The sequence below is a fragment of the Nymphaea colorata genome, chromosome 7 (assembly GCF_008831285.2).
Source record: "Nymphaea colorata isolate Beijing-Zhang1983 chromosome 7, ASM883128v2, whole genome shotgun sequence".
NCBI lineage: Eukaryota > Viridiplantae > Streptophyta > Magnoliopsida > Nymphaeales > Nymphaeaceae > Nymphaea > Nymphaea colorata.
In genome coordinates, this window is record NC_045144.1 from 15,465,774 (window position 1) to 15,537,545 (window position 71,772).

Genomic DNA, 71,772 nt, shown 5'->3' on the forward strand with positions numbered 1-71,772 from the left:
TATGACATGCCTGGAATTAGCCCGATTTAATATATGCAGATCCTGAACTTGATACGAATTATTTAATCCCTTTCATCAAATCATAAGTAGAGGCCTCTTTGGTTTTCAAATATTTATTATTTAAGCTCTTAAAAAATCTAATAAAATTTTAATAACAAAATGTAAGATTTGATCATTATAGAAAAGGACACCAAATGTATTGATGCTGTTAATTGTTAGATTCAGTTTAATGTGCGAAAATGACTCAATACATTGAATAAAAGCAAAAGTTCAAGTTTATTAGATTACCTCGTAAACATCAGAATTATAACCAATGGTATTAGTACATAACCATTTTCAAAAGTAGTCCTTATGATCGATGCCACTGGGTGAATATTTTTCTCTTTATTAAGGGCGCTCTAAAGTTCTCTTTGAAATATTTTCTCACCGCCAGCCATTGGATCAAGGTCTAAATGTATTCTCGAACAATGTCAGTTACATACTGAAAGGTTATGTGTTAATTTTTGCGAGAATTTTAGTTGTGTTTTGAAAATTACCTGAAAAAATATAATCAAATGAATTAAACTTTATACCTTCATTTTTATTGTCATATATATAGACCGCTACAAAAATCAAAATTTAAGTATTACATGATTAATCATGAAAAGAAGAGAGAGCAAGTGCAAGCGTGTGCATGTGTTTGTAGGAAAACAGATAGTTGTCAAGTGACTTTTATATACTAAACTTAATGGAAATCATATGGGAAGTGGCTTTTAAGTAGTTCAAACAGTAGAGATTAATTTTAAAATACGGAAGTGAAGCTATTTTGGAGAGGCCAGAATTCCTCCAAAAGGTGGCAAGTTTTTCGTTTAAGAAAACTTATTGGATTCTCTCTCTTTATCTTTCTCTCTTTTTGTCCCCAAATTTTGTTGTGCATTCCCATTTCATCGACTCTCTCTCTCTCTCTCTCTCTCTCTCTTTTTTGGTAGGTATTATAGTGATTAAAGAACAGTTTACCATCTATATCTTCACCTTAGTCTCTACCATCTGATCTCTTAAAATTAACAGCCCAAATACTTGCCATTAAGTCTGATATATGAAGGTTTGATAGCAATAATTCCTGTTAGGCATTTTAATTTCTGACATAACCTATCAACCATGTAGGTGTAACAACTTTTTTATCTTATAGGATGTATGAATGAACCGTTTTAAAAAAATATATAATATCTAATTAACAAATTAGATTGAATTCGGATTTAAGAAATGACATCTGATGTACTTCTAGTATACATAAATATCTGATACGATTCAGGGATCTCAGATTTAGTTTTAAATAAATTTCCTATGTTCAATGCACTTACATATTGAAAATTGAGCAAATTAAGTTTCAAATTTAGATTTAGATTCGGATATGAATGTTGAGTCAGATTGAAAAATTAGATTTCGGATTGATTATTCCTTTGGTTGTGATGCATGATAGCTAGGCATTTTAATAATATCTAATTAACATATATCAGACAGCTTGGACTGATCTCTTTGTGGGATATGGAAGCCAGGGGACTTTCTTGGAGGCGTTCTCTTCGAGCGAGGAGGAGCTGCGGGCAGAGGGAGGAAATGAGGGGGAAAACAGCCCAAATACTTGCCATTAAGTCTGATATATGAAGGTTTGATAGCAATAATTCCTCTTAGGCATTTTAATTTCTGACATAACCTATCAACTATGTAGGTGTAATAACTTTTTTATCTTATAGGATGTATGAATGAACCGTTTTAAAAAAAATATAATATCTAATTAACAAATTAGATTGAATTCGGATTTAAGAAATGACATCTGATGTATTTCTGGCATACATAAATATCTGATCCGATTCAGGGATTTCAGATTTAGTTTTAAATAAATTTCCTACGTTCAATGCACTTATATATTGAAAATTGAGCAAATTAAGTTTCAAATTTAGATTTAGATTCGGATATGAATGTTGAGTCAGATTGGAAAATCAGATTTCGGATTGATTATTCCTTTCGTTGTGATGCATGATAGCTATCGGAACTGCACCAATATCCTTTCAACTTACCGGTTTTGTGGGACCTTTATACGCTTTTGTCCTGTTTCTACCCTTATTTGGATCGCAACTTGATCCGATCCATTTTCCTAAGTCCAAATATAAATGGGTGAACTGCACGTGTGGGGCCCGCGAAATCAAGAAAATATTGGCCGCCCGATTTTCAAGAACCTCATAAATCAAGAGAACCAATCACAACCAAGATATTGATTCCATTGGATGATGTGCGCACAACGGCTAGCATCCTCACTGCCCTCTCCACAGCGTGTATAAATCCAACGCCAGGTCTCAGCCAACTTCAACTCAACCCACTCATCGCCCGCCAATCTTGGATCTACCCTCACCCACATCCTCACATGGCCACCATGGCTCTCTCCTCTCCCACCCTCGCAGGCAGGGCTGTCAACATCGCTCCATCTTCCTCCGAGCTTCTCGGTGATGGCCGTGTCACAATGCGGAAGTCCGTTGCAAAGCCCAAACCCGTCTCCTCTGGTAGCCCCTGGTATGGTCCAGACCGTGTTAAGTACCTCGGCCCCCTCTCCGGTGAAGCTCCTTCCTACCTCACCGGTGAATTCCCCGGTGACTATGGCTGGGACACCGCTGGTCTCTCTGCTGACCCAGAGACCTTTGCCAAGAACAGGGAGCTCGAAGTGATCCATGCCAGGTGGGCGATGTTGGGGGCACTTGGGTGCGTCTTCCCTGAGTTGCTTGCTAGGAACGGCGTCAAGTTCGGTGAAGCTGTCTGGTTCAAAGCCGGTGCTCAAATCTTCAGTGAGGGAGGGCTTGACTACTTGGGCAACCCTAGCTTGATCCATGCTCAGAGCATCCTAGCCATTTGGGCTACACAGGTCATTCTCATGGGTGCGGTTGAGGGATACCGCATTGCTGGCGGACCACTCGGTGAGGTGACCGACCCACTCTACCCAGGTGGTAGCTTCGATCCACTGGGTCTGGCTGATGATCCTGAAGCATTCGCAGAGTTGAAGGTTAAAGAGATCAAGAACGGCAGACTTGCCATGTTCTCCATGTTTGGGTTCTTTGTTCAGGCCATTGTGACTGGCAAGGGTCCATTGGAGAACCTGGCTGACCACTTGGCTGACCCAGTCAACAACAATGCCTGGGCATATGCCACCAACTTTGTCCCCGGCAAGTGAAGCACTCAATGAGACTAAAGATTGTAAATGTGAAGCACTGTGATCCTTTTTGGTGTGTAAAAATGTACTTTGCTATTCAAAAGAAACCATTTTTCTCGCTTAATGTTACATCCAATTTATCTAGTATTTGAGTTCCCCCATAAAACGGGCATATGTATTAACTTCCATTTGCATTTTGACATGCCTTGGAATTAGCCTGATCCAGTATATCCAGATCCTGAAGTCGATACATTATTCAGGAACTGAGTTTTAATGCCCACATAAATGCCCTTTAGCATAAGGTTATTGAAATGTTATTGCAATTTAGAGCATACAGGTATTTTTGTTCTACTTAATACCTTTAGTACTAAACTTTTGATCTCCTTCAATTTAAGAGTTTCAAACACTCTGGTGCACTGATCTATTGTTGGTGTCATGTAGTTTTGCTGATAGGAGCTGGGAAGGTAACGTATATGGTGGTTGCAGATCTTAATTGAGTTACCATACCAACAGTATGGTCCACATACTGTCGGTGGATGCAAATGATTTGGATTTGCTATCTGATTGGATCTTGATATGTTTATTTTGTTCTGTTCACAGTCAGATATTCTAAGAACTGATATCAATTTTGGAGTCACAATCTGTGTCTGAATCTCAAATGGTCAAATACATTGAAGTTATGGACTTCAAAATAGTAGGGCCAGGTCCAATTCAGATTCCATAGAACAATTGTCAGTAGTTACCGGATCCACATCTCAAATAGTCACACCAACATGCTAAGTGCCCCATATTCTGGACCATTCAATATTTAGATAGAAAAATTTGGGCGGTATCCATAGTTGGCAAACTCGCTGATCCAAGTAGCAAGTCACTTGAGTCGGCTAGGATTGTCACTGGGCTCATGAGTCCAGAGTGTTGAGTCAGCTGGGATCGTCAACTAATTACAAGTCAACGAAAGTTTGTTATATATTGAATCGTGAAATAACACAAATTTTACTAGTTGTTCATTTTTAGTTGATGGAAAAATCAAACATGAAGTCTCGACATACTTATCTTCTTCATCAATTTATTGAAAACAAATGTATTATATAAATTTATGACCATACCGAGCCGAGTCAACCAGGGGAGGAGCTCAGAATTTTTCATCGCAAGGGCCAAACCATACTTTCAAAATTATACCCGAAACCTATATATATATATAAGTTTTCGAAAAAACTTATGGTGTAAAGTGTACTGATTTGCTTGTGATCTCTCTTTCATTTTTTTTTTTTAAATTAGGACACGATTTATTTAGATAATTTTTTCACGATATGGAAGTTCCTGTTATTTAGTTTTTCGAGTAATTCTACTTATATGTCGCTTTGTCTCAAAACAAAAATAATATCTTGCTTTCTGGTACATAAAGAACACGAAAATCGGCACCCAGCAACGAACTAGAAATGAAAATCCGATTTTTTGTGGTTTCCAATTATTGATCGATTCATTAGAAAATTATGAACATCCTGTCGACACTATCAAGCTATTTGTTGGCTCTGCCCACGTCAGCCTATCAAAATCGCATTACAATGTTGCAGCATCGCATTGCTATGATTGAAAGATTACATCAAATTTGTGTTACCAACCCAAGTGCCCCACGGCTAAAAAAAATCCTCGTTCTGCCACTGTATGTCCAATCCCCATATTCTAAATGTGATGTGCGATAGACGAAAAGGGAAGAATTAAAAGTGCCGGCAAACACTGTTCATCAAGTTCACATTTACCAGATCTGCACATATGTATCATTTTTTTTTCTCTTTTTCTGAATCTACACATGGAAATATATAATAGTGTAGAAGAATGTTTTACCAAAAAAATATTGGTGCAAGCTAAGAATTTAGCAAACTCAAGCGCATTAGAGGTCGTTTGATTGCTGTCCATTGGGATAGGACGGACAGAACGTCCTGTCCTTTACACTATTGTCCTGTCTTTGTGGACAATGATGTTCTTTGTCCACCGTTTGATGATTTTAGAAACAAAATACTATGTTCTTTTTGCCTGGCGTTTGTTTTGTGTGTGTTTGTTCTTTCTATTCTGTTCATCATGTCGAACGTTTGTTTCTGTCATGTCCGATCTATTCGTTCTATCCCATATTTCAATAGCATTTTCAAATTACTGTCACCATTCTAAAAATATCCATTAACCAGCAAACTGTAAGCACATTTCAATAGTTACTAGTGACCCTACTATAAAGCAGTTAAATTACTGTTACTTTTAGCAATTTTACCATGAAAAGGGATAAGAAGTTTATGTTCCATGGTTGGACTGAAAGAAAGCATTGGTTGTCAAAGGACCACACCACACAAACCAGTTAATTAACAAGTAACCATGATTCTCGGAAATAAATGATACTGGTACTAGTTCTTATTACAGTTCAATCAAAATATCAACTGAACAAGTCGCAGGGATGAAATGCATCACAGGAATCACCGAGGATCCCAATCTTGTTCAGAATTGGGGAGGCGGTTGGAGAGTCTCAGTCGACTGTCGCAGATGGATTTCCAGCGACAGGCGGAACTTAGAAAATCGACTGCTCCTTCCAGTGAACTCTGAAAATTATAAGATTGCGTCGAGATGTTCTGCAGACACCTGGAATTCATATCATCACTTGCTCGACAGCCGGAATTCCCGTAAGAATCAATGCCAAAGGATTCGAGTGCCGTAATCCGTCGGATGCTTTCTCTGTTCTGCGATCTCGATTCTCCTCGAACAGAAATTGGGCGTTTTCCACAAAATCGGCAGAATTAATCAATTCTACTAAGAATGTAACAAAATCGTACGAGAATCATTGAAATGAATAACAGTTGCGTGTTGATTCCCAAATCCTACTGGAATTTGGAGTCGCGGTGCGGAAAATTCCAACTGAAGAGAAAGGGGAGAAGGCAGAGCCGAGGAAGAATAAGCAGAGGACAGATATTTTTCAGCAGACAGAACAAAAGCGACCGGCGGTCGCCCTCCCGCGAAGACGAAGGAGTAGGAGAGAAACAAAAAGGGCAGCTCGTGGGACGGAGGAGAAGGAGAGAAACAGGAATGGCTAGGGCAGCTCGTGGAACGGAGGAGAAGGATTGAAACAGGAAGAACTAGGGCAGCTGGGGGGCCGAAACGAGGGTGGAGATGGAGGAGAAAGGCAGTTCGGGGGCAGAGGTGGAAGAGAAAGGCAGCTTGGCGGCCGAGAAGAGGAGAAAAGCAGGGGAGATGGGGGCGGAGGTGGAGGAGAAGGAGATGGCGTCGAGGGCTCGGGGTCGGTGCTCGTGGTCATCGGGGGTGGGAGAGGAAGTGTTGTGCCTTGTCTGTTGTTTTGAGGGTTAGCTCGGGACAGAATGAAACAAAAAAAAATATTTATACCCTTGTCAAGTCATCTGCCCTGTCTAGCCTGTCTTGTAAACAACAGGGGAGAGAAGGAGATGGCGTCGAGGGCTAGGGGTCAGTGCTCGTGGTCATCAAGGGTGGGAGAGGAAGTGTTCTGTCTTGTCTATTTTGAGGGTTAGCTTGGGACAGAATGAAACAAAAAAATTATTTATACTCTTGTCAAGTCGTCTGTCTTGTCTAGCCTGTCTTGTAGACAGCGTTTGATAAAAAAATCAATTACACAAGACACACGTGTCCTGTCTCACGTGTCCTGTCTCACGTGTCCTGTGGCCATCCAACGACCTCTTAAGGTACAAGGCCTGATTTTGGTGTCTATAATTCAACTTGTATATATGTAACTAGTCTTTTGCAGTACAAAGAACTAACTCTTCGAGAATTTAAAACGGAAACTAACCGTCTGCCCTGCTCCATCCATTACACCAACCTTCTTGAGGACTTGATCAACTTGGCATCATTTATAATGTAAAAAATAACAGTTGAAATGGATGAACAGAACAGTCCAAAATGTTTTAGGTATTGTAATTAGTGGGGATCAGATCTAAAAGCTTTGTCATTATCCCTCCCTTTACATGTGGCCAATGATGGGCAGTGCCACCTCATATGGGAAACCTTGCCAACTACCAAAACAAGCTGATCATAGTATGTGATTAATTGACTACTCTCTCTCTCTCACTCTCTCTTTCTCTCTCTCTCTCTCTCTCTATATATATATATATATATATATATATATATATAAGAATGCAACTCCTATTTACCTTAACTTGAGAGTCAAAGAAAACTTTATACTAAAATATGGGGGGATATGTCAATGCCCTGAAGCATGATTAATGGGCATATTGGCATGTTCTATATATTAAGTTAAAAAAATCTTCCTGACTGATAACTTTGAATTTTCTCAGGTCGTCCAAGAGAAAGATGTCTTGGATGCTTTATGTCAAAGTCGTTCTATAGAGAGAAGGTAAGATATTTAATGTTCAAATGGTATACTAGTTAGTTGGAGTTAGTGAATGGAGACTCACCCAGCCATCTAATTAAAGTCATCCATCTAAAGAGATGGGTAGTTGAGAAAAAAACTAGAGAAAATGTGTGAACACATATTATATGACAAAAATACCTATTATATTTTTCTCTTTGTTTTCCTCTTAAGTGTCCATCATGTTCGATTAAGGTCCTCGTTAGATAGGTGGGTGGCTCTTAATATATATATATATACACACACAAATGATTAGCTTGTTTATTATGGATTCTTTTTGGGTCATATTTCCATTAATGACTCAAATGATCCTATTAAGTACTAAAACCTATGAAAAATGAACTACCGGTCCACAAAGAGTCATGCAATCACAATAATGCAAAGCTATCGATCATTAAGCTTTAATAATAACTGGAAGGTGTAGCATTTATTCTGTTATGTGCTTTGAAAAAAATTCTTTGCTGATCAATAACCACGCAAGCTGCAGAAGATGCAATTCTATTCTAATATACGGAACCTTGGTTCGTGTCATGAGTCAAACACACTGCATGTGTGTTCGGAACGGTGTGTCGCAACTGACCATGAATCGCATGTGTGTTCGGAACGGTGTGTGGTAACATGGCAACCCTTAATTTCTCTCTGCATAAACCAAAGCAGGAAATAAGTTTCTTATATCAAACTAAGAAATGTATTTTTGGAAATCTGGAAATATGTTTCTTAAAAATCAAACACAGAAATGTGTTTCTAGAAATATATTTCTCAGTTATCACACACTCATCAAAATGGGAATCGGAAATATTTTTTTCATTCCCTTTTTTCAGAAAATATATTTCCAGAAATATATTTCCAATTTCATAATTTCATGCCATCAAACGGCCCCCAAGAGAAAATGAGAAAAATCACTTTTTATTTTCCCTTTTTGTTCTCGTAAAAAAAAAAAGGAGGCTGTTCTTTATCTTTTCAAGGTCATTATTGTTGTAATTTCAAACACTGGATCCAATCATGCAACCAGATTACTCACCAATACAATAATTCCAGTTAGGCATTTTAATTTCTGAAATAACTTACCAACAATGGGGCCGCAACTGTTAGAGATGTCAATATATCCAGTTTGATAAGATAATAGACCGCCATTGTGAAAACATCAGATATAAAAAAAATGTATACATCAATTAAAAAATTGGATCGGATTCATATTTAAGAAGTGACATTTGATTCAGATTCGCATTTGCATAAGATTTAGTTTCAAATAAAAGTCCTACATTCAACTATTTCACATATGGAAAATCGGCATGATGTTGTTAAAAGTTTGAATTTGGATATGGTTATAAATATAAAAATCAGATTCAGATTGTTAAATCAGATTCCTAATTCAGATCTGGATATGAATTTTAGTTTACATATTTGAATGTAATCCAATCCATTAACATCCCTCACAACTATGCAACGAATGTGAAAGTAGACCTCGAAACTGCGCCCTTTATACGTTTTTGTCCTGTTTCAACCCTTATTTGCATTGCAACTTGATCCGATCCATTTTGCACATGTGGGGCCCGTGAAATCAGAAAAATATTGACCATTAGATTTTCAAGGACCTCACAAATCAAGAGAACCAATCACAACCAAGCTACTGATTTCATTGGATGATGTGGGCACAATGGCTAGTATCCTCACTGCCTCCACAGCGTATATAAAGGCAACGCCTGGCCTTAGGCAACTTCAAGCGCTCACTCAACCCACTCATCTACCACCATCCTTGGACCTACCCTCACCCACTCCAAAGATGGCGACCATGGCTCTCTCCTCTCCCACCCTCGCAGGCAGGGCTGTCAACATTGCTCCATCTTCCTCCGAGCTTCTCGGTGATGGCCGTGTCACAATGAGAAAGTCCGTTGCAAAGCCCAAGCCCGTCTCCTCCGGTAGCCCCTGGTATGGTCCAGACCGTGTTAAGTACCTCGGCCCCCTCTCCGGTGAAGCTCCTTCCTACCTCACCGGTGAATTCCCTGGTGACTATGGCTGGGACACCGCTGGTCTCTCTGCTGACCCTGAGACCTTTGCCAAGAACAGGGAGCTCGAGGTGATCCATGCCAGGTGGGCTATGTTGGGTGCACTTGGGTGCGTCTTCCCTGAGTTGCTCGCTAGGAACGGAGTCAAGTTCGGCGAGGCTGTCTGGTTCAAGGCCGGTGCTCAGATCTTCAGTGAGGGAGGACTTGACTACTTGGGCAACCCTAGCTTGATCCATGCTCAGAGCATCCTGGCCATCTGGGCTACGCAGGTCATTCTCATGGGTGCAGTTGAGGGGTATCGCATTGCTGGCGGACCACTCGGTGAGGTGACCGACCCACTGTACCCAGGTGGTAGCTTCGATCCACTGGGTCTGGCCGATGACCCCGAGGCATTTGCAGAATTGAAGGTGAAGGAGATCAAGAACGGCAGACTTGCCATGTTCTCCATGTTCGGGTTCTTTGTGCAAGCCATTGTGACCGGCAAGGGTCCCTTGGAGAACCTGGCTGACCACTTGGCAGACCCAGTCAACAACAATGCCTGGGCCTATGCCACCAACTTTGTTCCTGGCAAGTGAAGTACTCGCTGAAACTAAAGATTGTAAATTAGAAGGATTGTGTGATCTTTTTGTTGTGTAAAAATGTAACTCTGCTGTTCCAAAGAACACAACGTTTTTTCTCGCTTAAGTTTGCATCCAATTAATCTAGTGTCTGAATTCCCCCAAAAAAGGGAGATATTAAGTGCCATTTGCATTATGGCATGCCTGGAATTCGACTGATTTAACATGTGCAGATCCTGAACTTGATACAATATTATCCATGAGCTAAGTTTTAATGACCGGCCGCATAAATGGCCTCTGGCATAAGGTTGATGAAACAATATTGCATTTTAGAGTATACCGGTGCACTAATCTATTGTAATTGGCAATGTATTTTTGCTGATTAGAAGCTGGGTAGAGAAAGTCTACTGTATATTGCAAACAGCATACTTGTCATAGGGAAGTTCAGTGCAAGCCCAAGCAGATCAGTTGAATCATGTCTTGTGGGTGAGCAGGGGAGAACCACCACCCGACTGAAGGCTAAAGCGCTTATCCAACCCTTCATTCTTCTAGGGCCGCTTGGCACGAGGAACTAATGTGCAGCAGATATGAAAAGTTTGTTGTTTCTTGTGAACATGATTCCATATATGTGGCCAAATATGGGTAGTGCCACTTCGTATGGGAAAGCTTTCTAACCACCAATGCTTATCATACTGCTCATACTGTGCCTATTGGCATCATATTCATATATGCAAAGAGACAGAGATGAAAGACTCAGATCCATCCAGCCCCTTTGGAACTCCGTGTTGGTTCCATGACTTATTGAGAACCCACGCGACCTACGACACAGAACACGTGCTGCCCATATATTGATAACCCTGCAGATACCAAACCACAGCAGGGCCTCCTTTTCAAGAGGCCAAAAGCATAGTTGGCAAACTCATGATTCAGACTCAGATCAAGTGATGACCGGGTCAGTGACTTGACTCATTGACTTGGTGAGTTGACTCGTTAACTTGGTTAAGTTTTAAAATAACTTGAATCGGGTGAGTCAGGCCGAGTTGGGGCCAAGTTGGGGTGGGCCAAGGGGAGCCAGGCCAACCTTGACTTGTGACCAGGTTTTCTAGTGATTTTAGTTGACCCGGGCGATTCCCGAGCCAACTTGGTGAATCAGCCAATTATGGCCAAAAGCACATTATATATGAAAATTTTCCCTAAACTGCGGCTTTTCACTTATGAGATGCTTGTAATTACTAAATCAGATTCTCATTATTGGATTTGCATCAGAACTTGACCAACATGCTAAATAACAACTAGTTTAGATTCAGATCTTTTAGTGCATAAAAGATAGTTTTTCTATATTTCCTCAACTCTAGCATAGCAGATAGTTTTTCTATATTTCCTCAACTCTAGCATAGCAGATCACTTTTTGTTCAGGTCCAAATTTACAAAGAAAAATTGGATTACTCCAAAGAGAATATCACTTATTCAAGAATCACTTTTATCGTTCTGTTAAAGCTGATTAATTTGATTAGTTTGTATACATTTGAGGAGTGCAAATTAAGCAAATATGTTGACTATGTAGTTTACCTTAATTAATAAATATAAGTTATAGTTATGTATGTATGTATATATAGGATTCCTAGATTTTTCCATCCAAGTTTGGACAAATTAAATCTTGCAGCCTCTCACAGCATGTCGTATGATGCATTGCATTGGGCAGCAGTGATTTCATGGAGATGCAGATCTCTCTCTCTCTCTCTCTCTCTCTCTCTCTCTATCTATCTATATATATATATATATATATGAGAAGTAAGGAATAAAATCAGTCTAAAGTAGGATTATATTTTCAAGTATCTATTTTCCTTAACATTGACCATTCATAGGATAGAAAGGGTTGTTGTCATGTGAAGAAAGAAAAACTAGAAAGGAGCCAAAAAAGAAAAAAAAAATACGTGAATAAGCAAGCAAGAAAAAATTAGTAGGAGAAGCTAGTCTGATAATATGGTCACTTTGAATTCATTTCCTTATATAATGTATACACAGGCACGCACACATACATACATTTTCTTCAACATCATCTTGACATAAACAAAAAATGTAAAGATGCAAATATTTCCTTAGTGAAGGCCAAGGCACTATGCGGATGTCAAAGAGTAACCTATGTCTCCTCAAATGAAACCTTTGTTACTTATGCAATACAAGGTTTGATGCTATCTGGCCCAAAGGCTACAACATGGCCAGTTGGGGAAGTAGTCGTGTAAAAGGCCGTTGGTTTGGTTTTTTTGAGTGCTACTCTCCTGAAGTGTAAACACATAATGGGATCATCACACTCTAGTTGATGGGTGTTCCATAGCCCTGCACTTAGAGGCCAAGACCTTGGAACAGGAGGGCCTTTGGGTCTCTTTTTCAGGCAGTGCATTGTTAACCTCCTTCTCACCCGAAAGACTTGATTCTCACCCAAAAGACTTGATGCTATCTAACAGTTATGTGGGCTTTTCTCTTCTTTTAACACCGTTGTCGTTTGCAACCAAATATCTTACAATTCCTTGTTGTAGCCTCCCCTAAGATGTTGCTGCAGTGTTGAAGGCTTCCCGATTAACCTTGAGAGAATTTTCAATTTAGTTAGAACTTTTCCGTTTTCCAGTAGTGAGTTCATTTTGTAAGCAATATACCAAATATTTTTCATCTTAAACTTTCTTTATCTATTATAATTTCGGCTAAGTTGCCAAACTAATGTCAAGTTGTTGAAGTTCACAATCCATGTCCTACAGTAATTAAGTAAAAACTTCAGAAATTAATTGACAGTCGAAAGTGTGCAACAAATTAATGGGTATGTGCTCCATCTTGCCTATGCATGTCTCCACGCCTCCCTCAAATTAATGAGTTGTTAGACTTCGGATAGCACCTGAAGGTCTTGGGTCCAATCAAGATTGGGATTGAAGTTGTACGGCACCGAACATATTTGATAGGAGTATCTGAATCATGAAGAGAAAAAAAAAACTGTGAAAAGTTGGCAACGGTGATCGATCTGAATGAGAACACGAAGAATAGAAACATGTGGCCAGAAGTGGAGCCAATGAAGGCGTCATCATATTGCAAGATTTCAACAATATGAGCGCTGAAAGTCTGCCCTTTTCGCCGAGCTGCCTCCCCTTTAGCCATTAGCGGATCTACGTGTGGGCTGGTGCGAGCCAGAGTCACTGCCCATGCCGAACAACACCAGCCTTTGAAAATCTATATTATGAGGGAGCTGGATCTAGGTCCAGCCACGTGTGGTGCCCACAACAGACCCAGTCGATGCCAAACTCACTAAGGTTAATGCCCCTCAAATAAAATTTTCTGACTCAACCACTATAACATCATGCATTCTGGCCATCTCTGCTAGACATGTCATTCTCATGGGTGCGGTCAAGGGATACCACTCAGTGAGGCGACCGACCTACTGTAGCCAAAAGGTAGCTTTGACCACTAGGTTTGGCCGATGACCCAGAACCTTTTGCAGGGTTGAAGGTAAAGGATATTGAGAATGGGAGGCTTGTTTGGGTTCATCTTTGTTCAGGCCACTGTGAAAGGGAAGGATCCCTTTGGAAAACTTGGCTGACCCAGTCAACAACAATGCTTGGGCCTATGCCACCAACTTTATCCCTGGTAAATGAACTCCATGTTGGATCTATCTTTTACTTTCTAATTTGACAATTTGCATGCGTAGTTGAGAGAAAAAAAAAATGTGAACTAATACTAGATGATGAGAAGTCCATCATCTTTTTATCATTGTTTTTCTTGTTAACTGTCAACCATATTATATCAAACGGTGTTAATCAGATGGCTGAGTTTAATCTGTTATTATAGATGCAATAACAAGCGAAACGCATTATATTAACTAAAATTCAGCAAGTAAATCACTTAAATGTCGTTTATGTTCTTACAAGCTTGTGATTTCATTCCACTAAACCATTCAACATGCATGTTTAAACACATTTATGTGTTACTTTGTGATTTAAGTCATTCAATTGATCCCTTGTAGTTAACATAATGTGTTTCACCGTTTATAACTTCTACAAAGAACGATTTAAATGATTGAAATTACAAGTTCATATAGTTAAAAATGGGATCTATGCATTAGTTTCATCCCTCGTACTTAATCGAAATAATTCAATTTGTCGTTACATCTATAGTTCGCGATATAAGCGATTGAAATCAGTTGTTCGTACAAACAGGAGTGGGATTTAAGTGATTCGTTTGATCACGCATACTTAATTAAATGTGACTTCAATTCATTAGATCCTTAACTACAAGTTCAACTCATTAGGGGAATGATAAGCGATCAAACGAATGACTTGAATTTCATTTCTTTTCATACAAACTTTTAGTTTGAACCATTTAAATCATTCATTATAGATGCAATAACAAGCGAAACCTCGTTATATTAACTAAAATTCAGCAAGTAAATCACTTAAATGTCGTTTATGTTCTTACAAGCTTGTGATTTCATTCTACTAAATCATTCAACATGCATGTTTAAGCACATTTATGCATTACTTTGTGATTCAAGTCATTCAATTGATTCCTTATATAACTCTAAAAAGCCAGAATCGTCATTCAGTGTTCTCATAACTTTAATGCGTGCCAATCCATGCTTAGTCAAATGCAAATTAGAAACTAAACCTGAATCAAATTATGAAGATTAAGGTTTCCTGTTGAAAAACTGCTAAGGCTCACGTATAACGTTTCAGTTGGTTCTGTGAACATGCTTGACTTTAGTAATTCTGATTAGTAAACTTGCTCCGTCTAACATTGTGCCTAATGTCTACAAGCTGTTCTTTACTTGAAAATTTAAGTTATTCTTCTCTTAATTGTCTGCACTATCCATGAATCTGTTGTCATACACAGAAGAGGGTGTTTGGCATTTGTAACATGCCTCTGTTCTTGGAAACGGGTTGCACGGAACCTAGGGAGAACAAGATGTTCTTATCTCTGCGTGAACAGGACAACGTGTTCTTACCCGTAACACCCCAACCCCTAGGAGGCTAGAACACTTTTTCAAAACCCTGGCTCGAGACCCACTCGATGGTTTCGATTGCTCCAAACTCAGCGTCGCTCAGGCGCCACGCAACCATTGCAGGTAACCATCTCTCTCTCTCTCTCTCTCTCTCTCTCTCTCTCTCTGCACGGTCTGCCTTTGTTTTCTTCTCCATTCATTTTTTCTCCTCTTCCTCCTCACCCTCCTCTTCATCATTTTCTTCTTCCTTACATGTTATTTTTGCCAGCAGCGGTTGTTATCGACTCCATGTTGATGTCCCCCTTCTGTCCTCCTCCCATTCTGCAGTCTGTGGTAAGCTTAAACACACACAGTCTCTATCTCTCTCTCTCTGGTAAGCCTAAACGGTCTGCGCCACTTTATGATTCTTAGCATACACTTGCCTCTTGCTTCATGGTTTATAACTCTTGGTGGAGGCTGGATGGGAGTGAACGATCGTGGCCATGGCAAAGGTCGAACGGCATTCCACATGTTCGATTAAATGACCATGTTTCGGACCACCAATTTGCAAATATGAAAGGTGACCAGTTGGAGATAAAGGACCTCCACCATCGCCGAGTTTTAATACATGCTCCAGCTCACATGTAAGCAGGGGCGGACGGAGGGGGGCCGCTTAGGCCGTGGCCTGCCCCGAACTAGCTGAAAAAAAAAAATTATATTAGAAAAATAAAAAAAATTAGTTGTTCAATGTATTTTTTTTACTTATGCCCTACCCAAATTTGAGATTGGATTATTTGGTCCGTCCCTAAACGAAATCCTAACTCCGCCCTGCATGTAAGACACCAATCTTACACACAACCTGCAAGATAACTAGTTCAGATAACAAAGAAACAAGATAAATCAAACATAGCGAAGTACATTACAATGCCTCGAATGGGATCTTTGAAGTAGATAAGATAAGAGGCTTTGAATAGGTTAGTTACCACAAAATCATTTGCATAGCAACTGCAAGATAACGTATAATTTTAATTAGAAACATTGAGAAAAATGAACCAACTGATTTCTTTTACAATGAGTAAAACAAACAATCCCAAGGTCTGGTTGAACTTATTCCCCGTATCACGTTATGTAAAATTTTATTATGTGACGGGTTGATGCTATTTTGCCAGTTTTGTAGGCACCAATCAAAGGCTTGACTCTCTTTAAACTGTCAGTGTGTTTTTCTTACCAATATCTCTATGTTAATTTCATGTTGTTTCCTCCAAGACTCTGCACTACAGTTGAAGGCTTCACAAATTTGAGAGAATTTTCAATTTGTTAGAACTTTCCTTTTCCAGTCATGAATTTTTTGTAATTTATGTAAGCTATCTACTAAATAATTTTCAGTTTAAGGTCTCACTGTTTATAGAGTTGCCAAACGGTATTAACTTGTTGAAGCTCACAAGCCATAACCTATGAAAATGTTCAGCAGAAGAAGGCCTAACTGAAAGGGTTAGAACAATGCGCCAGCCTTGGTGCTAGTCTGCTATATATCGCTGTTCCAAGAAGGTCTAGGTCCAAGTTTCACTTCGAAGATGATTTCAGAAACACAGTTCAGCAACCAAACAGAAAATAAAGAACTATTTCCGATGCATCTGTGTGTTTTTCTATTCATTTTAAATAATTTTCTACGATTACTTGTTTAAATCTGTGGGGAACCAGAAATTTTGGTAAGAGAATACTAATATATAGATTTTTAATTGAGAGGAGTCGCTGATATTAAAATGTATGCACCCTATAAAGATTTTTTAGGAGCTACGAGGCGTGTTCCCCTCCCATATGTGGTTTGGCTCTGCTTCAAATTAATGAGTTGGGAGAATTCAAACACATTAATAGCACAAGGTTTTGGGCACGATCAAGATTTAATTGCAGTTGCATCGCACTGAGAAATATATAATTGAAATGAGTAGCAGAATCTTGACAAAAAAAACTCGCACACTACTACTATTGAAAGTTGGCAACAGAAATCTGCATGAGAACATGGAGAAGAGAAACGAGTGGCCAAAAATGGGGCCAAAGATGGCATCGGCCTATTGCACAAGAGAAGAAGATTTCAAAGATAAGAGCGTGGAGGGTCCACTCCCCACATCAGCTCTGGCTGCTACCCTCACTTCCGCTCTATATATATGCACACTCGCCCAGCTCAAAAGGCACCCACTTCAGTACTCGTTCTAGCTCCATCACTAGCACCAATTAGTCCACCTACTCTCTTCTGAAGATGGCAACCATGGCTCTCTCTTCTCCCACCCTCGCAGGCAGGGCTGTCAACATTGCTCCATCTTCCTCTGAGCTTCTTGGTGATGGCCGTGTCACAATGAGAAAGTCCGTTCCAAAGCCCAAACCCGTCTCCTCCGGTAGCCCCTGGTATGGTCCAGACCGTGTTAAGTACCTCGGCCCCCTTTCCGGTGAAGCTCCTTCCTACCTCACCGGTGAATTCCCCGGTGACTATGGCTGGGACACTGCTGGTCTCTCTGCTGACCCAGAGACCTTTGCCAAGAACAGGGAGCTCGAAGTGATCCATGCCAGGTGGGCCATGTTGGGGGCACTTGGGTGTGTCTTCCCCGAGTTGCTTGCTAGGAACGGAGTCAAGTTCGGCGAGGCTGTCTGGTTCAAAGCCGGTGCACAGATCTTCAGTGAGGGAGGACTTGACTACTTGGGCAACCCCAGCTTGATCCATGCTCAGAGCATCCTGGCCATCTGGGCTACACAGGTCATTCTCATGGGTGCAGTAGAGGGGTACCGCGTTGCCGGTGGACCGCTTGGCGAGGTGACTGACCCACTGTACCCAGGTGGTAGCTTCGACCCACTGGGTCTGGCTGACGATCCTGAAGCATTTGCAGAGTTGAAGGTGAAGGAGATCAAGAATGGCCGGCTTGCCATGTTCTCCATGTTCGGATTCTTCGTACAGGCCATTGTGACAGGCAAGGGTCCTTTGGAGAACCTGGCGGACCACTTAGCCGACCCAGTCAACAACAACGCCTGGGCCTATGCCACCAACTTTGTCCCCGGCAAGTGAGCTCTCTAATTGGGGGATACCCATGTTTGTAACTACATGAAAATTATTCTCTCCCCAAAGTGTGAAATGAGTTCTGCTACTTAAAAAATACCATTTTTCTGATCTATGTTGACTGTTGTATTTCAAATATTAGCCTTATAGAGGAATATAAACGGTGAGGCATACACCAGTCTATTGTGTTTGTCTTCTAATGGTCCAGTTTTAGCACTTGGTTCCATTGCCCCTGAGCTTAAGGTGAGCTACTGTGTGGAAACACTAAATTCATGGTGATGTATGGAAACCAGTTATAATCGTCAGTTCTTCTGCTCATTTGAGCAGCAGATCTACTTCCATTAGCTTCTTGCAGGGAATCAAAATTCAAATGATTTTCATTTACATCCTTGTGGAATTACATTTCTCAATTTTCTTGTCTTTTGTTGGCAAGATCGTAGCCTGTAAAGATCAGGATGTCATTGCTCATTCTATAGTGCAAGCTTAGAACGTACAGTAGATATCAGTCACATGATTAACTCTGACAAGATACAAATATACTCTTAAGGTTGCAAATAGCTTGGAAATTTATTATACAGACATTGCCTGCAATAGATTTCTGCTTAAACATTCTGTGCAAAATGCGGCCTTCGTGTTTTACATTAACAATATACAATGCCCTTTTATTTATTTCCAGTGCTTATGTTGCATTCATAAATTCAAGCTCTGGCTTCCTGCTTGGTGGTTTTTTTTTGCTTTCTGTTGCTCTCAAGTTCTTTCTTTCCATACAAAGATCCAGATTTCATCAAACATTTGCGTTAATGAAATTGTAATTTGAAAGTTTGTTGTCGGGCAAATTTTACCAACTCTGCTTCAAGTTTTTGCATTCTGAGTTTGGTGGAGCAAACCTGAAAACTTTTGATCCCTTTAATATGAAAACAGATTCATGCATGGTGCAGAAAATGAAGAGAAATAGCTTAAATTTTCAAGTAAAGAACAAGGTGTAGACATTAGGCATAATGTTAGACAGAGCAAACCTACTAATCAGAATTACTAAATACAAGTCAAGCATGCTCGCAGGACCAACTGGGACATTATACGTCGAGCTCAGCAGTTTTGATCCAAATTCGAAAGGAATTAGTATGGTGGTTGTAGCGATCTAGAAATGAAAATCCGATTTTTTTGTGCTTTCCAGTTGTTGATCAATTCGGGAAAAGTAAGAACACCCTGCCTAATCGCCATATTCTAAATTCTAGACGAAATGGCAAGAACAATAAGTGCTAGCAAACCTATGTCACCAAAGTGCAGGGTGTGGGTGCGGGTGTCGGAACGGCACATCTCAAAAAATTTAGGTGCGGCGGTGGTATTTTTTTATTATTATTATTATTAATTTATTATATATATAACAAAATAAGCATATTATTACAATTTAGTTATTAATGTACATAACATACTTGAATGATTTGTATTGCACAGAAAAATATCAAAACAACATGTTATATAAGTAATTTAGTAATTTGACATTATAACTGGGCTCGGGTGTGAATCGAAGCCGCACCCATGTCTGGTGCGCACCCGACTCGATGCGGACTCTGGTGCGGCAGTAAAATAGAAGAGTCTGGTGACTTAGCAACAATCACTGTACAGCAAGTTCACATTTGCCAGATCTGCCCATTTATCCATTTTTTCTCTTTTTCTTCACCTATGCACATGAGTAATATTGTAGAAGAATGTTTTACTAGAAAAATATTGGTGAGTTCAAAGAAATTTTGCAAGTTCAAGCTGCGGATTGATAAAAGATCAGTTGGAACCCAGTGATGTCTTTCTAAGCGAGCAGGGGGAGATTAATTGTAATTTTCCTGCTGAAGATCAAAACCTCCACCCAACTCTTCGTCTCTTATAGGTTGTTTGGCAAATAAAACACTTTGAAAGTGTTACATGAACATGCCTTAAAAATTAGGGGAGATTCATAGACACTTTTTAATAGTGTTTCATAAATCTGCTTCAAAACTTTCCCATAAATTCATAGAACACTAACTAACTATTCCAATTACTAAATGGTCAACTTGTATGTGTACTTTGGTAGTCTCGTATTTGTAGCAAAGAGAGTTACCGTCATGAGGATCTGAAATAAAAACTGACTGTCTGCCAACTCCTACCCCCGTCCATATTATGCGAACCACCACAGAAACCTGACCATGTTTTCAACTTGATGTCCTTTGTAATGTAAAAAACCGAATGACAGTTGTAGTTGCTGGACAGAACAGTCCAAAATTTTGGGGATTGTAATTAATGGGCAGCAGATCTAAAAGGTTTGTTGTTTCTTGTGGACATGATTCCTTATGTGTGGCCAATAATGGACGGTGCCACTTCGTATGGGAAAGCTTTCCAACCACCAATGCTTACCATACTGAACAAAGCATGCCTATTGGCATCATATTCATATATGCAAAGAGACAGAGATGAAAGACTCAGACTCGTCCAGCCCCTTTGGAACACCGTGTTCGTCCCCTGACTTATTAGGGACCGACCCCACCCACAACACAAACACGTGCCGCCCATATATTCACAGCCCTGAGCTTACCAAATCACTGCAGAATAAGCGCGCATGCATGTTGCAGGAGAAGCAATTCTATTCTAATATGCGGATACCTTGGTTCGTGTTGGGAGTCAAACACACCACACGTGTGCTTGGGACGGTGTGTTAATTCACCTTTGAACAAAGTGAGAGAATTGACTTTTCATTTTCCCATTTTGTTCTCGTACAAAAAAAGGTGTTTTCTTTTTTTTATCTTGTCAAGGACATTGTTGTAATTTCAAGCACCAGACCGAATCATGCAACCTAGGTAATATCATCACAAATCATAGCCACAAATATCGCATTATTTTTTAGAATATGATGATATTAACTAAAAAATGAAGGAAATGAAAAAAAAAAGAGAAAATATCACAGCATTTTGGAAAAAATCGTTAAAAATCAATTTATCACGATTTTTTTATTTTTTTGTTATATCATTTTCTTTTTTTTTATCTTTTGTTTTTGTTTTATTTCATCTTGTTTTAGGCATTTAATGTGACCTCCTAAATTGAATGCGATGCTTATTAGTTTTTCACTTCTTGTATTGTAACTTAACATTTTGATTTTTTTTTATTTCTTCAAAAAAAACTCCAAAATTTTCAAGAAATTTTTTTAATAAAAACAACTTTCTTGAAAAATAGCAGAGAAAAACATCGCCAATAAGAGCCTATAAACGATAGTTGTGGCTATGTTAGCAATACAATAATTTTGGGTAGGCATTTTAATTTTTGAGATAACTGATGAACGATGTAGATGTAACTATTAGTGATGTCAATATATCTGGTTCGGATGGAATATCAGATTGAACCTTTCTCAAAAAATCAGATATAAAAAAAAGATTGATTAAGAAATTCAATCAGATTCAGATTTAAGAAATGACATTTGATGTGATTCAAATATACATAAATAAATGTCCGATCGGATTCAAATTAGACTTCATTTCAAATGAAAGTCATATATTCAAAGTTCTTACACATTGAAAATCGGCCAAATTCAGTTCAAAATTAGGATACGAATGTAAAAGACAGATTTGGATTGGATTTAGATTCTAAAATTAGATTTTGCATTTAGATCCACATATCACTTATCTTTCTCAAAATTTAAATCTAAATTTGAATCCGAACATGTGAGTATAAAAAAAAAAGACACATATGATTAAAGGCATATCCAAGTTAAATATGATCCATTTGACATGGCTAGTAGCTATCCAACCAATGTTAAAGCAGCCCATGTGATCCATGATAACTTATCAGAACTGCGCCAATATCCTTGCAACGTACCGATGTTGTCGGGCCTCTATACGCATTTGCAACTTGAGCCGATCCATTTTCCCAAGTCCAAACGTAAGTGGGAGAGGAGAACTGCACATGTGGGGCCCGCGATATCAGGAAAATATTGGCCTCTGGATTGACAAGAACCACACAAAATCAAGAGGAACCAATCACAACCAAGATATTGATTTCATTGGATGATGTACGCAGAACGGCTAGCATCCTCACTTTCCTCTCCACAGCGTGTATAAATCCAACGCCAGGACTCAGCCAACTTCAAGCGCTCTCACTCAGCCCATTCATCGCCCGCCAATCTTGGATCTACCCTCACCCACATCCAAACATGGCCACCATGGCACTCTCCTCTCCTACCTTCGCCGGCCGGGCTGTCAACGTTGCCCCCTCCTCCTCCGACCTTCTCGGTGATGGCCGTGTCACAATGAGAAAGTCTGTTGCAAAGCCCAAGCCCGTCTCTTCTGGTAGCCCCTGGTATGGTCCAGACCGTGTTAAGTACCTCGGCCCCCTCTCCGGTGAAGCTCCTTCCTACCTCACCGGTGAATTTCCCGGTGACTATGGCTGGGACACCGCTGGCCTCTCGGCTGACCCAGAGACCTTTGCCAAGAACAGGGAGCTCGAAGTGATCCATGCCAGGTGGGCTATGTTGGGTGCACTTGGGTGTGTCTTCCCAGAGTTGCTTGCTAGGAACGGAGTCAAGTTTGGGGAGGCTGTCTGGTTCAAAGCCGGTGCTCAGATTTTCAGTGAGGGAGGACTTGACTACTTGGGCAACCCCAGCTTGATCCATGCTCAGAGCATCCTAGCCATCTGGGCTACACAGGTCATTCTCATGGGTGCGGTTGAGGGGTATCGCATTGCTGGTGGACCACTCGGTGAGGTGACCGACCCACTGTACCCAGGTGGTAGCTTTGACCCACTGGGTTTGGCCGATGACCCTGAGGCATTTGCAGAGTTGAAGGTGAAGGAGATCAAGAACGGCAGACTTGCCATGTTCTCCATGTTTGGGTTCTTTGTTCAGGCCATTGTGACCGGCAAGGGTCCATTGGAAAACCTGGCAGACCACTTGGCCGACCCAGTCAACAACAACGCCTGGGCCTATGCCACCAACTTTGTCCCCGGCAAGTGAAGGACTCATTGAAACTCAAAATTGTAAATGTGAAACACTGTGATCTTTTTGGAATGTAAAATTGTACTCTGTTATTCAAAAAACAGAACAATTTTCTCGCATAATGTTACATTCAACAAATGTAGTGTTTGAATTCCCCCACAAAACGGACTTATTAATTGCCATTTGCATTTTGACATGCCTTGGAATTAGCCTGATTTAATATATGCAGATCCTGATCTCGATATAATATTATGCATGAGCTAAAATTTTAATGAGCGCCGGATAAATGGCCTCTGGCAATACAAGTATTTTGGTTCTCTTCAATGCCTCTGAGCACCAGATCTCCTTCAATTTAACAGTTTCAAACACTCTGTTGCACTGATCCATTGTTGGCAATGTTGTTTTTGCTGATTGGAAGCTGGTAAGAGAAAATCTACTTCATATTGCAGGCACAGATTTGTATGGAGTTTAGTGCATTGTGATTGAGAGAACGCTAATTTAAGATGGTGGTTGCAGATCCTAATTGAGTTACCATACCACCAGTAAATGATTTGGATTTGCTATCTGGTTGGATCTTGATATGTTTATTTTATTCTGGTCACAATCATTCTCAGAACTGATACCAATTTTGGAGTCACAATCTGAGTCTGAATCTCAACAGGTTGAAGTTCTGGACTTCAAAATAGTTGCACCTAGTTAGATCCAACCTTAGCTTGTTTACTGAGGTCCAATTGGACTAGGCCCAGAGACATTCTTCTACAAACTCTTAAATTGAAGGAGGCCTGGTCAGTGTCCCTTGACTAAAATTTTCTGGTTGGGGCACTGTGAGATCATGCTGAGAGCATCCTGGCCATTAATTTTCAGGCATGCCGAGGCAGAAAATTCTGTCTAAGAGGCACTAATTATAAATTTTAAAATTTTGAGGGGCGCTAATATATAAATAAAGGTTTATTTGAAATGACAACATAAACATAGGAATTTTATGTAAGTTTGTATGGGCAATTGCCCACGCCGTGCCCACACCTGTCTTCGCCCTGCTTTCAGTTAAGTGCAAATTAGGAACAAGCCCTTCTTTCCTTTCGAATTTGGATTAAAACTGCTGAGCTCGACGTATAATGTCTCAGTTGCTCCTGCGGGCATGCTTGACTGGTATTTAGTAATTCTGATTAGTAAGTTTTCTCTGTCTAGCATTATGCCTAATGTCTACAAGCTGTTCTTTACTTGAAAATTTAAGCTATTTCTCTTCATTTCTGCACTATGCATGAATCTGTTGACACATTAAAGGGACCAAAAGTTTTCAGGTTTGCTCCACCAAACTCAGAATGCAAAAACTTGAAGCAGAGTTGGTAAAATTTGCCCGATATCCAACTTCCAAATCACAATTCCATTAATGCAAATGTTTGCTGAAATCTGGATCTTTGGATGGAAAGAAAGAACTTGACAGAAGCAGAAAGCACAAAAACCACCAAGCAGGAAGCCAGAGCTTGAATTTATGGATGCAAATAAGCACTGGAAATAAATAAAAGGCCATTGTATATTGTTAATGACTTGATGTAAAACACGGAGGCCGCATTTTTAGCAGAATGTTTTAACAGAATTGGAGCTAAGCAGCAAGCTATTGCAGGAAATGACTGTATAATCCAATTCCAAGCTATTCGCAACCTTAAGAATATATTTGTATCTTGTCAGAGTTAATCCTGTGATTGATATCTACTGTACGTTCTAAACTTGCACCATAGAACGAGCAATGACATCCGGATCTTCACAGGCTAAGACCTCGCCAAAAAAAATCAAGAAAATTGAGAAATGTAATTCCACAAGGATGTAATTGAAAATCATTTGAATTTTGATTCCCTGCAAGAAGCTAATGGGAATAGATCTGCTGCCCAATTGAGCAGAAGAACTCATGGTTATAACTGGTTTGCATTCACCACCCGGAATTTAGTGTTTCCATACAGTAGCTTACCTTAGGGGTAATGGAACCAAGCTCTAAAACTGGACCATTAGAAGACAAACACAATAGACTGGTGTATGCCTCACCAATTATATTCCTCTATAAAGCTAATATTTGAAACACAACAGTCAACATAGATCAGAAAAATGATATTTTTTAAGTAGCAGAACTCATTTCACACTTTGGGGAGAGAATAATTTTCATGTAGTTACAAACATGGGTATCCCCCAATTAGAGCTCACTTGCCCGGGACAAAGTTGGTGGCATAGGCCCAGGCGTTGTTGTTGACTGGGTCGGCCAAGTGGTCCGCCAGGTTCTCCAATGGACCTTTGCCTGTCACAATGGCCTGTACAAAGAATCCGAACATGGAGAACATGGCAAGCCGCCCATTCTTGATCTCCTTCACCTTTAACTCTGCAAATGCTTCAGGATCGTCAGCCAGACCCAGTGGGTCGAAGCTACCACCTGGGTACAGTGGGTCAGTCACCTCGCCAAGCGGTCCACCGGCAATGCGGTACCCCTCTACTGCACCCATGAGAATGACCTGTGTAGCCCAGATGGCCAGGATGCTCTGAGCATGGATCAAGCTCGGGTTGCCCAAGTAGTCAAGTCCTCCCTCGCTGAAAATCTGAGCACCGGCTTTGAACCAAACAGCCTCGCCGAACTTGACTCCGTTCCTAGCAAGCAACTCGGGGAAGACGCACCCAAGTGCCCCCAACATGGCCCACCTGGCATGGATCACTTCGAGCTCCCTGTTCTTGGCAAAGGTCTCTGGGTCAGCAGAGAGACCAGCGGTGTCCCAGCCATAGTCACCGGGGAATTCACCGGTGAGGTAGGAAGGAGCTTCACCGGAAAGGGGGCCGAGGTACTTAACACGGTCTGGACCATACCAGGGGCTACCGGAGGAGACGGGTTTGGGCTTTGCAACGGACTTTCTCATTGTGACACGGCCGTCACCAAGAAGCTCAGAGGAAGATGGAGCAACGTTGACAGCCCTGCCTGCGAGGGTGGGAGAAGAGAGAGCCATGGTCGCCATCTTCAGAGGAGAGTAGGTGGACTAATTGGTGCTAGCGATGGACCTAGAACGAGTAGTGAAGTGGGTGCCTTTTGAGCTGTGCCGATTGTGCATATATATAGAGCGGAAGTGAGGGAACCAGCCAGAGATGATGTGGGGAGTGGACCCTCCACGCTCTTATCTTTGAAATCTTCTTCTCTTGTGCAATAGGTCGATGCCATCTTTGGCCTCATTTTTGGCCACTCGTTTCTCTTCTCCATGTTCTCATGCAGATTTCTGTTGCCAACTTTCAAGAGTTGTGTGTGTGTGTGTATTTTTTCTTTTCAAGATTCTGTTATTCATTTCAATTATATATTCTCAGTGCGATGCAACTGCAATGAAATCTTGATTGGACCCAAAACCTTGTGCTATTAATTGTTTGAACTCTTCAAACTCATTAATTTGAAGCAGAGGCAACCACATATGTGAGGGGAACATGCCTCCCTAGCTCTTCAAAAATCTTTATAGAAGTGCATACATATTAATATGAGCACTCCTTCCAAATAAAAATCTATACATTAGTATTTTGTTACCAAAATTACTAGCTCCGCCACTCATTCAAACAAGTAATACTAGAAAATTATTTATTTAAACAAGTAATATGTAGAAATTTATTTAAAAAAGAACCACACAGATGCATCAGAAAGAGTCCTCTTCTCTGTGTTTGGTTGCTGAACTATGTTTCTCAAATCAGCTTTCGAAATGAAATTTGGACCTAAACCTTCTTGGAACAGCAATAACCAAGGCTTGGCGCATTGTTCCAACCCCTTTAATTAGGCCTTCTTCTGCTGCACATTTTCTAAAGTCATTTAATTTTTGAAGTTTTTACTTGCTATGCGTTATGGCTTGTGAACTTCGACAAGCTGATACAGTTTAGCAACTTTGTAGATAGTGAGACCTTAAATTGAAAAATATTTACTAGATTGCTTTCATAACTTACAAAGGAATTCATGAGTGCAAAAGGAAAAGTTCCGACAAAATTGAAAATTCTCTCAAGTTTGTGAAGCCTTCAACTGTAGTGTATCGTCTTGGAGGAAAGTACAACGTGAAATTAACATAAGCGGTTGGTAATAAAAGGCACTGAGAGTTTAAAAAAGAGTAAAGCATTGATTGGTGCCTAGAAAACAGGCAAAATAGCATGAACCCATCACATGACATGGATTTTACATAACGTGATAAGTGGAATAAGTTCTACCAGACCTATTTTGGGTTTTTTTTTTTCACTCATTGTAAAAGAAATCAGTTGGTTCCTTTTTCTCAATGTTTCTGATGTAACTATAATTTATCTTGCAGTTGTGCCAATGATTTTGCGGTGCCTAACCTATGCAAAGCCTCTAACCATACTTATCTACTTCAAAGATGTCATTTGAGGGCATGTAATGTACCTCACTATGTTTGATTTATCTTGCCAGGAGGAATGAATCTTGTATTAGTTTCTTGTTATCTGAATGTGTGATCTTGCAGGTTGTGTGAAAGATTGGTGTCTAACATGTGAGCTGGAGTAGCATGTATTAAAACTTGGGGATGGTGGACGTCCTTATCTCCCTCTCATCTCCTTTCATATTTGTAAATTTGTGGTTGAATAGGTAGTGGAGGTCAGGAAGATGCATACGAGTTCTGAGGTATGCAAATGGTCTGTCAACAGTTTATGCTTCCTATTGTGCAAGTTGGTTTTCCTGTTTGTCGTCTTCCCTTTCAAAGCACTGTCAAGGATCACTATTTTCATTCAATATTTTGCTAGATCTCTTGTTCTGTTCATGACAAAGCTGTTTATCTTCAGGCTTCTAGTTGCTTATATGCATCATATCAGTATCATCATTGGGCTGGAGATTGGATGCTGGTACTTCTCTCAATGCAAATTCTGAACTTTTTTGCACTTGAGAACTGTTGCTTTTCTTTCTATGCTTGTTTTTAGTGCTTATGTGAGGCATAGACAGAAGTTTGTTATTTGAACCTCATGCTTCCATCATCTCATATCTTTTAAGTCAAACATACATAATGTGGTGCTTTAAAACCCCTGCCCTTTTTCTTTGTACCATTTGCTGCTTTTTATATTCTTGGTATTACTGCATTACCAATTCTCTTTCAATTAATTTTCAGTAAGAAGCATGTGGACTATTGTAGACTGCTGTTTAATGCTTATATGGTTAAACATTAGGTTCAAAATGTTCAGGCCTATGGTCCTACAACATGAGAAGGTGCATTCACTGATTTGGTTATATTCTCAAATTTTAACCAGCAAACATGGCAGTGTGGAGTGTAGACTATAAAACATGTTCATGGTTATAGATTTCTGCTTATATGCTGAAAGATTGACATCTGGAATTTCACATCTATGGCCTCACAACATTAGGGAGGCATATTGTTTTATAAAATGTTTGTAGTCTAAAATCTGCTTTATGTTGACCTAAGTTTAAATGTTGATGCTATGCTAATATTTATTCATGGGACTAACTGTACACAGTTGTGGACTTGCAGTCTGCTGTACATTGCAAAAAGTCAAGAGTGAACTACATTTGCATGATATTCACTTCACAGGCTTTGGATACTTCTCAATCCTTAGTTCTTTATTTCACATCTTGCAGTTGCCCATACAACTTGTTTAAGGGTCTCCTGGTATTTCAGGTATATTCATTTTGATAAGGATGAAAGCATGTAATAGACTTGCTTTTCATATTTCATTGTTGCATTTTGCATTTGTAGTAAAAAAAAATTATGAAATTTTTTCTGGTGCAGTATTGTCTTTTCCAGTTGAGCAAAACTATAGCAGTGGAAGTCGTCAGATGCACAGTCGCACTTAGGTGACAACTACAATAATGAAGCTATTAATTAGCCTTGTATACTTGACCATATGTCTGTACCAGTAAAGACTGAATGGCATACTTGTCCAAAGCAATAGATACTTTCTCTTATATCAAAAAATGGGGCTGTGCACCTGACGACTTCCACTGCTATGGTTTTGCTCAACTGGAAAAGACAATACTGCACCACGAAAAATTTCATAATTTTTTTTACGACAAATGCAAAATGCAACAATGAAATATGAAAAGCAAGTCTATTACATGCTTTCATCCTTATCAAAATGAATATACCTGAAATACCGGGAGACCCTTAAACAAGTTGTAAATGAAGGCAAAATGCAATGTTTATAGCTTTGAAATTTCAAGAAAAATGAACAAACAGTTAGCAGAAATCATAAATCATTTTCAAGAAAACGTATAAAATGGGTTCAAGGCTTCAAGCATAAGAAAGGTCGTAAAGCAAACCTAGCTCATAAAAGTAGAATTAAGTCATAAAGGAGGCTCCAAAGGTTCATAATGTGCTTTCCCCTATTGATAAGGATGTCCAATGATTCAGTATCCACAAGCCTGTGAATATGTGCCATGTGTTGTAGGTGAGGTGGGTCCTTGATAGATCATGGCTCTCACATGGTGTTGCAGAAGGGCTGGATCTGAACCTTTCGTGATCTCTCTTTGAATATATGATGCCGATGTATAGGCAAGGAAAGAATTGGTTCTTGGCAAGATTTCCAATATCAAGGGCACTGCTACTACTGACCACATATAAGGGATGATTGCACAAGTAACAAGAAATCTCTCAGACTGCCCATTCATTACCATCCCTACCAATTGGGGCCCATCGTTGGAGTGTTCTTTGCAGCCGCTTCAACTGTAATTCAACTTAACTTTTACATTACTGAGGATATCAAGTTGAAGAGATCTAGTTTCACCTCTACCATTGATCTGCAGCTTCAGCTTTCTCTTGGTCTCGTTGTTTGAACTCACCGATTTTCTCCTTTGCTTGTTATTTCTACTTATGTGTGTAGATTAAGAAGCAACCCCCAAAAACAAATTGATATGCACGCAAAGTTGGTAAGTGAATCTTGTTGTAATGTGTTTGTAGTAAAAGCCGTTGGCACTTTCTGTTCTTGCCCTTCCGTCTATCGTGGTTCAGTGTTTATTTGAATGTCATTATGAACTGGATGGTAAAGAAGAGGAATTTTATCCCAAGAAGGTTTCTGCAATGGTAGGGGCAGAGGCTGGTAGGCAGCCAATTCTTGTTGAGCTTCCGTGGTGTCAATTCTCTATGTTGCAAAAAGAAACTTGAAACATGGTAAGGGCGCTACCCTGGAAACAGAGAAAGAAGCTGTGAACCATGAGAAGATGAAAAGGGGCTTGGGGGTAGGATTTCTGCCTGTGCTCACAGAAGAGGAGTTCTTATTATCTCTTTGTCGAAAAAAAAGACGGAGATTGGGCAGGGCAGGACGTTCATCTTTTGTAATGTGTAGATCGAGTCCAGGAAACCCAAAAATGGGGCTTTCATTTTCAGAACACTACAAATTATACAATCCTAGGTGCCGATTTTCCTATATATCTTCATGAAGGCGACATCATTTTAGTTTTGTGAAAAATGTACATGTAACTATCAATCGAAGTAACTAAATAAAATGCTTTCATATCAATAAACTTTTACCTAATTGAATGGCGTCTTGGTGAAAAAATGAAACCGAGATCACAAGCGAATCAAAATATTTGATGCCATTGTATTTATTCAAAACTTACAGAAAATGCCTCCCGGGTTTTCAGCAGACTGGCGTGCACTTTCCCATGTCGATGTGACTTCTAGAGATGCACTGCAGCCAATCGATCCATCCTCACAAAACAAGTTAAATCTGGATCCGGGTCCAACTGTCTTGAGGTCCAGTACTTGCATATATTTGTCCCCATATGAGATCCAAACTTGATATCAGAATCCGATCACTAATTTGACCAGAATGAAATTAGACAAATCAAGATCCAATCAGGAAACCAAATCCAAATCATCTACAGGCCTAATATCATAGGAATTGCAAACGAACCAATTAGGTTCTCAATCATAATCGACTAAACTTCCCTATCAACCTCCTGTCAAGGGTGGACACGGATGTGGGCTATGTGTGGGCAAATGTCCACACGGACACCAAAAATTTTTTGATTTTTATATTGTTATTTTGTAGCATTCTTTCTTATTTACATATTGGTGTCCCTTAAAAAATTGAAGTTTTGTACCTACTGCTTCCTAACCAGACTTTTTTGGCTCTGCACCTGTTACCCTCTGCGCAATGGTAGTAGATTTTCGGCATCAGTATGTAATCAGCAAAAATATGCTGCCAACAGTTGATCAGCAAGCAAGAAGCGTGGTGAATGCTTGAAACTCTTAAATTGAGGGAGGACAAAATATGATGCTTAGACATCATCCATGGCCACCCAAGTGGAAGAAAAAATGCATTCTTCTGAACAGAACAGAAGCATGGGTCTTTACACATTTCAAGATCACAGTCCCTGTACATTTCACAGTTCTCAGCAGCAAGGAGTGCTTCACTTGCCGGGCACAAAGTTGGTGGCATAGGCCCACGCGTTGTTGTTGACTGGGTCGGCCAAGTGGTCTGCCAGGTTCTCCAATGGACCCTTGCCTGTCACAATGGCCTGTACAAAGAATCCAAACATGGAGAACATGGCAAGCCGGCCATTCTTGATCTCCTTCACCTTCAACTCTGCGAATGCTTCAGGATCATCAGCCAGACCCAGTGGGTCGAAGCTACCACCTGGGTAAAGTGGGTCGGTCACCTCCCCAAGCGGTCCACCGGCAACGCGGTACCCCTCGACTGCGCCCATGAGAATGACTTGTGTAGCCCAGATGGCCAGGATGCTCTGAGCATGGATCAAGCTCGGGTTGCCCAAGTAGTCAAGTCCTCCCTCACTGAAGATCTGAGCACCGGCCTTGAACCAGACAGCCTCGCCGAACTTGACTCCATTCCTAGCAAGCAGCTCAGGGAAGACGCACCCAAGTGCACCCAACATAGCCCACCTAGCATGGATCACCTCGAGCTCCCTGTTCTTGGCAAAGGTCTCTGGGTCAGCCGAGAGGCCAGCGGTGTCCCAGCCATAGTCACCGGGAAATTCACCGGTGAGATAGGAAGGAGCTTCACCAGAGAGGGGGCCGAGGTACTTAACACGGTCTGCACCATACCAGGGGCTGCCGGAGGAGACGGATTTGGGCTTTGCAACGGACTTCCTCATTGTGACACGGCCATCACCCAGGAGCTCGGAGGAAGATGGAGCGATGTTGACAGCCCTGCCTGTGAGGGTGGGAGAGGAGAGAGCCATGGTTGCCATCTTCAGAGGAGAGTAGGTGGACTAATTGGTGCTAGTGATGAACCTAGAACGAGTACTGAAGTGGGTGCCTTTTGAGCTGGGCTGAGAGCGCATATATATAGAGCGAAAGTGAGAGAACCAGCCAGAGCTGATGAGGAGAGTGGACCCTCCACGCTCTTATCTACGAAATCTTCATCTCTTGTGCAATAGGTTGAAAACGTCTTTGTCCTGATTTTTAGCCACTCGTTTCTCTTCTCCAAGTTCTCGGACAGATTTCTGTTGCCAACTTCCTATACAATTTTTCTTTATGATTCTGCTAGTGATCTTGCATATCAAATACTGTCCGTGCAATATCGCAACTTCAATCTGAATCTTGATTGGACTCTGAACCTTGAGCTATATATATATATATATATATATATATATATATATATATATATATATATATATATATATATATATATATATATATATATTATCTGATGATTTCCATGTCATTAATTTGAAGCTGGAGACATATAAGTGAGGGGCACATGCCCCCCTAACTCTCCAAAAAATCTTATACAATTGGGTGTACATTTGAAGTTCGGTAACTATTTTCAGTTAAAAATTTATGTATTATTACTCCCTTACAAAAGTTCTGCTCCACCACTAATTAAAACAAGCAATTGCCACTAATTAAAACATGCAATCATAGTGAATTGTTTAAAAGAAAAAGGGAAAGGAGCTCGCTTCATACGCCGGGAAATTTTTTTTTCAGTTTTTGGTTGCTGAACTGCACTTCTCAAGTGGAACTTGGACTGGGATCAGCGGTGAACCAAGGCTCGGCGCAGTGATACAACCCGTTTAGGCCCTCTTTTCTTGCACATTTCTACAGCGTGTATGAATTATTTTTTGAGGATTTTACTTTATAATTATCTTTGATTGGGTTATTAACTTGTTGCAATAGACGAGGCAGGGGCTAAGCTGTTTGTCTCCATTTTGATTTTTCTTGGCATCAACTCTCTGTGCTGCAAAAAGGGTTGACACAAATATGTTAGTTGAAGCATAGCAACGGCATCACCTGAGGTACCAAAAACAAGCATGGTACTTGGAGGAATAAGGGGAAAGTTAGAAGCTTCGGCTTTCAGCCTAGTGGTTTTTTATAATCTATGTTAGACTTGTGTTTCTTCAACAGCTTGATATAGTCTTCAAAATGACATATGGCAACATCTAATTAAATTGAACATTCTCTCAATTAGTTTGTGAATCCTTGATGAACTCTACACTAACATGTTGGGGAGGCTACGACATGAAACTAACTTAAGATCAAAATTGGTAGCAATAGATAGTACAAGAATTTTAAAAAGACTCTTTCTTTCAAAATTGGTTATATGCCCAATGCATGAATTTTCTTGTGCCAGTATGGTTAATGACTAAAACACCCTTACCTCACACTGAAAGAAAAAAACTTTTTTGTAAAGACAAAAACAGAAATGAAAAAAAAAGTAAAAATAATATAGAAAACATTTCTTTTAAATTAACAAATATATTTTCTTCCTTTACTGCGCACGCACACAACTTTCTCTCTGTTGCTTCCTGCTCAGGGAAACAGGCGATTAGATAGCATCAGGTCCATCCCTCCATCTTTCATTGAGAAACTATTGATACCTTGAAAGTTTAGTTCATCTTAAAAAAATGTTGGCAAAATGAAAGGATGCATGAGCCTGTGCGTCTATATACACATATATATAAAGGGCATGGTTCCAACCAATCTGTTTTTGGGACTGGTTTTTCCAACTCCTTTTTGTCTCTTAAAGTAATTTCTTTCTTTTCCCCTTTTTGCAACTAACTTTTCTGTAATCTTTTATGTGATGCTTTGTGAGATCAAGTTAATAGGGTGACTAATGAGCCCATGAATGACTCATAGTCTATGATCGTAAATACTTAGTAAACATATCTCATGAATCATATCTTTTATTTACTTTAAGTAATAATCTACCGAGTCAACATATTTACTCGGTCCTCCTTTGTATATAAGTTAATCATATACAACTTTAATATCAAGATAAAAGTCATGTTACCGAAAAAAGTTATTTCTTTGTAATATTGATGTAAATTTGGACCTGAACAAAAAAAAAATTGATGTGCTAGAGTTGAAGAAAAAGAAAAAAATACGGTTCACAAACTAATGCTCTGAAAGGAAGATCCATTCCTGTAGGTGGTTTCCTTGGTAAGTCATGGGACTCGCAAGGTGTTCCAAAGCGTATGGATCTGAATTGGGACCTTTCCTCCATTTTTTGCATATATATATATATATATATATATATTGTTAGGTTCCGCTTGAACAGTAATTTTGTATATTGCAAAAGGCGTCAAGTTGAGAAGATGGAGCTCAACTTTGGCTTGGTATATTGGTCTCTATATAAAGGTTATGAGAGCTTCAAGGCACTAAATACCAAATGCTTTCAATCCGTGAAAAACTACTTATCTAATTAATTGCGCATCAGTGAAAGGTTGAAAGAGGGATCATAAACCAATTGTATTTCTTGGAAACATAAGTAAATATCATGCCACCATGGATATGGCATTGGCCTTCTATGTGGCCATAAAAACTTAGTTCATTGGTGTATCATGTTCATGATCTGGCTATATCAGGATGTCATGATAGAAATGGCACTTAACGTGTCCATTTTATATGGAAATTGAAACACTAGATTAATTGGATGTAATACACCGATTGCCCAAGTGAAAAAAATATTGTGTTCTTTTGGACAGAAAAGTACTTTTTTATACATCAAAAAGATCACACAGTCCTTCACATTTACAATCTGTAGTGTCAAGCACTACTTCACTTGCCGGGAACAAAGTTGGTGGCATAGGCCCAGGCGTTGTTGTTGACTGGGTCGGCCAAGTGATCTGCCAGATTCTCCAATGGACCCTTGCCGGTCACAATGGCCTGAACAAAGAACCCGAACATGGAGAACATGGCAAGTCTGCCATTCTTGATTTCCTTCACCTTCAACTCTGCGAAAGCTTCGGGGTCATCTGCCAAACCCAGTGGGTCAAAGCTACCACCTGGGTACAGTGGGTCGGTCACCTCACCGAGTGGTCCACCAGCAATGCGGTACCCTTCAACAGCACCCATGAGAATGACCTGTGTAGCCCAGATGGCCAGGATGCTCTGAGCATGGATCAAGCTTGGGTTGCCCAAGTAGTCAAGTCCTCCCTCGCTGAAGATCTGAGCACCGGCTTTGAACCAGACAGCCTCGCCGAACTTGACTCCGTTCCTAGCAAGCAACTCGGGGAAGACGCACCCAAGTGCCCCCAACATGGCCCACCTTGCATGGATCACTTCGAGCTCCCTGTTCTTGGCAAAGGTCTCTGGGTCAGCAGAGAGACCAGCGGTGTCCCAGCCATAGTCACCGGGGAATTCACCGGTGAGGTAGGAAGGAGCTTCCCCAGAAAGGGGGCCGAGGTACTTAACACGGTCTGGACCATACCAGGGGCTACCAGAGGAGACGGGCTTGGGCTTGGTGGCACCCTTTCTCATGGTCACACGGCCATCGCCAAGAAGCTCGGAGGAGGAGGGGGCGACGTTGACAGCCCGGCCGGCGAAGGTAGGAGAGGAGAGAGCCATGGTCGCCATCTTTGGAGTGGGTGAAGGTAGGTCCAAGGATGGTGGTAGATGAGTGGGTTGAGTGGGCGCTTGATGGTGCATGAGACATGGTGGTCTTACTTATACAAGCTGTGGAGATGAGGCACAGAGGATACTAGCCGTTGTGCTCACCTTATCCAGTGAAATCAATATCTTGGATGTGATTGGTTCCCTAGATTTATGAGGTTCTCATCGATATTTTTCTGATTTTGTGGGACCCAACTCTTGCAGCTCACCAATTCGTATTTGGCTTTAGGAAATTGGATCGGATCACGGTTTGCATCCAGATCCAAATAAACAGAGAAACCAAAAGAATAATGCAGGGTCCACGGGCGGTAAGTTGATTGGATATCGGACCAGTTCGGATAAGTTATCATGTCCATCGCAAGTTCTTCTTTCACATTGGTGGTCCACGTCGTTGATAAGTTATCTCAGAAATTCAAATACCTACCCTTAATTTATTGTATATGCTACTGTTTTCATTGCAGTATTTTTAGCGATTGTTTCAAATATTTTGTCCTACGTATACAACAACATCAAGAAGCCTGATGATTTCTACTTGATTAATAATGCAATACGAAAATTTTGATTTTTATCGGTGTATGTGTACTACCAGTAAAAAGAATGTAACTAATTAAGTTTATTTTCGTCGATTATACTTTTTAGGATAATTTTCAAAATACAACTAATTAAGATCTTGCGAAAAGTTAAAATTAACTTTTTAATTTTTAAAGAGTTACACCTGAAGTTTCAATTGTGAACTATCCATAAAATTATTCTGTCAATGTGACTCTTAAATCAGTAAAATTAAGAATATCACTTTTCCCTAAAGAATTAAGCGACCTAACGTAACCAACTTTATGAGAACATCTACAGCATGCTTGAACAGCTGTGGAAAAATCTTGCGAAGAACCTTTTAGTGTGAAAACTTTTTGAAGAACTGTACAGAAAAGAAAGGAAATAGTTATAAATCTCGGCTAACGTTCTGGCTTTAATTAATTGTGAAGAGAAAATTATTCATCTGCACGACGTAGAACATAAAAAGAACTACTATACAATACCGTTAATTTTGTTCAAATATTATTGGTTATAATTATGATCGTAATGCAAAGGAATAAACTTAATTTTTTGCTTTTATGGAGGCTATTTGAGCCATTTTTAGGACATTAAGCTAAATTTAATTTGCCTTTATATAACTTGGAGCTAAATAAGGAAAGCTTGCTTTCATCAATAGGAAGAGCGTACATGTGTTTAAATAATATCAATATGTTAGGTGTGTCTTTCATTGTTATGAAATAAATGTTCAGGCTTGGTTTTCAAATAAAAGTTTAAAACCTTTCAAAACTAAATAGGCTTTTATCTATCTTAGTACTCTGGTGAAGTCAAAAATTTTGGCTGGGGAAGAGATACCTGGTGTGGGCAATTGTCATTATATGTGGCTCTGCATATAAATATATATATATATATATATATATATGTAGGAAAATTAATCTATGTTATAGGTGGGCATGAGGTTGAAAATTGAGGATGGGAGTAGTTGATCTAAACAGCAGGTGAAACCAGTCGTGAGCTTAGTCCAGATGCTGACAAATTGGTAAAAGGAATGCGACGAATAAATTGCCGAGTTCAAACTTTCTCATTAAGTAATCGAGAAGAAGCGGAAACAGCCAATGAGAGGTTGTTCACCTGTCGTTCCTTAGCAAAGCAAAAACTCAAAGGTTTTATGAATATTTTGTAAAACTGGTGGAACAGCAGGCTGCCGTCTATATAAAGGTCATCATCAATCTTCACTGATCAATACTCCGCCGGCTTCCTTTGCGCTTTCTCGCCTGACTTTCTGCTTGCCCTTTGGCAGCCATGGCCATGTTCCAATCCTTCGTCCTCTCTCCCAAGTCTCTCTCGATTTGTTGGGCAAAAGAATCCAACTACTGGACGGTGTCTCCTATGCCCAACTCACGGTATACCCTCCTCTCCTGCACACACACACCGTCTTTACTTGAACTGGGCCTTCTGATCATTTGCAGTGTTACACAAACTTCTCCCCACTGATTTCTTCCAATGCATCTGGGTGTTTGCTTGGTTAATATTTTGATTGACTTTGTGGAGACACATTGATGTTGGTGTTCTTATTGTCTATTCGCAATTGAAATTGGTTGAGTCGATCGGCCAGGAAATGATACATTTTGCTTGCATCAAGTTTTTTTTTTTTTTTTTTTTTGCTTTCCACGTGATCGAATGTTTGTTGGTAATCATTTGTTTGTCACAAAAAACGTGTTATTTTTGAAAAAAAAAAGTGTGAAATGTTGTTTAATTCTTTAAAAAATACATTTTTTTGAAAAAAATGTTAAAACGATACATGCTTTTAACACATTTTTTGGTTTTTTATTTTTTTCATTTTTTTAATGCCACATTTTTTTTTATTTTTTGTAAATCTACTTATCTTTTAATGTTTGTGTTATTATTTTCTTACTTATTTTATTTTTCTTCTACTTTTAGTTTTTAATTTTTTTAAAAAATATCATTTTTTTTATCTTTTTCAAGTTCACCATATTATACCCGAAAAAAACCTCTTTATTTAAAATTCTGAAATGTTATTTGTGACTAAGGTTTATGCATTCTTTTCCTAAATATTAAGTCAATCATGTGACTCATGATCTAAACTATAATGAGGTTTCTTGTTTATTTGTTTTTTTGAATAATTTCCAATTACCAAAGGAAAATATATTTCGATTTGATTTGATTTCACCAATTTCCTGAAATGGGTGCTTAATTTGTCGAAAATTTCTGCAATTAAAAAACAAATTTTCTCATGCCCTCTATTGATGACTTATATTATCATCATATCCCTTCTTTTTAATATACACATTTTCTTTCTCCAATTATAGCCCTTAATTGCGTAACAATTCTACATTACACATACGTATATTATTCCAAACTTGTTCATGACATATCATCAAATCTTCTACCCTCAAGAACTTACTCATAATTTATCAACCCGCATCATTATTTCTTGATCACTCTTGACAATTATCACGATATACCAGGTTCCTGCAGAAGGCAGTTCTTTTAGAGGTCTGCTTTCTGCAGATCGGGGGCTCCTTCGACACAGCAATGCTCGACAAAGATACCACATACTCAGTACTGTATTTATTCAAACACAATTACCCGGCAAGAGGTCTGGACACGCCGGCGGAGGTCTCCCTGTCGCAGAAAGATGGGCAGAAGATCTGCCGCCGGCAAGTGTATCTCTTCCCCGGCAGCCCCGACCTCATGCAACGGGAAGGAGAGGAATGGCTGGCACTCGAGGCGGGGAGGTTCCAGCCCTCTGTCGTTAGCCGCGAGATCAGTTTTAATCTGCTGGATGACAGTGAACAATGGAAGAGCGGCCTCGTGTTTGCTGGGGTGGAGATTCATGCTGTCTCAGAAGAATAAGTCTCGACACAATTGATCTTGCGTTTCGATTGACAAGCGGTTCCCAGAATGAGAATTATATATGAGCGGCAGCTTCGGGTTGGGGGAGTCCTGTAAATCCATTTGTGCTTATCGACGGGTCTATGGCGTGTTGTGTTTCTATGATTGTAATAAAGTGCATGGATGTGCAGATCCATATTGCATTCGATTTGTATTTCAGATTCAAAGATCACGAGCCCCACATGCAAGAAATTTTGAGCCATAATACGAAAGTAAAGAATTTTTGTAGGGTTGGTGTAGACAACTGCCCAGACCAAAGTCGGGTGCTAAAAAACTCGCCGAGTCAACTCAAAGACTTGGTTTTGGTCGAAACTCGGCTTGACTTGTTCATGACTCGGCGTTATTTGGCCATGACTCAGCTGACACTCAGTTTGACTTGGCCAAAACTGTTTGACTTGGTGTAGTCCGGTGATATTGCTCATTTACCAAACAAATTTACATATTACATACGAAAGGTAAAATTAGTTAGGTTTAGCTTCCTGTATGGTGTATTTATTTCAAGTTTTAGGACATTAGACTCTTTAGTTTTGGATTTTCAGTATTATAACCTGTATGTTGAATGAATTTGTTAACCATTTGATAGTTTTAAATGTTGAATGTGTGAATCTTGGTGTTTGATTTTTACTGACTTGTTTTGTATTGTTATATTGATTTTTTGTCACACAAGTTTTCTTTGAAATGTAATTATAGATCTTGTTATCAAAAGAGATAGTATATATTAGTTATTACTCAATGATACATGTATTCAAATCATTTTACAACCTTTTTATATTTAAATGACAAGTTATACATATATTTTTTTAAACACAGAGTGACCGAGTTAACCCATCGGGTCACAAGTCAAGAACGAACGAGTTGAGTTTTGAGTCACCGGCATTAAAACATTGATATGTCATTCCAGGGCCAAGGGAAAAGAGGGGGAGGGAGTGGTCATGGCCCCCTTTTCACATTTTGGAAGAAAAAAAATATAGTTATATATTTAAGATTTTTAATTTGACACATGTAAAAATTCTCAAAAATATTGTTCAGCCTACGTACAAATTTTGAAAATATTGTTAATATTGTTAGCTATAGGGATGTCAACAGATTGGATATCCGTTTGAATTGTTTGTAAAAAATCGGATATACATCACGTTGAGAAAATCAGATCGGATTCGGACTTAAAAAATAACATCCAATCAGATACGGATTCGGATTCAGTTTTAAATAAATATCTGATCGGTTACTAACTATGTTAACAAGTATATCTGAATCCAAATTATAACCTGGTATCTGAATCTGAATCGTGAGTTGATAGCCTAATATCTGAATCCGAACCTCCAGAACTAATATCTAAATCCGAACCAAGAGAGCTGATATTCGAATAAACTTAATATCTGAATCCAGTGAGATTAGAGTTGGTGGGTAAAAAGGTCTAGCCAAACACACTAACTTAACATTATGACATAAAAAAATATATAAATATTATATGTACGTATAATCTAAGGAAGAGCTAATGACTTCCATAAAGTTGCATATAATAATATCCCTATAGTTGCGCTATATATCATTTAACTTAAACTATTTAAAACTATATCATATAAAACTAATTAATTAATATTTAATATTGTGTTTAATTAAACGTTTTTAGGTAAACAACTTATTATTATAGTTAAGGCATCAACTAAGCAAGATATTTTAAATAAATGTATTTATTTAATTAGAAATAGTAAAGAAAACTTCAATCATGAAATTTCAAAAAAATGAACATTTTTTAAAATATGACAATTAATCACAAATAAATATATTTAATATGAAAAACTTGTTGAACTCATAAAAAAGTTTTATTTATCAAATTATCAATTACTTATTTAATAAATCAAGTAAATTATTTTGTATAATCATATAATTTGTCCAAAAGTCTAAGGTATTTGATATATAACACATAATTCACAAATTTTAAAAAGCCTTTAATTAGTAAGAAAATGATAAGTTATTTGATTTAATAAATTATTTGATATATGATTTGATTAAAAATGCAATTTTATGTAAATACAAAATACCTATTGCAACAAAGCTAATAGGACTACCTTAAAGAGTTAGTGATGATGTGGAGCGAATGAAGGTTTGACATCATTGAACACTTTTTTTTTTACGGACGTGACATAAATTATTTCAATTAACTTAATGAAATTAAAAAAAACCATTAAATAATGTCCTTTTTAAATGAGAAATAATATGGATCACCTGATTTAATAATTCTCAATAAGTAATCATCATAGAATAATAGTTTACTTTATTAAAATATATTATTATTTACAAATAAACATATCAATGTTCAATATATAATGGAAAAAATATGAAAGTCATACAAATAACTTGTGGAAAAAGTGTGAAAAACATATGATAAGCTTATTTATTAAAAAAACTATTTGTCTAATTATTCAAACATATCATTTGCTCAAACATGTAACTTCATAAAAATTGTATTTAATTGGTAAACTAGTGGTTTTAAATAAGTATTTAAAAAAAAAGAATTGGTTAAAGAATGTATGTGAAAATAATATAACACATCCTTAAACGACTTAAAGACATAAAAATCAAATACCACAAATAGGCCTGGTCAACCATGTCCGAGGCCCGACTCGGCCCGTTTTGTTAACTACCGGGTCGGACCTGGCCGAGCCGGGTAAGCATCACCATACGAGAATTCACATAAGAGGAAATGGATTCGAAGATGGCAACTTGACAAATAATAAAACTGCCTTCCTAACCTGCCTGAAAAGGGTTCTACGGCGATCACAGGCCACGGCCCCTAACCTGTCGGAAAAGGGTCCTACGACAACAACACATGCTCATAGGGACAGAGAGAAGGACAACATGCTGCAATACCTCCTGCTGTAGAAGGATGACGCTCTTCCTTCTCCGGCGGCAATAAATAAAGACAGAGAGCTGAGAGTCTACTCTCTGTTACCATACCACAAAGAAAGAAAGAGAAAGAGAGAGACCAGACAAAAACTTTAGTAACAACTAGCATACAAAGTAACCCCAAAAAAAAACTTGAAAAACAGTAAAAGAACATTGAAGAGGAGAGAAAAAAAAGGGAGAAGAAAGCTAGGCCAAGAAGACTACTGTCGAGAGCTAATGTTGTGAAAGCATGTGACAACGGTGATGGACCAGCAGTGCGACGATGGCAACGGCGACAGTGGAGACGGTGACGGCGGCGATGGTGACAGCGGAGACGGCAACGGCTGACAGTGGCGACGGTGGCCGGTGGATAAGCACTAAGATCAGTTGTATAGAAGGAGTTTAGCAAGATAATAAACGAATCAAGTATTCAATGTATTGTTTGTCAATAATGTAAAGTATTTATGGATTGCAATAGTAAAATGGGCACCACACGTTTAAAGAGTCATTTAAATGTGTGTCTTAAAATGCCTAACTTAGAATTAAGCCAACAATGTCTTGTCATTGAATGAAATACTAATGATGGAAAATGTACTCATAGTTTGATTCAGATAAAAGCTGATTTGATTTAGTCAATATGATTATTCTTCATGAATATCTATTTTGTATAGCTAGTCATTCAGGCTTTCAAAAATTTATTAAAGGACTATAACCACAGTTTAAGTTATTGTCACGAAACACTGTCAGATCAGATTGCATACACATTTATGAAAATGAAATGACAAAATTACATAATATTTTGGAGAAGACTAATAGGAGGATTAGTCTCACATCTGACATGTGAACTTCGTCTTGTCAGAAACATGGTTATTTATGTTTGACTGCACATTGTATTGATAATAGCTAGGAAATAAAAAAGAAAGTTCTCAACTTTGTTATGGTTGAAACACTTCATACAAGAGAAAAACTTACATCAGTCATCAAATAGTGTTTACTAAAATGAAATATTGATCGCAAGTTATTTTTAATTACATTAGATAATTTGTTTGACAAATGATATCATGGTTACAAAATTGATAGAGTGACTTCTTGAAAAGAATGCACTTATTTGTAATCGAAAATTTTTTCAAGTTAGATGTGCTCATATTCTTAATTTGGTTGTGCAAGATGATGACAAAAAAATAAGTGATGTAATTGACAAGATCAGAGAAAGCATAAAATATATCAAGGCATCTCCAACTCGATACGAAATTTTTGATCGAGCAATGTGTCATGTCAAAATTAATTGTGAAAAAAATTATGTCTTGATGTTCTAACTAGATGGAACTCAATGTTCCTTATGCTTGAGGTAGTTTTACAATATAAAGAAGCTTTTGGTCGTTTTCAAAAAGTTGATTGTCACTATCATTTGACATCGAGTAAGGATGAGTGAAAGAAGGTTATTATTATTCATAACTGTTTAAAATTATTTTATGATGCTACTAATGTCATTTCTGTAGTCAATTATTCAACTTCTAATATATTCTTTAAAGAGTTTTATAAGATAAAAATGAAAATTAAAAAAAATGTGTTCAAGTTCAGATATTTGCCTTTCAAATATGGTAATTAGGATGAAAACAAAGTTTGACAAGTATTATGATATATGCAATTTAATTTTAGCAGTTGCAGTGGTTTTTTATCCTCCTTATAAGATGAAAATAATTGAGTTTTATTATAGACAATTTTACAAAGATGAAGCATATGAATATGTCTATGCAATTAAGAACTATCTTTGTTATCTTTATGATGAATATACATTGAATATAATGTACATATGTTGCATACTATGTAATATAAGTATTATGTTATATACCTATGACATAATACGTTACAAACATATATATTTACATATATGTATGTATATAATATAATTATGTATATTAAACTATATGTATAATATAGTAATATTATACATATAAAATATATTATATTATGTTGTGTATATGCATATATATATTATGTATACATATATATTTTTTTTACGTATGTACATATACAAAAATATATGGATATTACATAACATATATATATATATATATAGTATATGTTTTTGTATATAATACATATAACATATTATAATATATATATATATATATATATATATATATATATATGCATGTTAATAGCATACTATATATGTACATACATACAAATATATAGCATCATATACATATACTATAATATATGTATAACATATACATACATATACAAATATACATATACATGTATATTATATTATTACATACATAGATTCTTTTGTACCACATATGTTATATAGATGGTACATATATACGTATAATATATTGTACATTTTAACACATATGGACATATATACATTGATAAATATATACATTTTAACACATATGTATGTAATATTTTGGTTATTCATATATTAACTATCGAGTCAGTCAGCATTTAGCACAGGTGGACGTAACCTTAATTTATACAGAAGTAGACTATATACAAAGGCCATGAAGGCTTTGATTTGTACACAAAATTGGTTGCGAAATCAAAGTAAAAGTAATTTATTTATTATTAATGTTTTTAAACATATTTTTGTGTTGCTTATTTTATTCTTTTGTTAGATGATTTCAATTTGTCCACACCTTTGCTTGAAGATGAAGCATCATTTGCATATGCATATATTAAAATTGAATCATGAATTAGAAGTATATATGCTTTTGTACTTATCTATTTTTTTTACATCAATTAGAACCTACAGTTATTCTTGTCTAAGATGTTTATTTAATTAAAATTTTCATTTGCATAATGGAGGTTAATTTGATACCATTATTCTCAAGACCTTAATATAGTATCAACATAGTTGAAGTATTTATCTAAATAGAAAGATCGGATCCATTGTGGCAAATGAAGACATTGAAAGAAAAATTTTGCAAGCTTGTACTATAAGGTGAATTTTTTCTTTTATTGAAATTGTTAAGGATGACTCGTCTAGTATCTTGTTGCATCAACAAACAGCAACCAAGTACAATTTTTAGAAATTTAAGTTTACATGCTCTAGAGAATGAAGTTTGATAATGTGTGTGTGTGTGGATATATATATATACTTGCTCTCTCTTTCTCTCTTAATAATCTTGACAATTATCACCAGTTAAGTTTGAGCTAGTATGATATTAAAATTGGGTTTCATAATTATGTTTAATATATATTTTTCGTACATAAATTGAATTTGGGCCAGATTTACATATGACTTAAAAGTCATAAATCAAATTCGGATGGATTCGTATATAACTTAAAAGTCAGATTTGGATCATATTCAGATCGAATTCAGATATAACTTAAAAGTTAGATTTGAATCAGATTTGGATATAATTTAAAAGTTGGATTTAGATCATATTTGTACTGAATTCGGATGTAACTTAAAAGTTGGATTCGAATCAGATTCAGATATAACTTAAAATTCAGATTCAGGTCAAGTTCAAATATAACTAAAAAATAGATTTGGATGTAGATTTTAAAGTCGGATTCAGATGCGGTACAATTTTTTTCATCCGAATTCGAGTCCAAGTTTGAATCTGAATATATGAATATCCAAAAAATTGAATATGGTAAAAGTTATATCAAATCCGATCCATTGACATCCCTAATTAGCTAGGCCCCTCAACAAAAAAATTTTGGCTCCTTTCCTAATGAAATACCAACAAATTTGGATTTTGATTCTAGACCATGTTGTGCTTGTGTGTCGTTTATCAGTAGTATAAGTTTGGTATTTTTGGTTTTCCTTTTGCATCTCATAAGTGGTAGGGATGTCAGCCGATTAGATTCTGATGGGATATACCTTTTACTATATCCAATTTTTCGGATATTCATACATTTGGATTCGGATTAGGATTCGAATTCGGATGAAAAAAGTTTATACCATATATGAATCCGACTTTAAAATCTACATCTGAATCCGATTTTTAAGTTATACTTGAATCCGACCTGAAGCCGAATTTTAAGTTATATTTGAATCTGATTTTAAGTTATACTTGAATATGATCCGAATCTAATCTGAATCCAATTTATGACTTTTAAGCAACATGTAAATCTGATCCAATTTCTATTTATGTACGAAAAATATATGGTAAACACTAAATGAACTATGAAACTGAATCTTTACGTCACACTAGCTAAAACTTGACTGTCAAACTTAATTTTTTAAAGCAACAAATTTAAATTTCCAAAAATTGTACTTGGCTATTGTTCGTTGATACAGCAAGAGATTAGACGAGTCATCCTTGACAACTTTAATAATAATAAAAAAATCACCATATAGTTCAACCTCGCAATTTTTTTTTTTCAATGTCTCCACTTGCCACAATGGATATGATCTTTCTATTTAGATATATACTTCAATCATGTTGATACTATATTAAGGTCCTGAGGATAATGGTATCAAATTAACCTATATTATGTAAATAAAAATTTTAATTAAATAAACATCTTAAACACACATAACTGCATGTTTTAATTGATGTAATGAAAACAGATAAATACAAAAAAATATATACCTCTAATTTATTATTCAGTTTCAATGTATGCGCAAATGATGCTTCCTCTTCAGGTAAAGATGTAGGTAAATCAGAATCTATCTAACAAAAGAATAAAATAAGTAACACAAAAATATGTTTAAAGACATTAATAATAAGTAAATTACCTTCAGCCCGATCTCGCAACCAATCTTGTGCACAAATCAAAGCCTCCACAATCTTTACTTAATCTACTTATGTATGAATCAAGAATACGTCTACTTATACTAAATGTTGACTCTGATGCAACAGTTGATATAGGAACAACCACAATATCATATACCATTTTAGATAATATCAGTTATTTAAGTGCATTGACCTTCCACCATGTCAAAATGTCAATTGGATTGTTTTTTTGGTAAATGGACTCTTTTAAATACAACTTCAAATCTGATTTTATGTGTTGGCTTTCTGATGATTCTTCAAGGAAGGCATCTAGTGCACTTATTCTAGGCTTATTATTAGAAGAAAATTCAATCAAAGAAGTAAAGCTATGTGCATCACTATCCTTCTCAACATCAATAATATAACTATTACCACTAAAGAGTGTCTTCAATGCATATGGAGCTTTATATTTATCATAAAAATCACAAAGGTATTTCTTAATTGTTGAGACGTATTCATATGCTTCATTTTATAAAATTACCTATAATAAAACTCAATTATTTTCATCTTATAATGAGGTTCAAATACCAATACAACTGCTAAAATTAAATTGCATATATCTCAATACTTGTCAAACTTTGTTTTCATCCTCATTGTCATATTTGAAAAGCAAATATCTGAACTTGAACACATTTTTTCAATTTTCATCTTTATTTTACAAAACTCTTTAAGGAAGTTATTAGAAGTTGGATACTTGACTGTAGAAATGGCATTAGTAGCATTATAAAATATTTTTAAATTGTTATGAATAATACTAATCTCTTTCACTCGTCCTTAATTGATGTCAAATGATAGTGGTCATCAAGATCTTGAAAACGACCAAAAGCTTCTTTGTATTGTAAAGCTACATCAAACATAAGAAATGTTGAGTTCCATCTAGTTGGAACATCAAGACAACTTTTTCTCACAAGCAATTTTGACATGACGCACTGCACGATCAAAAAATTCACTTCAAGCTGAAGATGCCTTAATATATTTTATGCTTTCTCTGATCTTGTCAATCACATCACTTATTTCTTTGACACCATCTTGAACAACCAAATTAAGAATACAAGCAGCACATCTAACTTGAAAAAAAATTCCATTACAAACAAGTGCATCCTTTTCAAGAAGTCACTCTATCAATTTTGTAACCATGATATCATTTGTCGAACAATTATCTAATGTAATTGAAAATAACTTGCGATCAATGTTCTAATTTAGTAAACAGTCTTTGATGACTGATGCAAGTTTTTCTCTTGTATGAGGTGTTTCAACCATAACAAAGTTGAGAACTTTTTTTTTATTTCTCAATTATTATCAATATAATGTGCAATCAAACATAAATAACCACGTTTCTAATAAGACGAAGTCTGCATGTTAGATGTGAGACTAATCCTCTCATTGGTATTCTCCAAAATATTACGTAATTTTGTCATATTATCTTCATAAATTTGTATGCAATCTGATCTAACAATTTACGTGACAATAACTTGAAATGTGGTTGTAATCTTTTAATGAACTTCTAAAAACCTGAATGACCAACTATACGAAATGATATTCATGAAGAATAATCATATTGGTTAAATCAAGTTGGCTTTTATGTGAATCAAACTTGAAAGTACCAACAGTACATTTTTCATCATTAGTTTTTTCACCAATAACCAAACGTTGTTGGCCTAATTCTAAGTTTGGCTTTTTAGGACATACCTTCAAATGATTCTTTAAACGTGTGGTGCTCGTTTTACTATTGCAATTCATAGATATTTTACAGTGTTGACAAACAACATGTTGAATACCTGATTCGTTTATTGTCCTACTAAACTCGTTCCATACAGCTGATCTTAGTGACTTGGTTTTCGTAAGCATGTCACCTTCTATATTGTTAGCAGAGATAGAATTAGAAGCATTGGCACCTGATGTAAAATTCATAATATGGATATATAAAAAATAAAAAACTTTGACTAAACCATTAAAGATATATGACCTAACTTGACAACTAAAGATGTGTTTTAGTTGAATCAGTAGTACACATGAATTTCTTTTTCACACCATATTAAGCATACATCTAGCTCACACTTGTGATCATCAAGCATTTCAATATCCAACTGAGTTTGCTTTAACTGCAATAAACATGTCATTTGTCAGCTAAAGCAAAAATATAGCCTTCTAAATATGGTCTAGTTCTGTTTTGAGCTCCTTGTTAGGCTCCTTAGAATCAAAGCAAGGCAGCAACTAGTAGGTTTACAAAACTTACCATTAATGCAGGATATATCAGATAGAGAGAAAGCCCTTTATGATCATTGCCAAACCAAAAAACAAAGATAAGAAAATGTATGTTGTTAATTATTACTATGGCTAGTAAGAAAATGTATGTTGTCATTACTACTAGCAACTAATAATTCTAGCAAATACCATACGTTTATTACTATGGCTAATACAAAAGACTCACCAAAGAAATGCAGTAGATTAGAGATGACGCAACCTAAGTCAGAGATCCTACACATTGATAGAGATCCTACACATTGATGAAATGGCTATTGAAATCATGCAACTCACCCACCAAAGAATAAAGGTCAATCATATATTGTGTCTATACATCAAGGAAGCAGTTGTACATAACAGTTGAAATCACTACAGCTAATATTACAATGGGTGGCACATACTCTACTTAGTTAAAAGCTAGTGATCAGCATATTATCCATTAATATAGTATTTACCTCTAGCATAGTGTTTTAATATAAGAAAATGCATTCCCACACATATTAACGGTAAGGGGAATTTAATTTTCTGGACATAAAAAATACGTTATTTGGAAACACACACTGTCACACACCCACTTGTGAAAAGAAAACAAAACGATTAGTTAAAGGAATCCATTTCTAAAATCCATCATCATCAATAGTCGTTGAAACTCCATCTGGGCCATGGATTTTGAACAATAAGTTACAAAGAGAAAGCAAAAAGAATTTTGATCGTATGATGACAAGGTAGTCCACCAATCCATCACAGAAAACAGGGACTATAAAACAAATTTTTTGAATAGAGAATTGGCAGCAACATGATGCAGACACCAACAAATCTGCTATGCTTTGTGAGAAAACAGAGATGGTGGGTAGCTTACCTTCTGTGGCATACTCTTTTGAGACACTAGATGACAGCAACAGGAAAATACTAAATTCTTTTACAACCAATACGAAAGGAAATTTTCGTGCACAATGCGCACAACAGGAAAATACGAAAATATCACCACAATAACTAGGCAGATTCTCAAGGTAGCCAATGATCAAATTACTGTAATACAATCAATAAGGATAGCTTAAGCACACAATTTACGGAAAACAACCTTACGAACAAACACAAACCTATGAATTATGAAACATACATAATGCAGGGAGAGGAGGATGATCTAAATCCTCAACTGAAGACAATAATCGACAATTAAACTTTCTGTTGCCAATTTTTAATCGGGGGAATAAGGGTCAGACAAGAAAGCTCCAGAATGAGATAGGATGATCGCTGGAAACACAAAAAGATCTTATTTACCGCCACGGGAATATCGTAAACGCAACAGAAATTCAGAAACATCTCGACAAACAAAAAGGCACTGCAGCAGTATCCAAAACGAACCCAAAATTGCAGAAATAGCAATATGTCATTTCCTAAGAACCCAAATGAAAAAGGCTAAGATCATACAGAGAAGCTGGATATTAGAAACAAGTGACGAAAAGCACTGATGGATTCAACTCGATCACTAAAAAGTCACCAGAAAAAAGCGATGGGGAAAAAATAGAGAGAAGATGAAGCTTAGGCTTCAGCGAACAATGAAAAACTTGCGATAGTAGAAAGAAAAAAAAAGTATACACATAAAACCTCACCTCATCGGCTCACCCAAAATCGTTCCCTCGCACATGGGGCTCACCCAAAATCGTTCCCTCGCACATGGGGCTCACCCAAAATCGTTCCCTCGCACATGGGGCTCTCGTCGAAGTTCTTAGTCGGAATCCCCTCGAGCAGCTTCTTCTTCGCGGGTGCAGGGAGCGGAACATCGAGCAGGCTCTTCTTTTTTTTTTGTTGTTGGGTGGCGTAGGGAAGAAGAAACTACACATAAGAGCCAATCATATTCAATAACCTCTCTTAACAGCCAATAAAAATAATTTGTTTTAAAAGCAAAAAATAATGGGCGAGAAGCTTTATTTTTATTTTCATTTTAAATCAGGTCAACTGAAATGGGGCGTTAATAAAAAAACCATGGTTTTCTAATTTTAATTTCTAACCTAAAGCTAGCTGACAAATTTAATCATTTATTTAATGACTATGATGCTTTCTATTTTTTTATTAAATTTAACTATAAATTGTTTTATATTGATCACTTATTGTAAATTATTAAATCAGGTGACCCGTATTATTTTTCATTTAGATAAGACATAAGACAGTATTTAATTATTTTTTTCATTTCATTGAGTTAATTGAAATAATATGTGTTACATTTGTAAAAAGAGTGTTCAATGATATATCAGATAATTTATTAGTCATTTTTTTTTATTACAATTTTATATTTTTTATATAAAATTATATATTTAATCCAATGATATGTAAGATAATTTATTAAATCAAATAATTTAACATTTTCCTACTAGTTTAAGGTTTTTGTTTTCAAATTTGTGAATTATGTGTTATAAATTATATAATTATACAAATAATTTACTTGATTGATTGAATAAGTAATTGATAATTTGATAAATAAAAACTTGTTATAAGTTCAGCAGTTTTTTTATATTAGTTATATTTGTTTGAGATTATGCACAGTAAAGATTGTTTACATTCGTAAAAAGAGTGTCAATGATATATAGATAATTTATTAATTTTTTTATTACAATTTTATATTTTTTATATAAAATTATATATTTAATCCAATGATATATAAGAAAATTTATTAAATCAAACAATTTGTCATTTTCCTACTAATTAAAGGTTCTTGTTTTCAAATTTGTGAATTATGTGTTATATATCAAAAAACTTAAGACTTTTAGATAAATTATATGATTATACAAATAATTTACTTGATTGATTAAATAAGTAATTGATAATTTGATAAATAAAAACTTGTTATGAGTTTAGCAGTTTTTTCATATTAAATATATTTGTTTGAGATTATGTATCGTGAAGATGGATTTAACTTAAAATGAATATCATAATGTGTTTAGGATGTTCTATTTATTATAAAACATATTTTCTTTTAAGTTGGTTTTTAAAAAAAGTATATTTTTTGCTGTCAACCTTTTTTTTCGTACGTGACATACATGCAAATATTTTTTTTTTAAATATGCTATTTTTTAAATACATAATATAGCTAATTTAATTTTTTTTTTTGAAACCTGCTATTTTTTAAATACATAATATAGTTATTTTTGAAACCGATTTGACATAACGGTCTATTAAAAAATTTATAGCTTTAAAAGTGTCTTTTTCATATTTTTAAAAATTCTCATTTTGTTGAATTTCTTGGTTTTCTTTATTATTTTAATTAAATAAATATATTATTTAAGATACCGTGCTTAGTTGATGTATTAACTATAATAGTTTGCTTGATTACAAAAAAAATAATTAAACATGATATTATTTAATTAATTAATTAGTTTTATATGATATAGTTTTAAATATTTTAAGTTAAATGATGTATATGATTTTTATAAGAATATTGTTATATATGACTCCATGTAAGTCAGCTCTTAGTTAGATTATACTATATATGACATTTATGTTTCTCTTATGTCATGATGTTAAGTTAGTGTGTTTGGCTAAACCTTTTGCTCAAAAGGTCGTATCATTGTCATAGACTTCAAAAATTCGGATATTAGGTTCACATATTCAGATATCAAATCTCATCATTCCTATTAGGATATTATGCTACTTAGTATCCGGATATTTACTTAAAACTAAATCCCAATCCATATCCGATTAGGTGTTATTTCTTAAAATCTGAATCTAATCATTAATGATACTGGTGCACCAAAAGTCATACACGAATATACCGTATATAACCAAGTTGGCACCAAGAATCGAACCTGAGACATGTAGTGCACACGCTGCATGCACGACCAGTTACCCAATATTTAATTTGCAAAGGAAAAGTGTAGCTACGAAGGGCAAAGTAGAGATCATACTGTGCATCAGAGTAACCAGGCTCCCTTGAAATCGAATGAAGAAGGGCGTTGGATTAGAGGGAACTCCAACTCATACTAATAGAGTTTGGTGGAATCATTTACAGATCTGCAGAGAATGGGGACATGGTTAAGGGAGATCAGCTGCGAGGTTGAGCCAGCTTGTAACTCTTTTTCTTTGGAGGCCATAACCAAAATCTTGTTAATGTTCAAGATTATGGATGCGAGAGAGAGAGAGAGAGAGAGAGAGTAGATTGATGAATGCAGAAAGAGATGCGAGATGCTGGTGCTGCCTTTACATCCAGGTAACTGTAAGATTTTCAGAGAAAGAGAATGAGAGGTGACGACATTTCCGAATCCATGATCTGCACAAGTAATCCATGATCTTTGCTGGAAAAGAGATGACGACATTTCCGAATCCAATTCAAATATGCATCTCTAATTTTCACATAATTTGTTTAACACCTTTCATGTGCCTAATGATGAACATGGCATGGATGGTCTGCTGAACTCGCCTGTGGACGAGACTAACATTTCTTCGTTATGTTCCTTTTCGTTCAGGGACTCCCCCTTTGCCTATGACTTTCGAAAAACAGAGCTCTGTTTCATGAATGTCTTAATGGAGCAAGTAAAGCACCAGGAAATTGCCTTCTTCTGAGGTCGACTTGCATTAGTTTGCTGACATATATAAGATCACAGTTTTTTAGATAAACAACCCTAAGAACTGCAATTTGTAAGGTGGGATGTGGTTCTTGTGTAGCAAGCAGTAAAGAATATTTTCTTTCAGTTGTAAAGATCTCAGCAATGTCAACGACAATAGACAAATTCATAATTGTTGGTCCTCTGGCAAAGTCCTCCAAAGGCCAATGAAAAGCTTCTTTCAAGATCACTGTTATCTTCGTTACCTGAATGTTGCCTAGCTAGATACTGAGCCTTCCAAACAGTGTTCGCTAAGCAGAGTGGAAGAAGGATTCTTTGGGCATATGAGAAGGGAGAGAACATGGAGAGAAGCAGAGAATGGGCGCCTTTAAATAACCTGGGGAGGGGAGACCAGTGCAAATTGCTTACTGTATATGTGCTTTTATTGTGAGATTTGTCACTGTTTTGAACGCCACAAAGAATCAATAAAAGAAGCCAATTTTTTAATGATAAAAGTTGAGTACTTTTCTTTTCCCTTTCTTCATAGTAAATCTTTTCCAAAGAGCTCATTTTTGGATCAAACAATTGATGAGGTGTCCATTCTTCAGGCCTATAAATGCAACATTCTTCTGTCTTCAACTTCTTCCCTCTTCCCTCTGCCTTCAACTTCTTCCCTCTCTGTTCTTCCATGGCTATCTTTGCCTTGGATCTTTTGCTTCCCAACCCTCCCCTGAATAAGATTGCGGGTGCAGAGTATATACAGTCTGTCTAAACAGAAAAATCGAGTGATCAGTTTGACTTGTTTTTGCAAATTCTGCTTCTTGATTGATTTATCACATGTGGAAGTTTTAGTTTCAGGGGATTGCTTTCATGGGCAGATGCCAGTTGCTTGCTTGCCTAAAGTATTGCGTTCGAGGTGTTGCCTTTCATTCAAGTATTTGTTCTATGCTTTTCTGGTTTTCATTGCAGATATGGAAGAAGCTTTTCAGCTGGACTGAAACACAGCATTTGAAGATATGAAAGACAGCGAGTCTAGTAACTGTAATTGGCAACCTTTCTTCTTGTATTATAACTGTTGTACTTGTGTCTGCTCATTTTCTTTGTCATAAAGTTTGTCATAAGATTTACTTTACAATGGCAATATTTTAGATCCTCAAATCAGAGACATAAACGTGGTACAATGGCAGTATTTTAGAGATCCTCAAATCAGAGAGAGAAATGTATAAAATATTTCACATGATCAGATGAACTTTACAAGGGCAATGAAAAAGAAATTTTTTCTTTTTGCTTTCACGTCTCTCTTTCTCTCTCCATGATATTTTCTTCTTCTCAAATGAATATCATGGTATGGAAGCACTATTAATTTGTGGAAAAGAAGGTAGAAAGTATCATGCAAAAGTTGATAAAAAAAAAATAGAGTCATTCAACACAAAAGTGAAAATAACTAATACATATTGTCATTGCTTTGTTGATCATTTGTTAAAGATTTGATTTCTTCCATTAAAGTTTTTATTATATGCTCCAAATAAACATGGCTTTCTTCCAAACTCTTTTTTTCTTCCAAAATCTTGCATGCATCTTTCCTCTACATTGATGGCGCTCGTTTGGTTGACTCGTATGTTGTTCTTGCCTACTTTGCATGTGACGAAAATGGTATTAGAAGCACTACGAATGCAACCCATGTCCCTTGAAGATGTGAAGAGTAAGCAGTGTTGTTCAAGCACACTGATAAATGGCCAGCTCCTTTTTGGAACCACAAACCTCTCTATCTCTTTCCTCTTATATATATATATATATATATATATAAAAAGGAAAGAATAAGACGAACTGGCCCACTTGGTTTTATAATGACTTTTCTAATCTTTATATCAACAATTTATATGGGCATCGGCCGGCCCGGCCCAATAAGAGTCGGGTCCGGGTCGGCCTGACTCCCAAAACCGAAGCCTAGGCATGATATTTGAGCTTGGGCCTGGACCCAATACTTGAGCTTGGATTCGGCTTGATTAAAATAAAAAAATATTTTTAAATATAAAATATATTTTAATAATAAAATATATATTAATATTAAATAATAATAAATTGAAAGATAATCAGGCCAACCCGAGCCTGATTTTTGGGCCCGTGCCCTGTGCTCAGGCTTACTCCCTTCATCTTGAGAGAGACAGAATGGAGAGAGAAAAAGTCGAGGAGAAAGAGTGAAAGTGTGTGGAAAAACGAAACAAAAATTAAAAAAAAAATGAACGGCTATCAGGGCCTTTCTATCCAACGATTTGATGGGTCGTGTGCGTTGTTTTTTGGCTTATGTTCAAAATTAAATGTCCCTAAAGCTCAAATTGAGACCGTCCATTTAGTATTTGATACTTGACAATCATCAACTTATGATCATGATCAGGTTGATAGAATGTTGCACTTCAAACTTTTGCTTTTAACATTTAGTGGGGAAGTTGAAGTACATTGAAACGGCATTTCTAGGCACCAATGAAGGCTCATGTACCTTAGAGGATGAAGGGTTACGTAGGAACTTCGACCTTCTTTTGGGTAGTCGATCAAACCCCGCCCACCCCAACACTCATCCAGATATTAAAACTATTGTTTCATAAACTAAACTCTAAACTCACACACCTCTAACAATTAAATTGTTCAAAGTTAACATACTTAACTTTTCATATATGGATATAAGATTTTATAGATTTTGGACCATTAATGTAATGAGATCAAACGGTGGATATTAAAAATTCAAAAACATGAAAACTCAATAGTACTTTAAACTTTTAAGGGACAGAAATGCCCCTCAAAAGATGAACAAATGGGTTTCCTTAATTGAATCTCTTTGCTTTCTTTGAAGGGTATTTCAGGTTTTTGATAATACCACTAGGTTTTTACTTTCTGAACTCCATAAAATTAATGGACGATACGATTCACATCACATCATATGAGGGTATATATATGATGAGAATGTGTATATAATTGGCTAGCCATTAGAATTTAGTATACACAAACAAGAATGGGTGGTCAAATGAACGTTCTTAGAACTTGAAAAGATTGTAAATAGAATTTCTCTAAAATATTCAAAAGTCAACGGTCATGAAAATGGAAAGTTTGGAACAACGTGGATATTTCATAAAACAGTTTTTTTGCTAAAACATTAAAAAAAAATCAATGGTCATGAAAATGCAAAAGTATGGAAAAGTTTTAGAAATATAAAGATTTGGCTTCAAGAGTATGTTTCAAGAAAAAAGGAAATATACTTGTACGCAGTTCTGTAGATAAGCTTTCAATGGATCCCAACTTAGAGAGAGAGAGAGAGAAAAAAAAAAGCGTCGTGCATGTGGCCAACCGGATCCAGACAAGAGATTTGATCCTATGTTTCTCTATCAGATATTTGTCCTACTTGTGAGGGTTTGGTGGTTATGGTTGGTCTTTTCCCATCGCCACTCATTAATGCCGACTAACATTAACTTAATAATCCATGGTTGATAGTTATGGATCTAATTAAATGGTTTGGATTCAGACCAAAAATACACCATACATCATTAAACCCAAATTCGAACCAAATTTGGTACAGAAAAAGAACACCAAAACCATACCTAAATTGTTACCTCCCTAATGATCAGCATTATATATATATATATATAAAAGTTGATAGTAAATCAAAGAGAAAAAGTTGTTCATTAATGTTATATGACTAACATACTGTATCTCATTTTTTCTCCTAAATTTTCTCTCAATCATCCATTTAGACATTATATGGATAGTTAAAATTATTCTTTATGGGTTTGTTACCTCTCTCTCTCGTTTTTGTACCTAGGGGACCTCTTGTCTCCAAATTTTATTATATATTCCTATTTTATCGGCTCTCTCTCTTTTCTTTTCTTTTTTTTTTCTCTCTTTCTCTCTCTCTCTCTCTCTCTATATATATATATATATATATATATATATATATATATATATATATATATATATATATATATATATATATATATATATATATGAACTTAATTTTCCCATAAAAGAACTAATGGTCAAGATTGTTCAAACTTTGCAAGGCTCCTGAGATTCCAGAGATCGGTTGGATTTGGAAGACTCAAAGGCCATTGTCTAGGTTCTGCATCGCGCCAAATCCGTTGATGAGGCCAAATTCAGGCGATCGATTTTGATGGAAAGTCATCAACAGTTGGCCGTTCGCCGGTCGCCGCTTTATCTGTTGGTAGGCATGGTCATGTGTACACGAAGAGGGAGAGCGAGTCTCACGTCATTCTTTTGCTGCCCCATGCGGTAAAAACGGCACAAACTTGCGGAGACAATATTAGCAAAAAATTTAATGGACAAAACGAAGTTAGCGTCATTGGCGTAGGTAATGCATTTTGCTAAACAAAAATTTTAAAATTTTGACTGGACGCCTAATGGCTGGTCTGGTTATATGTAAAAAATACAGGTCTCTAGTTCGATTCCTATGAGCATTATGATCATGCATCCTAAAGAAGTAGATGCTAGAGGCAAAGTAAATTGGAAGTCTTCAAAGCTCATTTAAAACAATAGGAATGAACCTCTTGCTCACCCCGAAAATTTTTTTTAAAGAGGTCGAATGCATTTTTCAAAACTTTTATAGGAGCCAAATTATAATTACTAGGTAAAATTTTACTTTTCAAAATCCAGTGTAGTTAGTAACATAATATGAGAATTTTAGGGTCTTAAAAAACGAAATTTTAAAGATTTGAAAACAGATTTCCTTTTGAAGAACATGATATCTCTCTCTCAACATGGATTTGGTTACCGGAATTAAAATTCCCCGAATCAAACCAAAGAATTTTCTCTTTTACTTTTTCTTTTTTTTCAATAAGCGACCACTCAGTTAGAGCAGCTTCATTGCCTTCTAAGGTTTCAACCAGCGATCGGAAAATAAGAGTTGAAGCATATTCATGGGACGCTAGTTCTAGTATCCCCAGATCTGGGGACACTCTCATAATGTCCCTCATGTCAAACAACCAAGAAAATATGGATCTGCTACTCATATTCTGCCCCATCCCAACTTGCTTAATCCAAGAAACATGACTTTTATGTTACTTAAAGAACATGGTAACAGAACCTATGACGATTACTTGAAAAACTGGAGCAAGGTCTGCCATGACTTATTGTTTGATTTTGTAATATGAGTGTTTGTCTATATTTAGTTAAGTTGTTGTATTTAAACAATCCAAAAAATAACAAACTTCAGTATTTAGTAACACATGATAAAAAAAGAACATGTAATTAGGTGACAATCCCACTTGATTCAGCAAGCCTTGGCTCATGACCTAGTACATGGATGATCCTAACTGACTCGGGCAACTCCTGACTCGGATCTACCAGGATGAAATTTTATGTGTTAGAGTCAGAACCATTTATCAATTGATCAAACTATATTTTTCAACTTAAAAATCAAAGAGAAAAGAATGTAAAAACATAAGATGTGTCCGTCTTAAAATAGAATTTGAATGTGGATCCATTAGAAAGCTGTAATGAAGATGATCATTTTGGAAGGGAAACCTGTTTTCACTTTTCATGGATTAAAGCAGAATTAGTGTTTGCATGTTTGGATCATGGATACGGTCGAATCCGGTCCGTAGATCGTCATCGTCTCATGGAGCAGGCAAGAGCCTAGTCCCGCGTAGGCTGGAGTTTCATTTTCAGTAGCACACGATAAAGAAACGCTAAAGGGAAAACCAGGAAGAAAGGATTCGGTGGTGGAGACGGAAAGCGGGTGGAGATGAGCAGAGCGCCCAAGCAAAGAATGATTTCGTGAGCTTTCATCCTCTCTCCATCAGTCGGTTGCTTTTCGGTTGTGCTTCTTGAAGAAGAAGTTTATACGAATGAAGAATTTGCTGTGGAGGAGACGGTAAGCGCGAAGGCAGCACGTACAGAAAATGTCGATGGTGGTGGTAAGACTTTCGTCTTCCATTCTAGGTGCCGGAATCAGGTGGAGCTCCAATTCCCCAATTGATCATTTTCCTTCCTCGCCGCGCCTTCGCCTGGTTCGAGTACCCACCTCCTGCAAAGCCCGCTCTCGTCCGAAGAATTCCGGGTTCTCTCTCTCTCATCCCTCTTACTATTTTGTGTTGGCATTGGTTCTTTGTTCTGAGGATTGGTGCTATCTTGTGTTGGCATCATTTGTTTGTCGTGATAATTGGTGTCACTATCTTGTGTTGGCATCAGATCTTTGTTATGAGCAGTTGGTGTTTTCTTGTGTTCAAATGTTTGTGGAGTCGGAGGATGGTGTTTCTCTTGATCCTTAGACAGAGTACTTGAATTCTGCCAGTTGTTTAGGATATTTCGATAGTTTGGATCTCTGGTTTGTGCTCCTTAATGCAATATCTGGATTATTTCGGTTTCATGGTGCGTGGAGATCACAAATTGACTTGGGCAATTAGTAATTTTTTGTCCATGAGAAATTTTTGTAGGTAACTTTGGGAATTGTTTATTTTTCTTTCGTGCATGGTAAGGTATTGTTGAGTTTGCTTTTGGGGTCCAAATGAAGCCGTGCAACTCGTATGATTCTGCTGCTCATGCATAAAAAAACACATGAAGCAGTTTATTTCTTGTTATAATATGCAAACAAAGAACATTTAATTGGATTGGTAATAATCACGCAATCGCCTTGTTGTAATTTTTTGTTTTTCTATGGTCCAGCTTGAAAGGTCTGTATGATGAAATCTTGCGATTGGTATCTTGATCTGTTGGATCATTTGGATACATACTTGTAGGATTTTCCTTTGTTCTTGGCCCAATTGACTTGCATATCCTACGTACAATTTTATAGTCACATGGCCTAGGCCATTTTAATCATATCATGGTACCGTCATTTCTTCTTTCCTGTAATATGGTTTTATTTGTTAGGATATAATTCTGAGGACTTTTTCACTGATAAGATACAATTGTCTGAAGTTATTATGTGAAGCAACGAATGGCTTGGCATAAAAATGAGAAGTGGAAAAAATTGATGGATTAGAGAAACAGAAACTGAATTTTAGAGATGTATTTGTGTGTGTTTATTTAGAAATACCGGTTATGATGGCAGCCAATCCTTTGAATCCTTATTGCAAAATTTTGTGTAGGTTTGTGATCCTTTACTCACCTGTCCCTATGCCTCTAGCTCTGAGCCACCGAGCCACACTAGTATCCAACTGGAGGTCTTATCTTGGTCTGAACAGGCAAAAGCAATCAGCAATTATATGCTGCCTAGCAAGATGCCTATCCTCTTAAAGTACATCTAGATAGCACAGAACTATCTTTCATCAAGGAACAAAATGTATTCGTGTATGAACTTGTTCAAAAAGTAGAACCATGAAAGTTTCTGTATCAGTAGAAGGATGTGTCAAAGTGCAATACTGTATATTTGTCCAGCTCAGAGAATGGAAAGAGTGTTTTTTTTTTTATCCAAATCCAACGGGGCAGTTTCCATATACATCAGCACATGCATTGACGTATGCATGATGTGTATATGAGGAAAATCTCACAAGACTGCATGCTTCAAGATTGTGAGTCTGTGACGGAGCCAGAAAAATTTTCTGGAGGGGCACTGATTCACAGTCTTCATGCCTGGAGTATAACAAAATAAATATTTGAAGACCTTGATGTAAAAATAAAAGAAAATTGAGGGGCTGGTGTGGGCAACTGCCCACACCAGCCTATATGTGGCTCCACTACTGCTTCGACATAAATCTCAAGAATGGCGTTACTGAGATGTTTGAAACAGGTATGTCTGAATGAGAGAACAATGCCCTCTCTTTTTATTTTGTCCAAAAGGTTCTTCTGTTCTCCTGGTCTGGCCAGTGCAGGACTAAGAGACCACCAGAAATGTACCATGTCAATAAGAGAAAGTTTCCTCATGTTCCACTCCTCTGTTTTACTTTTATTTTTTCATTTATTATGTGATACTGTTCATGGAGTCTGTAATTTTTCTCGCTAAACTTATCTGTGGCTCATTCACTTTGTCTTTGATGTTCTACAGTCCACCATACAGGAGGCATCAAGCCAGGAAAATTCCTTTGAATCGTCAGCCACTTAGTGATGACAATTCATCATTTGTTCGTATCGAGAACATAGAAAATGAAGTTGATGCGCGAGCTAGAATGGATGATTCTGCTGAAAAATCTACTCATGTTGATTCTGGAACAGAACAAATTGCAAAGGATACAGTACACAGTTCCGATGGTTCAATTGGTTCACCTGATGTCAAAGAAACTTCTGTCCAATTCTTGGATCATCCTGTGCTTGAAGTCAATTCAGATTATTCAATCGGTGTCCCTGATGCAAGGGGAACTGCAATCCAGTTCTTGGGTCATCCTGTGCTTGATGATAGGTCGCTGCCTAATGATTATGGCAGCAAGGCAACAACTGCCCCAGTAGATTTTGTGGCTGATCCTGCTACAGAATCTGCACAATGTAGTGATCTTGTGACTGATACGGCAAACTGTACTGATCCTGTGATTGATACTGCCAGCGCCAGTGCTCCTGATGCAATAGAAACTCCAATCCGGTTCTTGGATCATCCTGTGCTTGATGAAAGGTCACTTATTGATTATGACAGCAATGCAACTCAAACTGCTAAACCTGCCCTAGAATCTGCACAGTGTAGTGATCCTGTGACTGATAATGTAAACTATAGTGATCCTGCGACTGGTACCACAAGCATTACTGTCCCTGATGCAATGCAAACTCCAGCCCAATTCCTGGGTCATCCTGTGCTTGGTGAAAGGTCATTGCTTATTGATTATGACAACAATGCAACACAAACTGCTCCAGTAAATTTTTTGGCTGATCCTCCCCTAGAATCTGTACAACGTAGTAATCCAGTGGCTGAAAATGCAAACTATAATGATCCTGTTACTGAAAATGCAAACTATACTGATCCTGTGACTGATAATCGAAGCTGTACTGATCCAGTCACTGATGCTACACAATATTCTGAGGCTATAACTGATGCTGCAACACAATTTTCTCCAGTAGATGTTGTGGCTGAGCCTGCCTTTGAATCTGCAGAATGTAGTGATCCTGTGACTGCAAATGCAAACTATACTTATCCGGTGACTGATGTTCCAAGCTATACTGATCCAGACACTGATGCTACACATTATTCTGAGGTTATAATTGATGCTTTTGAACAGCACCAAGAAGCAGGGTCAGATGGCTCAACTCTTGGAACAGAAGCCAGAGGAGATGTTAGCTCCTATGATTTCACTCTTGTGGCAGAAGCTGCAGAAAATACGGTATAGTTTGGTAACCCTGAACTGTTTGCTACAACGTACTGCATCTTAATCAGTGGTGTCTCTTGAAAATGAGGTGTTTATTTGCTGGGATACATGCATAATGTTACTCACTTATAATACTGATGGTTCAGTTTCTCTGTATCAATCAACAGCTCAACATAGTATTGATTATAAAGATCAGCAATGTGATGTAGGTCCTGGTTTGGAAAATTAATGGAAAACTCTGAAAGAAAAATTCAGCATATGCCTAAACATGAGTTATGAAAATGGTTGAAGCTCATTTTATGACCAAAATTGGAAAGCAGAATCTCAGATTATATATGATACGGAAGTAGAAGCAAGACTGAGGCATATAAGGCCATACAGATGTGGTATGCTATGAATAAGAACTTTTCAGGACAAAAAAAAAAAAAGAACAGACAAGACAATTAAAATAGTCATCTGCATGCAAGTGTTAGCATGCTAAATTAAACAAGATGAACTTATCACACCATATATTAGCATTAACATCTTAAGTTCAAGCCATCTATCTAGCGAGGCACATCAAATCCGGATTCGCACCCAATAGAATTATAGAAGTGTTCCATCTGTACATGGTTTGTTGTGAATAGTGTAATTTCTATTTCATCCTGAAGGTCATTATTGCCCTTTTTTGGTGTGTACGTTTTAATGGATGAGATTAAGGCACAACTGGATACACAATTTATGCATGAACCATGGATAGGATATGTAAACACAATAAAAAATAATCTGTAGCTATTTGAAAGGCATCATTGAAGATGGTTTCCTGTATACAAAGAATTGGCTTGGAATAAATACACATGACAATTATTGCTTATGCAGATTGATATTGGGCACTGGGCAGGTGCTCTTGACTAGAGGAGGTCAATTTCCTGCTGTTATAACTTCATTGGATTAAGATTAGTATCTTGGAGTTTCATGAAGCAAAAAACAATTGCTAAATTGAACACTAAAGTGGAATAATCTTCTCTGGTTGCTATTATGGCAGAGGTTAAATAGATACAACACCTGTTTACTGAATTAGGGGTGTCTGTTTCGAAAACATTCTTACCGCCATTTAGAAGATTGCATGGCAGCCAATGTCTTTATCTTTGGCCCAGTTAGTTAACTGTACATCATAGTTCATACTCTTCTTTAGTTAAAAATGCATCTTTATCAAAGTCAAAGCAAGTTACTTTTGTGATTTAGTTATTATCCAAATCAAATATGGAGACAGTTGTCTTATTTTAATGGAATAGAGTTTCTAGCATCTATAAGTTACCTGCATTTGGAAGTATACTTCCATAAAACGGAGGTTAATTTATCCTCTATGGGTTTTGCCACTTGTTTTCTTCCCTTTATTGGATTTGGCATTATATATATATATTATTTTCAAATGGTTTCGTTTACCATTTACTAATTACACTATCTCAGATTTACATAAAATTTCTTTAGTCATACTGTCTCAGAGTTAAGAAATTTGACTTGATATTTCTGCTTTATTTATTTAGATTAAGAAATTTAAGGGGACAACCAAATAACTGCATACTTTTATAAAGCTCCTTTTTAGTTCCAGCCATCTTTTGCTGTTTCTCATAACTGGATTATGTGGTTGGAGATGAGGGGGGAAAATGTTTGATTCTTGTTATCTTTAAGGTTTTCTATTAGCCCAGGATACTCTAATCACTGTAACTAGCTCAGCACATGGAACATATACAGTCACGAAAAGTCAGGCACATGAAAAAAGCACTAGCACACCCGCGCTGAGAAACCCACCTGCTGAGCAAGATGCCAAGCTAACTTCAATTTCGAGTCCACTTTTTGGCTTGGTAGCAAATACTTTTTGCTGTGTGAGAAACATTTCCCATTCTACATAGGTAGAACAAAGGTAATATCTTTTACTAACAGGAAATATCATAATTCTCTCCTGTCTGTAACAGCAGGACTGAGGTAGAGAATAATGAGAGATTTCTATGAGCCTTTGGACGTTTACTTCAACTTCAATGTAGCAAAAATGTGTATATGGTCATGTTTAACAATTATTTCCTCCTCTTGCAATGAGAAAGAGCAAGCAAGCACACATACTGTGATCTGCTAAGCTACTCAGTGCTGGATGTGCAAGTATGTGCAACAATACATGGATCAGTTAGGTGGCTCCACAATCACAACATCCAACCCAAAAAAAATCACTTTATATTCTCCAACCTGGATGAAGAAAATGCTAGATTGATTCTAGATTAGTGGTTAAACTATGATAACATTTTTTCGTGGATTGCCTAAAATTTAGGGAATTGAAGCAAGTTACGGTTTGCAGTCATTTATATATGTCTAACTTGTCCAAAGGTCGTGGTTTAACTGGCAGGCCAACAATGATGTTGACAAGGAACGGCTTAAAGATATACAACTTGGGGAGTTGCTAGACATGATAAGAGATGCTGAAAAAAGTAAGCACTCATATTATTTCATTCGTCATGTTTTCCTTTTCATTTTCTATTTGTTTGGTTTGAATTCTTCTTATTGTTGAAATTATTGTCTTTGAATACATTATTTTTTATATGCTACTAGATGTTTTACTTCTCAATCAAGCACGACTTCGAGCACTAGAAGATGTTGATAATATTCTTAAGGAGAAGGAAACATTACAAAGAGAAATTAATATGCTGGAGACAAGGTTGGCAGAAACAGATGCTCGGCTTAAAGTTGCAGCTCAAGAAAAGATAAATGCTGAATTGCTTGAAGATCAGCTTCAGAAACTGAAAAACGAAATTTCTGATAAGGATCTTGTGAAAGACACTGGAGAAGGATTATGTGAAATCCAGCAGACTGCCTCAAATAATGATATTCCTGTCATTGATCCATCTAGTTTTTCTTCTTTTATTGAGGAACTAAAAGTTGTAAAGGAAGAAAATGTGTCACTAAAGTCTGATTTAGAAGTATTGAAGTCAACACTTGCTAATGTTCGAGAAACCCATGAAAGAATGCTGAAAACGGAGGAAGAGAGGTCTTCAGGAATAGCTCTAGAAGAATTAGAACTGGAACTTGCAGCTGTTCAAGAAAATGTGAGAGAGATTACAAATTTAAAGTATGAATGCAAATCTCTTTCAGGGAAGGTGGAACATTTGCAAGCATTGGTCGGAAGTGCATCTAGACAAGCTGCGCAGACAATTAACATTCTAGAACAAAATCAGGAGCTTTCAAAGCAACTTGACAGACTAGAAACTTCTATAGAAGAAGCAAAATCATTTAAGTTATCATTAGAACAGTCTCAGCAATATAATAAACTTTTGGAACAGCAAGTCAAGATATTGGAGGAACACCTTCTAATGTCTGATAAGGAAATCCAATCTCAAGTTAGTTTGTACAGGGAATCAGTAAATGAATTCCATAATACTCTTGAAAGAATAAAAGAGGAAAGTGATAGAAAAAAGCAAGATGAGCCTGTCGATGATATGCCTTGGGAGTTTTGGAGTCATTTGTTGCTTTGCCTTGATGGCTGGTTACTTGAGAAGAAAATATCCAACGATGATGCTAAATTATTGAGGGAGATGGCTTGGAAGAGAGATGCACGGATTCGAGATGTGTTTATGTCCTGCAAGGACAAGCAGGAGGATGAAGCTGTAACTGCTTTTCTCAAACTTGTATCAGCACGTACATGGTACAGTGGCTTCACCTTATGAATGCACTTATGCATACAAATACATGTATAGGGAGAATTTACGTTGGCACTTTCACGGATTTTACTAACTTTTTTATTTTGTTGAAGTCCTGCACTACATGTTATTCACATAGCAGCTGAGATGGCCCCTGTTGCAAAGGTGACTCCTTTTTATTTGCTTATTTTCTTTTAGAAATAATGCTGATTTGTCTTTTTCTAGGTATCTCTTAGGTCTATTGGATGATTCCAAGTAGAGCTTGGTATTTTTTAGGTGAAAGAATTTGTTTCTTTTTCCCGAATAGCCAGTCCGCTCTTGATTTCTTAGGAGTTCAAGGTAATAGGGCAGTTTCAAGCCTGACCTGATTCATTTTGCCCATTTTTGTGATATTTTCTTTAAAGGATGTTTAATAACAGGTGTTTTTTTCCTTTTTCTATTAAAGAGCATTGATACTATATAATGGGATTTGGATTGATTATGGCACAGATTTTTATATATGCTAGGGACATTTTATTGGGTTTGGATTCTTTAAGGAATAGATCATTATAATTTATATAGATTGGGGATATTTAATCAACCACATGACAAATACCCACGAACACAGTCTCACACATTATGCATCTGGAAGCACAAAAAAATACACCTTTTAGTAGCTTCTAGAAAGTGTTTTTATTGATGAATCCTTATTCATCAGAAAAAGGTCTTACCAACTGGTGGCCTAAGAATGTTATAATTTATAAATGATTTTAAGCAGAAGTGGTTTGATTCTTCATTTTAGTAAAAAAAGCAAAACAAAGCAACTTTTTTTTTGTGACTTCTTGTGTACAAATTACTACTTTTAATCAGGATATTTGTTTTAAGCTGCTTCATGTTACTTAGCAACATTTTCCTTGGGTTCAACTGTTAAAGTGTTAGAAATTTAGAACCTCATTTGCATGTGTTATGGCTATGACATGTGTTAGGCCATTAGCACGTGTAAAACATGATTAGTGGAGGTCCTAACATGGAAGGAAGAGCCTTGTTTATGAAATGAGGTGCTTCTAGCTTTTGAGACACAATGGTGGACATGCTTCTCCTTGCATCGACTACAATCCTTTTCAATGCTTCCTTGTTTCCCTTTTATGTGTTCCATTTACTAAGTATCATATTTCTCTTGTTCTTCCCATGTACTCTCTCCTTCCATGCTTCTCCTAATGTGTAATTTTGATTTTTTACTTTTTAATTTAAAATGATACTAGATGCATGATATTAAAAATAAACCTGTGTAAAGTGGTGTACTTAATATTAATAATGAATCTTCATAGACTGAGAACTATGTGTATGCTCCAGAATGAAAGGAGTTACAGGCAGTCTTTATGCTATTTCTCAAGGTAATACAGATTGATGCAGTAAAGGTGAAGGGCCTAGCACAATGATGGGGTGACCCAATCATTGACCCATGCACCAAGTCATCTTACAGACAGTTTCCTCTTTGCCTTTGGCCTTTTCTGTTTCATTGGAATAGCTTAGTCAGTTACTAACTCATTCTTTCCATATTGGAAACCAAATCTAAGATCTTTAGCTTAAGTTAGTCTTTCAAGCAAGAATTGGCTCATTTCATTCATGACCGCAGAAGAGATGGAACATAAATATTGCAGCCATGTAGATAGTAAAAGCTGCATAATATTGTAGTGCACCTGGATCTACTGTCAGCTTTAAAACTTCTGCTAGGACAGCAGACTGATACAGAGACAGCTTAATGAAAAAGGACTTGGGAGCAGAGCAAAAATGCCTGATATACTTCTACACTATTGATTGGTCTAAGTCAGATAATATCACAACTTGTACGAGTATTGGTGTGGTAAATAGCAGCAAGAGGAGACACCACATGTTTGTCAAATCATCCGTGAAAGTCTTAAATACACACCAATTCATCTGGATCTTTCTCAGGATGCATTGAAATACCTAGATACAATATACAATCATGTCTCTACTCCCACTGATGAACTATGCCAATCTAACAAAATGACAGGGATGGAACCTTAACCAATAAAGGTAAAATAACTATCTTGGGGCCCAGGCTTTTGCATGCAACATGCATAGTGGAAGAGTTTTTTTTTTACTTACATGGATATCACAGAAAACAATCTCAGTTATATCTAAGAGAAACAAAAAAAAGACAAAAGGTGGAAGGTTGAACTTTAAGCTCTAAAGAAAATGTAAGGTAACTTTATAGATATCCCCTTATATCTATGAGAAGTAATGGCGTTAAACTATAGATCTATCAACGTGTGGGAGTACATATCTTGTATTCATATTGGTTTCATCGATCGTGATTAGTTGATGCTACTTGCACAAGAAAAGTAGAAAAAAAGAAACTGGAAAAGCTATCTATGTGATTGTGTTTTTTTGAACTGTAACTTCTATTTAAGAGTTCCTCTCTGAATTGTTTCTGGTACCAACAATCTTTTGTGTATTTGAAGGTTGGAGGTTTAGGAGATGTTGTGTCTGGTCTTGGTAAAGCATTGCAAAGGAGAGGGCACCTTGTTGAGATCATTCTGCCAAAATATGATTGCATGCAATATAGTAGGATTGAGAACCTAAAGGTATTTCAGAGGAAGAGCATTTTAAGATCTAGTATGTATTTTTTCTTTCTTGCTAATGATGTGAGACATTGAATGATATAATTTATATCAACCCTGCTGCAGGCCTTAAATGTGGAGGTGGAATCATATTTTGATGGCCAGTTGTTCAAGAATAGAGTGTGGGTTGGGATAATTGAAGGTTGAAGAAGCTGTCTTATTTTTCATTTTATTATCTTTCTTTTTTGTTTTTGTATGTTTTTTTCATTGGACACCATTTGATTTATTAATCTTGTTCAGGCCTTCCTGTGTACTTTATTGAGCCTCAGCATCCAGCCAAGTTCTTCTGGAGGGGACAGTTCTATGGGGAGCATGATGATTTTCGGCGCTTCTCTTTCTTTTGCCGTGCAGCTCTGGAGTTCCTTTATAGAGCTGGCAAGAAACCAGACATAATTCACTGTCATGACTGGCAGACAGCATTCATAGTAGGCTCCAAAAATTTCATTATTTTCTGTTTAAAACGCTTGTATGGGTTGTGCTGCTACTGATTTCCTCTCTAGGCTTTCCATTGAAGAGTCAAGAAAAAAACTTGGATTTGTGTCTTTACGGTATTGTTGAAATCACTTTAACCAAGGAATGCTTATACCGTTATACGTGCAATTGCTAATTCTCTTTGTTATTCTCCTTATTTTTAGGCACCACTTTACTGGGATCTTTATGCACCTAAAGGACTTAATTCTGCTAGAATTTGTTTCACCTGTCACAACTTTGAATATCAAGGGACCGCACCTGCCTCAGAATTGACATCCTGCGGCCTGGATGCTACTCAATTAAATAGACATGACAGGATGCAAGACAATGTTGCACATCACAAAGTTAATGCTGTAAAGGTGAATCCTTTTAGTAATTTCACATTCCAAATATGAAGTTTCCTTTTCCTTTTTTTTTTGTTCATTTTCTCTGTTTTTGTTTCCTTTTTCACCTTTCACTATTATGGCAGGGGGGAATAGTCTTCTCAAACATTGTGACTACTGTGTCACCAACATATGCTGAAGAGGTGCGGACGGCAGAGGTAAGCAGTGAAATACTCATCATCAAAAGTTGTTGGACCCTTTCTCTTTCATTCACTAAAACCATTTTCTAAAAAGTGTTATTATTTACTTGCTGATGGATGTTTTTGCAACCAATGCATGTGAGGCCCATTGCAAGCAACTAAAGGGCCTCATTTCTTGTTAGAGCTGCTCAAGGCAACATTAATCCCTTGATTAACCAAAAACTGATTAATTGATATAGCAAGACATCTGCATAAAGCAGCACTGGTATTAAAATAGATATTCTCTCTCCAGAAAAAGTGCACCACATTTACACAAACAAAAATAGCACTGATGAAAATATACTGGTTAATACGCTAACATGCTGCTGTTAGAGAGGATATATCTTTTCCATCTCATGATTTCTATGACAACCAAAAGTCCCTTGAGTGATGGGCCTATTCTCATGCTAAAACTAGACTAATCTTTCAAACATGAAAACTTCTGACTTAGACTGGGTCTTGATCTTGGTACAATATAACTTAACATAATGATTCTTAATAAGGCTATCACCTGAAGAACCGTGCCATCCTTCCTCCTCTTTCCCCTGTGCATGTTCCATATTCCACCTTAGTTATATGACTCTTAATAAGGCTATCACCTGAAGAACTGTGCATCCTTCCTCCTCTTTCCCTTGTGCATCTTCCACATTCCACATTGGTTATATGACTCTTAATGGTTATATGACTCTTAATAAGGCTATCACCTGAAGAACCTCCTTTTCCCCCTGTGCATGTTCCATATTCCACCTTGGTTGTCATACTCATCCACACCCTTTTCCGATATGGTCCTCCTTCCCCTCAAGCCTCCATTGTTGAATTTTTCATTTGGCATCGTTATTCCCTGCCTTGAGCTCTGCACACTCCTTCCTACCCACTTTTTATGTGCATGTTGCAGTGCCTCTCTCTAACCAAGCCCTTCTCTCTCACTGAACCAGTCCCTTTCTCTCAGTAACCTTTTAAGGACATGCCCAACACCTTATCATCAGCAGCTCAACTTTCCCCATTTTCCCTGTCATCCCTCGTTACCTGGTGACCAGCTAACCAATCTTATTCCCTTGGAAGTTGGAACCAGACAATCTAGTGCAAACCCCAACTGAACTTTCAGTGCATATTTTCTATGTTTTCTGTTAGATTAATGTTCGTCAACATTTTTTATAAAATTACAAGAAAATTCATAAATTCTCTATCCATTTTCAATGCATCTTCTTTCTGATTGTTTACTTCCAGAGACTTTCCCTTGAAAAACAAAACGAACTTGTGAGAAATTCATGAGAACTTCATAATAGCTGGTGGACAAAGAGATATCTCCATAGGAATATAAGTGTGATTTTTCCTCTCAAAACTTACAGAATTATCTCTTCAAGCCTTTGGAGTTTGAGACAAGGGTGGGCGCCGGGCCGGGTCATTGGTGGGTACCTGGTACCCAGATCGGTACGGGCCTGGACCCGATGGGCCGGCTCGGATCGGCCCGATGGGGGCCCAATCCAGCC

The 71,772-nt window shown here is 37.2% G+C and overlaps 8 protein-coding genes across 9 annotated transcripts in view; 5 read left to right on the top strand and 3 right to left on the bottom strand.

Moving 5' to 3' along the window:
• Positions 1-2,326: 2,326 nt before the first annotated feature.
• Positions 2,327-10,243, top strand: LOC116257149 (uncharacterized). The gene is made up of 2 exons (XM_050078623.1): positions 2,327-3,192; positions 9,162-10,243. Exons 1-2 carry the CDS (start codon positions 2,399-2,401, stop codon positions 10,132-10,134), a joined length of 1,767 nt encoding a protein of 588 aa, XP_049934580.1. The 5' UTR covers positions 2,327-2,398; the 3' UTR covers positions 10,135-10,243.
• A 7,011-nt stretch (positions 10,244-17,254) lies between these two features.
• Positions 17,255-18,322, top strand: LOC116257838 (chlorophyll a-b binding protein of LHCII type 1-like). The gene has a single exon (XM_031634834.2). The coding sequence runs from the start codon at positions 17,334-17,336 to the stop codon at positions 18,129-18,131; it is 798 nt and encodes a 265-aa protein (XP_031490694.1). The 5' UTR covers positions 17,255-17,333; the 3' UTR covers positions 18,132-18,322.
• A 3,894-nt stretch (positions 18,323-22,216) lies between these two features.
• On the top strand, positions 22,217-23,269 carry LOC116258008 (chlorophyll a-b binding protein of LHCII type 1-like). Its single transcript, XM_031635062.1, has one exon. The coding sequence runs from the start codon at positions 22,294-22,296 to the stop codon at positions 23,089-23,091; it is 798 nt and encodes a 265-aa protein (XP_031490922.1). The 5' UTR covers positions 22,217-22,293; the 3' UTR covers positions 23,092-23,269.
• A 1,892-nt stretch (positions 23,270-25,161) lies between these two features.
• On the bottom strand, positions 25,162-26,138 carry LOC116258062 (chlorophyll a-b binding protein of LHCII type 1-like). The gene has a single exon (XM_031635140.2). It carries the CDS (start codon positions 26,061-26,063, stop codon positions 25,266-25,268), a length of 798 nt encoding a protein of 265 aa, XP_031491000.1. The 5' UTR covers positions 26,064-26,138; the 3' UTR covers positions 25,162-25,265.
• A 5,099-nt stretch (positions 26,139-31,237) lies between these two features.
• LOC116257403 (chlorophyll a-b binding protein of LHCII type 1-like) lies at positions 31,238-32,301 on the bottom strand. Its single transcript, XM_031634117.2, has one exon. The coding sequence runs from the start codon at positions 32,234-32,236 to the stop codon at positions 31,439-31,441; it is 798 nt and encodes a 265-aa protein (XP_031489977.1). The 5' UTR covers positions 32,237-32,301; the 3' UTR covers positions 31,238-31,438.
• A 2,558-nt stretch (positions 32,302-34,859) lies between these two features.
• LOC116257402 (chlorophyll a-b binding protein of LHCII type 1-like) lies at positions 34,860-35,912 on the bottom strand. The gene has a single exon (XM_031634116.2). The coding sequence runs from the start codon at positions 35,841-35,843 to the stop codon at positions 35,046-35,048; it is 798 nt and encodes a 265-aa protein (XP_031489976.1). The 5' UTR covers positions 35,844-35,912; the 3' UTR covers positions 34,860-35,045.
• Positions 35,913-37,639: 1,727 nt separating this feature from the next.
• LOC116257945 (uncharacterized protein PHLOEM PROTEIN 2-LIKE A4-like) lies at positions 37,640-39,466 on the top strand. The gene is made up of 2 exons (XM_031634970.2): positions 37,640-37,810; positions 38,897-39,466. The coding sequence occupies exons 1-2, from the start codon at positions 37,710-37,712 to the stop codon at positions 39,282-39,284; spliced, it is 489 nt and encodes a 162-aa protein (XP_031490830.1). The 5' UTR covers positions 37,640-37,709; the 3' UTR covers positions 39,285-39,466.
• A 19,907-nt stretch (positions 39,467-59,373) lies between these two features.
• Positions 59,374-71,772, top strand: part of LOC116257561 (probable starch synthase 4, chloroplastic/amyloplastic) — an 18,340-nt gene continuing 5,941 nt past the window's right edge. The window contains exons 1-10 of one of the 2 annotated variants that reach the window (XR_004173432.2): positions 59,374-59,791; positions 61,718-62,975; positions 65,338-65,419; positions 65,541-66,630; positions 66,739-66,790; positions 69,091-69,213; positions 69,316-69,391; positions 69,490-69,674; positions 69,885-70,079; positions 70,190-70,261. Coding sequence is in view for 1 of the 2 variants with exons in the window: in XM_031634430.2 (XP_031490290.1) it covers positions 59,634-59,791; positions 61,718-62,975; positions 65,338-65,419; positions 65,541-66,630; positions 66,739-66,790; positions 69,091-69,213; positions 69,316-69,391; positions 69,490-69,674; positions 69,885-70,079; positions 70,190-70,261 (3,291 nt within the window). In the remaining variant the exon portion in view is untranslated. The remainder of the gene's footprint in view (positions 59,792-61,717; positions 62,976-65,337; positions 65,420-65,540; positions 66,631-66,738; positions 66,791-69,090; positions 69,214-69,315; positions 69,392-69,489; positions 69,675-69,884; positions 70,080-70,189; positions 70,262-71,772) is intronic. The other variant, XM_031634430.2, reaches the window with a different exon arrangement.

Bases quoted from the DNA above. Each gene is read 5' to 3' on its own strand.
- LOC116258062 (XM_031635140.2), bottom strand. From the start codon at position 26,063: ATGGCGACCATGGCTCTCTCTTCTCCCACCCTCGCAGGCAGGGCTGTC.
- LOC116257838 (XM_031634834.2), top strand. From the start codon at position 17,334: ATGGCAACCATGGCTCTCTCTTCTCCCACCCTCGCAGGCAGGGCTGTC.
- LOC116257149 (XM_050078623.1), top strand. From the start codon at position 2,399: ATGGCCACCATGGCTCTCTCCTCTCCCACCCTCGCAGGCAGGGCTGTC. The intron at 3,193-9,161 runs GTGAAGCACTCA...TCACAAATCAAG, and splicing joins ACCAACTTTGTCCCCGGCAA to AGAACCAATCACAACCAAGC.
- LOC116257402 (XM_031634116.2), bottom strand. From the start codon at position 35,843: ATGGCGACCATGGCTCTCTCCTCTCCTACCTTCGCCGGCCGGGCTGTC.
- LOC116257403 (XM_031634117.2), bottom strand. From the start codon at position 32,236: ATGGCAACCATGGCTCTCTCCTCTCCCACCCTCACAGGCAGGGCTGTC.
- LOC116258008 (XM_031635062.1), top strand. From the start codon at position 22,294: ATGGCCACCATGGCACTCTCCTCTCCTACCTTCGCCGGCCGGGCTGTC.
- LOC116257945 (XM_031634970.2), top strand. From the start codon at position 37,710: ATGGCCATGTTCCAATCCTTCGTCCTCTCTCCCAAGTCTCTCTCGATT. The intron at 37,811-38,896 runs GTATACCCTCCT...ACGATATACCAG, and splicing joins TCTCCTATGCCCAACTCACG to GTTCCTGCAGAAGGCAGTTC.